The sequence below is a fragment of the Vicia villosa genome, linkage group LG5 (assembly GCF_029867415.1).
Source record: "Vicia villosa cultivar HV-30 ecotype Madison, WI linkage group LG5, Vvil1.0, whole genome shotgun sequence".
NCBI lineage: Eukaryota > Viridiplantae > Streptophyta > Magnoliopsida > Fabales > Fabaceae > Vicia > Vicia villosa.
Genome location: NC_081184.1, coordinates 168738904 through 168810992, shown reverse-complemented (window position 1 = coordinate 168810992; position 72089 = coordinate 168738904). Strand labels below are relative to the sequence as shown.

The following is a 72089-nucleotide window of genomic DNA, read 5'->3' as shown; positions in this document are numbered from 1 at the left end:
ATATGGGGGTTTATTTTGGTGTTCGATTAAGAAAAAGTGATTAACAAAAGTGATTATTTAAATAAGTTGAAGCAACAATTTACTGATTCGGTCCTTGCCTATCATCGACTATCATAATTCCAACTGCATATTAACTATTCCTATTTGATTATAATATCCACTGATAAGCGCAATTGATATTATAGATTATATGTTCCTATTATCCGAATTAAGCAAACGGGATTAAGTTTCATGAATTAAGCAAACATGAAATAAACGGACTCGATAACGAATTAAGCAAACGAAATCGTGACTATAGTTAGGATCATACAATCAACCAGATTAAATCAATATAACCTATGTAAATTGGATTAAGCAAACAAAAGACATAGATTAATATTGAAAGGAATAAAAAACTTGAATAAGAATGACTAAAATCTCAAGGTATCCGAACCCGAATACAGCAAATTGTTTGGACCGATTAGTTCTTCATGAGAATTCTTGCCAAAGCTTTCAAGTATTTCATGAATAGTGATTGATGAATAGTAAATTCGGCCTAACCCTCTATGAATAACACATAACCCGTTTTACAATTAAACTGTGTCAAAAGTACGACCCAAGCCCATAACAAATAACCCAAACACTTAAGTAAAACTAGTGTTGCAACTTTAACGAAATTTATGGCACTGCTTCAGTCCGATTCATCTCTCGACTCCTAGACAAAAGTCGTAGATCTTTTTCTTAGCTTTCCAATGACTGATCACACGCCTCATTCCGATACTCCAAACTCTAGTTATGAATTTATTCATGCAGACTGCTAATGCTGGAAAAATAATACGAAAAACAATTATATGCAAAAATAAAATAAAATATAAAAACATCTTAAAACATAAAAATAAATAAAACAAACCGAAGAAATGTTTGAGTACAAACATGGAAGAATGTGCATTAAAATGCACTAATCAGATGGAGACTCGTAGAACTCCGTAGAGTAGTTGTAATTCCCAGTATCTAGATTTATTCAGGTTTTAATATATCATCGTATTTTATATTTCATTGCATGTTTGATGTTCTAAATTTACGTGACATGTCTACTTGTTTTGGATCTGAAAATATTTTATGCATGTTTAATTTTATAAGTATGTCTGGCTAAACCGTTCAATATCAGTATGTAGATTAGTTTAACATAAGTGAATCCGAATGAAACTGGCCTAAAATTTATTTTGTGAAAAATCACCTTTTTTCTGATTAAGTGTTTAGTTTAAATTAAGAAAGGTTTGAAAATCAATAAAACGACGATTTGAGATTTAAAAAGACTAAAAAAGGTTTTTATCAATAGAGCGAGAGTTTGAGATGATTAACTGGATAGTAAACACTTAATGTTGGTTTAATTTTCCGATTAGTTAGTAACTAGGATAGCGATAGTTCGATACAATATTCCATGTGGATTCGATAACTCTTTTTACTACTTGACAAGACTGTGCACTTGCAGTCTACAGACTTTAGAAACGCATAAAGTCGCGATCAAGTTTTTGGCGCCGTTGCCGGGGACTAATTTTGAGTCGTTATCGTAACTCGATAGTTACGCCGTATAGACTAAGGCGGTCTTACTCTATACTTTTCCCTCTCTCTTCTCGATTGTATGCCAAGTACTCGCTCTAAAGGCGATGATTTAGTACGACCAATCGACGAAATCGAACGTCTACTTCACTTAAGGAATCAAGTCAAGTAATTACGGATTGAGTGGACCAAACACGAATCTGAAAAATTTTCTACCCCTCCTTCTTCATCAATGACCGAAGCAGCTCGTGCGCTTAAGGATTTCTCTACTCCTTCTCAAGATGAACCGCATACAAGTATTTTTCCCCAACTATCAACCGAAACTATTTCGAGCTGAAACATTCGTTGTTGCAAGCGGTTCAGCAAAACCAATTCTCAAGAAACCCTACAGAGGATCTGAATATCCATCTATTAGTGTTCGTATAGTATGCGGACACTGTCAAGATCAATAAAGTGTCAGCTGAAGCGATTCACTTACGTCTGTTCCCTTTCTCTTTAAGAGACGGAGCTAGAGCGTGGCTCCAATCTCTTCCTTCTAATTCTATAACTACGTGGAACAAACTAAAAAAGGTATTCTTAGCTCGATATTTCCCACCTAGTAAAACTGCGATGTTAAGAGCCCAAATCAACGGATTTAGGCAAAAAGATAACGAATCTCTTTTTAAAGCCTGGGAATGATACAAAGACCTGATGAGACTCTGTCCGCATCATGGATTGGAAGAGTGGCTAGTAATCCATATGTTCTATGGAGGCCTTCTTTACAATACCAAGCTCAATCTAGACGCTGCCGCAAGTGGAGCTTTGATGTACAAATCCTATGAAGATGCCTAAAAACTAATTGAAAATATGGCACAAAACCATTACCAATGGGGATGTGAGCGAACATCCATAGAGAAAACCCAAACTGAAGGAGGAATGTACGAAATTAGTAGCATAGATAGCATAAACGCTAAAGTAGAAGCCTTAACTCAAAAGGTTGAAAGCTTAACTGTAAGCCCTGCAGCCACCGCGGCTGCTATAACTCCTAATTGCGAAGTTTGCGGAACAATCGGACATGCTTCCGCTGAATGTCACTTATTAGCCGGTATCGCACCAGATCAAGTAAACTATGCTCAAGGAAACCCGTACTCTAACACATACAACCCAGGATGGAAGATTTATCTGAACTTCTCATATAAAAATAATAACGCGTTGTATGCACCTGGACAAGTGCCTTCTACACCACCTGGCTTTCAAAAACCTCCCTTAGCTCCTCAACCCGCGCCTAAGAAATCTAATTTTGAGATCATGATGGAAAACTTTATTACTATTCATGCAAACCAAATGAAACAATTACCAAACAAAGTAGATGCCTTAGCTACCCATAATAAAATGTTATAAACTCAAATCTCTCAAGTAGCACAACAACAAGCATCAACTTCTGCTCCTGCCGGTACATTTCCTGGACAGTCACAACCTAATCCGAAAGGACAAGATCATGCAGTGATACTTCAAAGTGGAACTGAATATGAAGGACCCCCTGACCCAAGAGTTGAAAACCCGGCCATGTATCGTAAACCAGAAGAGCCAATTGAAAAGGAAAGTGAACCTAAGGAGGAGGAAGGTAATAACGAAAAAGAAATCGATAAAGAAAAACCTTATGTACCCCCACCTCCTTATAAACCACCAATTACTTATCCTCAAAGGCTAGTCAAGACCAAAGAAGTAGGACAATTTAAAAAATTTGTAGAACTTCGTAAGCAACTGAATGTTACAATCCCTTTCACATAAGCGATTACACAAATGCCATCATACGCTAAATTTTTAAAAGAAATTCTGTCTAACAAGAAAAAGCTAGAGGATAACGAAACTGTTACACTAACTGCTGAATGTAGCGCGATAATCCAAAACAAGATGCCTCCTAAACTCAAAGACCCATGTAGTTTCTCTATACCTTGCGTAATAGGAAAGTTTGTCATAGACAAAGCCCTGTGTGACTTAGGAGCCAGTATCATTGTTATGCCTCTATCAATTTGTAAAAAGCTCGACATAGGAGAATTAAGACCAACAAAAATGTCAGTCCAATTAGCTGATTGTTCTGTCAAATACCCCATAGGAATCCTCGAAAATGTTCCTATGTGTATAGGTCAATTCTATATTCCAACTGATTTTATAATCATGGATATTAAAGAAGATGTCAATACCCATATTATCTTAGGAAGATCCTTCTTAGCTATCGTCGGTGCCATCATCGACGTAAAACGGGGAAAACTAACCTTCGAGGTAGGAGAAGAGAAAATAGAATTCATCTTCTCTCAATTTCTAAAAGTACCTTCCATAGACGATACATGCTATTGTATGGACATCATAGACGAATGCGTAAAAAAGATAGAATTTGAAAACAACAAAAACTTGAGTGAATGTTTGGCGATTACACCTGATCCTACTCAAAGCCTAAAGAAACCATCCTTAGAATTGAAAACACTTCCTAAAAATCTGATATGTGAATTCCTAGACACAGAACTCAAACGACCTGTTATAGTTAATGCAAACCTAGGACAAATCGAAACAGAAAAACTTCTGCATATCTTAAGAAAATATTCATCAGCTTTAGGATATAAAATCACTGATCTTAAAGGAATCAGTCCTTCCATTTATATGCATCGCATTATGATGGAAGAAGACTGTAAAACATCTAGAGAACATCAGAGAAGATTAAACCCGATAATGAGTGAAGTGGTACAAATGGAAGTATTTAAATTATTAGAGGCCGGTATAATTTATCCAATATCTGATAGCAAATGGGTCAGCCCTGTACACGTAGTACCTAAAAAAGGAGGAGTAACTGTTATCTAAAATGAGAAAGGAGAAACTATAACCAAACGTATCGAATCAGGATGGCGAATGTGCATAGATTACCGAAAACTTAACAAAGCCACCCGAAAAGATCATTTCCCCCTTCCATTCATTGATCAAATGTTAGAACATCTCTCCAGGCATTCCCATTTCTTCTATTTGGACGGTTACTCAGGTTTCTTTCAAATACCAATTCACCCTGATGACAAAGAAAAGACAACTTTCACTTGCCCATTTGGAACTTTCGCCTACGGACGAATGTCATTCGGATTATGCAATGCACCTGCAACTTTTCAAAGATGCATGATGGTAATATTCGCCGATTTCCTTGATAATATCATGGAAGTCTTTATGGACGATTTTTCCGTATGTGGCCAAAGTTTCGAAGAGTGTCTTGAAAATTTAGAAAAAGTCTTAGAGCGATGTGTGAAAGTTAATCTAGTGCTCAATTCGGAAAAGTGCCATTTTATGGTACAAGAAGGCATAGTATTAGGCCATATCATATCAAATAGAGGAATTGAGGTCGATAAAGCAAAAATAGAAGTAATCAAAAATCTTCAACCTCCAAAATCATTTAGATAAATACGAAGTTTTCTAGGACATGCCGGTTTTTACCGAAGATTCATAAAATATTTCTCTAAAATAACTAAACCTCTAACCGAACTTCTAATGAAAGATGCGAAATTTATTTTCGACGAAAAGCGCCTTGAAGCGTTCCTAACTCTTAAGAAAGCACTAATTTCTGCACCCATTATGCAACCACCCGACTGGAATGAACCTTTTGAAATAATGTGTGACGCGAGCGATTACACTGTATGTGTTGTTTTAGGACAAAGAAAGGATAAGAAATTACATGTCATATATTACGCGAGTAAAACCTTAGACAAAGCGCAAATGAACTACGCCACGACACAAAAAGAACTTCTAGCAGTAGTGTTCGCGTTAGATAAATTTCGTTCTTACCTTGTAGGAGCCAAAATAATCATCTATACTGATCATGCCGCTATAAGATATCTTTTAACTAAGAAGGACGCTAAACCTAGGCTACTCCGATGGATATTACTACTACAAGAATTTGACTTGGAAATTAAATAAAAAAGGGAACTGGAAATGTGGTAGCAGACCATCTATCCCGATTAGAAAACCTTAAGAGTGAACAAGTTCCGATAGATGACGATTTCCAATACGATAAACTTATAGCTCAATGGAGGATAACGAGCCTGAAAAACACATTGAAACCATCTTAGTTGTTTCCTCCGTACCATGGTATACGGACTTCGTGAACTATTTAGCTGTCGGTGTCTTACCATTTGATCTTAGATATAACCAAAAGAAAAAGTTCTTCCGCGACCTAAAACACTATTACTGGGATGAGCCATTACTTTTCAAGAGAGGATCTGACGGTATTTTCCGTAGATGTATACCCTAAGAAGAGATAGAAAAATATAATAACCCACTGCCACTCCGCCCCTTATGGAGGTCACGCAAGTACATCTAAAACATGTGCGAAAATATTACAATATGGCCTATGCTGGCCTAATTTATGGAAGGATGTACATGCAACCATAACTAAGTGCGATAGATGTCAACGCACAGGAAACATATCTAGACGCGACGAAATGCCCCAAAGTGGTATTTTAGAGGTAGAAATCTTTGACGTATGGGGCATAGACTTCATGGGTCCATTTCCATCCTCCTTTGGCAATAAATATATCCTTTTCACCGTCGGCTATGTATCTAAGTGTATCTAAGCCCTAGCCTCCCCCACAAATGACACACGTGTGGTAACTAAAATGTTTAAGAATATAATTTTCCCTCGATTCGATGTACCAAGATTAGTGATAAGTGATGGTGGATCCCACTTTATCTCTAAAATATTGGAAAAACTCCTACTCAAGTATGGTGTCAAACATCGCGTAGCAACACCATACCATCCTCAAACCAGTGGACAAGTGGAAGTGTCCAACAGAGAAATAAAATAAATTCTAGAGAAAACAGTGGCCACCTTTAGGAAGGATTGGTCCTCAAAACTTCACGAAGTGTTATGGGTGTATAGAACCGCCTATAAAACTCCTATAAGAACAACTCCTTTTAAACTTCTCTACGGTAAATCATGTCACCTCCCGGTCGAGTTGGAACATAAAGCCTATTGGGCCATAAAGAATTTAAATTTAAACTATACAACTGCCGCTGAAAAACGCATCCTAGACATAAACAAATTAGAGGAACTTAGGCAAGACGCTTACGAAAATGCTAAAATCTATAAAGAATGTACGAAAAATGGCACGATAAAAGGATATCTAGAAAAAAATTTAACATAGGTGATACAGTGCTTTTATTTAACTCTAGATTAAAATTATTTTCAGGAAAATTACATTCTAGGTGATCTGACCTTTTGAAATTATTAGAGTTTTTCCAAGCGGAGCAATAGAAATTAAAGGACAGAAAGTCGAACCTTTTATTGTAAATGGACAACGTTTAAAACATTATTACTATAATGAATTAGATGAGCAATCGCAAAATTATGTTTTAAACGAGCTACCCATGAAATTATTGATTTAACTTTAATTTATTTATGTCGGGCTTACGACATTAAACAAAGTGCTATGTGGGAGACAACCCATATTTTTGTATTTTTTTGTTTGATTTTCTATTTTATTTTGTTTTGTTTTCATTTTTTTATTTATTCTTTTCGGCATTTGGCCAATTTCTGATTAAATTTATTTTTACATTTTTCAGGCATTTTCTCATTTTTCACTAACTAACTGCCATGGACCCCATCGAGACATTCGGTATTAATTTTAGAGGAGATTCTATGAGAAGAAGTTTTGAAAAATTGGCTAACAGTGAGATGCACCGTACCATCTATCACGATCCGAATACTATGGAAACTTTAGGCATCAAGGATAGTGTGTACTTTTTGTTTAATCAGATTGGATGGGAGAATGTTGATATAGCCAGACGGTATGTGACTTATCATCGGTTGACTTTAGAGTTTCTTAGCTCATTCCGATACTATCCAAACATAGGCTTAGGATTTGGGAAAGGATGCATACAGTTTAGGATATTTGACACTGAGTTCCAATATAATCATAGGGAATTCGGTAAACTTCTGAATTTCCCATTATCCATGGATTCATCTACTAGATTATTTGAGAATGCGTTGTCATTCCGTGAGTTGGAATATTTTTGGGGAGAGATCTCCGGAAACAATTATCCTGAGGAACACATGTTCGTAAATGAAAGCATTCACAACCCCGCCTTCAGATATTTTCAGAAATTTCTGGCTCACACTTTGTTCTGCGAATGGTGTTGTTTTTATGCTCGTGAGTTTTGATCGCTTACTACAAGATGAGCATGCACTCATTCAAATTGGAGGCTTAGTGACAATGATTGTTAATGCTATTGGAATGCGTCAACCATTGCATACTATGCGACCATTTAGAGGAATCATATCGATGAATATACAATTTCTCTTTAACAATCACTTTTTGGCAAATATGGGTCCATCTGAATTCGAGATTTTAATTGATAATCAAGTGGTACAATTGTTCATATTACCGGATCCTAGAACTAGTGTGCATAACATAGCTAATTGACTTTACAACTTAAACGGTATACAATCTCCTGCACACTCAGCTGAAACCCCTCAATCTTATGATGTTGATGGAAATCAAATGTCTGAAGAAGAGACCGATCCTGAAACTCCACCAGGATACCACGACATGGATTATCATATGTCCGAAGATGAAACCGAGTCTACACATCAAAACGCCACTAACGCGTTTGCTGCCCAGAATAACGATCCGCTTTCGCCTCCAATTCTAAATGATGAAATGCCCGATATTGATTATGGTACCGCCATTTATGCTTTGCAAGTTGAAGTGGATAAATTAAGAGATGGCGTCAATGTTATACGAAATAATCTCTTTGAATTTATGGATGTGGTGAACCAACAATTCCAAGAAGTGTTTGATTAACTTAATGCACTCGCACCACCTAGAAGTGGCTAAAGTTGAAAAATGAAGAAACAATTTAGTTTAGGAATTTAGGAATTTAGTTATTTGAATTTCAGAATTTTTTAGGATTAATTATTTTGTTTCAACAATTTAATTTAGAGTTTATTATTTCAGCAACTTTGTTTGTTTCTGTTTAATGGTATGTGTTAAGCTATACTCGGTTTCTATCAATGCAAGCAATTTGATTTCATTGTTCTTTTTACTACTGTTATGTAATTTGCAAAATATATATATATGTGTCTCACTGTTGCTGCTACTATTCATGCCTGCTACTTATTCATGCCTGCTATTACTGAACTGATATTGTTATATTAGTATTATCTGGAAAAAGCATGCGTATTAAAAATAATAACTTGACATAAAGTGACATAAAGAGACAAATGTCTCTGTCTCATAATAAAAACAAAGAGACAATCGTCTCTGACTTGTGGTCAAAGGGAGACATTTGTCTCCATGCATGCCTCAAAAGAGGCGCCCGTCTCTGAACTCCAAACACTCTGAGACACTCGTCTCCATGCATGTACCAAAGGAGACGTCCGTCTCCACCACCCTTGAGACGCTCGTCTTTGTCCCCAAGTGAAGGAGACGTCCGTCTCCCATTTCCAAGCATCTTGAGACGCTCGTCTCCCCTGAAAATCAATGCATGCATGACTTTGACTGGTCTCCCACGCGTGAATGCATTCAATGCATTTTTCTTTTCATCTTCCTTTGACTTGTCATTTCATATGACCCACCTCTTTAATCTCATTCATCACCTTTCTTTAAAATCCAAACCATTATCCTTCCTTTTCCACAACCACCATAACTTATTCTATCTTTCCATTTCTCCTCAATAACCACCATTTAATTGTTATATTATTTCTACCACTATATAACAATTCTCCAACTCCATTTCTATTCCACAATATCTCTCATTTTCTCTTCACACCATATATTCTTCTACCAATTTTTTCTTCTACTCCAAAAATTCAATATGCCTCCACGAAGAGATGCCTGATTGGTAAGAGTGGAAAGACCACCACCCGACCTTTCCCACATTAATTTTCGTGAAAATGATGAAGGTTCCCAAGAGACCAAATACATAAACTTCTATAAATGTTCCGTTGTCCCGACACGGTTTGTGGACAACAATTGTTTAGCAGCTTTGGGTCTCACCGATAGTGTCCATTTTATGCTCAACAATCTCCTCCTCAATATCATGTGCACTATTCCCGCTCCTACTTTTGATCCGCTTACACTGGAATTTTTAAGCTCTTTCAAATACCATACCCCTAGAGAAAATTCTTGCCTAACCGGTCACATAACCTTTCGTATGTTTAATCGGGAATACACACTAGATCAAGAGCGAATAGCTGAATTTTTTCAGTTTCCACGAGGTCCCAATGTTTATTATTTACCATTTGATAACAAAGATAGTGCCTCCTGGGATACTGTCGGACTTCAATTCTGGCATCAATTAACTGGGTAAGAACCTAACGGTTGGCGCGAACTCCATGCTTCTCACATCCAGAATCCAGCCATCCGCTACGTTCAACGCGCTCTGTCACACATAATCCTGACAAGAACCAATAACCATAAGGTGAACAAGAGCGAATTGTTCTTTCATTTTTGTGCCCTCAACAAGAGGCCACTCAACCCAATTCTTCTAATGCTGAAGAATATTCAGTCTGTTGTAGCCTCTACAAGCTCAAACCCTTTCTATTATGGAGGTCTGATCAGTAAACTAGCCATGGCGATGAATTTGGGTAATAATTTGAATACTCTTATTAATCTTCAAATTCCACCTCTACCATTAGACATAACATTCTGCCGCGACTCCCACATAATAACTCCAAATGACGATGGAACCTACAATTACTTAGTTGATGGACGTCCAGTCGCAGATGTCACCTTACCGTGTCCTGGATGCATTTATGTGCGCAACCAACTTCTTTGGCGTTTTAACAATGAACAGGCTCCTAATGACGCCACACAATATCAACTCCTCTTGTTCATGCAACAAAGCCAAAATGAAACTCTTCGTCTCGTCCGGGATATCCAACAGAACCAAAACGATTTAAGCGCGGAAATGCATTTTCTGCACCTTCGTATGGATACCTGGGAAGATGATGAATATCAACAAGGACGAAGGCCATCCACACGCGAAAGAGGCAGTAGAAGAGGACGCGGAAGGGGTGATAGAGAAGCAAGCGGAAGTGGTCATGGAGGGACTTCTTAGACATCTTTTCTATACTCCGATTGAGGACAATGCGAATTTCAAGCTTAGGGGAGTCAGAACAAATTTCCTGTTTTATTTCCTGCTTTCTAGTATTATTTTTCCTTTCATTTCCTTTGTTGTTTTTCCCTTTCAAATAAAAAGCTTAATGATGTACTATTAAGTTTGATATATGAAATTTTTGTGTCTTTTCGAATTTTTCCTATTTCTTGAGCCATAACAAAAAAAAAATTATTTTGGTCAGACTCACATCTTGACTCATTCAATAAGTATAGGATTGCTCCCATATTAAAAGACAAAAACTCGAGTTTGACTAAAACAAAAAAATTTATCGTCCCAACACTTTAGAACCCCATTATACTAGATCGGTTTTAGTATTATTCATACTTTTACCTAGAGATTTAGTTTTAGAATAATCCCGAGTAGTTTATTTAAGCAGTCGGCACAATCTTAATAGAAAACTACGTGGAGGACCGATGAATATAAGTGAATGATCCCAAATAAAATTATAAAATCAGGAAATGCACCAACTAAGTTAGGTGATCCTTACCCGGTCATTTAGCCCAACAGTTGCGGATCCTACAAAAATATATGTGTTTATAACCCTTTGTAAATTGGTTCAGTGGACCCTGGTACTGAACTTGGTAGGGCGAACTACTGATCGATCCCCCGCAATTTACATAAGGAATGGATAAAGGAGTTTTTACGATCTCTACCAAGACTCCTAGGAAATAAATGGATCAGAGTCCCTAATCGGTTACTTCACTATGTGCGTGAAAGGATAAAGGGCTTAATGTGATTGTGATTGAATTAAAACAGGTGAAACAAAATGAACATCACTAGGACGAGTTATGACAGCATGACTGAACTGGTTTGTAAATATGGGGTTGTTTAGTGTTTTTGCGATAATTTTGGTGTTTATGATAAACTCGAAGTATTTCCAACAAGATGTACCTTGCAATCAAATACAAATTGACTTGTGTCTCGTGACTGCGTCTGACCTGTGCTTAATACTTCCATTGATTTCTTGCTTGAGGACAAGCAAAGGTTCAAGCTTTGGGGAGTTTGATAACATGAAAATGTGTAGTATATTTACCTTGATTTACATGAATTAATTTAGCATTTTACCTTATTATTTTACATTATTTTAGTATTACACGGGTATTTTTGTTTGTTTCAGGAAATTTGTACAAATAACCAATGAATTGAGAAAAAAAGAAAAATCAATTAAGAATTAATGATTATTTGATATAAAGGTGCTAAAAGGAGAACAGGGGGTGAGAAAAGAAGAAAATATTTAAATGGGTTGCGCTAGGAAAAGAAAAGGAGAGGCCCATCTACCTTACACAAGGAGACGGCTGTCTCCACTTTCCACACCCCCAGAGACGCATGTCTCATTGCAAGAAAAAGTTTGAAGAAAAGGGCCAAAGTCGCACGTCTCCCAAGCCCAACAACTTGGAGACCCACGTCTCCACCCATTGAGACCCACGTCTCATACCAAGCCCAAGACGGAGACCCCCGTCTCCAGCCCAAAAGAAGGAGACCCACGTCTCCAATTTGAATATTACTTAAGATGCACGTCTCCAACAGAATAGAGAGAAAAAAGGACGCACGTCTCACCCTTTCTTCCTTAGTTTTCGCACAAGTCACCAGATTCGTTGAGACGATCGCTCCTCACTTTAAGGAAGGAAGTTACATCCTCTCACTATATAAACACTTGAAGGCAGCTCATACTCGGTTCCAGAGTTTTTTTATGCAATTTACCCTTTCAAACAATTAAGCATTCAAGTTCCAGTTTCCAGCATTCTTCGTGACGATTCCTTTCCCAACCCAAAAAGATATAGTTTCTTCACATCGGAGAGACTATATCAACTTTAGTTTTATTCAAAACCTTCAGAATTTTCCTCAGGATATTTTATTTTCCCTGCTCTTTCCTTTTCTGCAATTTGTTTCCAGCAAGTATTTTCAAGTTCAAGAATTTTATTTGGTTCGAAGGGTAATCCAACCGGCTTGTGGTGGAGACTCGTAGAACTCCGTAGAGTAGCTGTAATTTCCAGTATCCAGATTTATTCAAGTTTTAATATATCATCGTATTTTATATTTCATTGCATGTTTGATGTTCTAAATTTACGTGACATGTCTACTTGCTTTGGATCTGAAAATATTTTATGCATGTTTAATTTTATAAGTATGTCTGGCTAAATCGATCAATGTCAATATGTATATTAGTTTAACATAAGTGAATCCGAATGAAACTGGCCTAAAATTTATTTTGTGAAAAATCACCTATTTTCTGATTAAGTGTTTAGTTTAAATTAAGAAAGGTTTGAAAATCAATAAAACGACGGTTTAAGATTTAAAAAGACTAAAAAATGTTTTTATCAATAGAGCGAGAGTTTGAGATAATTAACTGGGTAGTAAACACTTAATGTTGGTTTCAATATGGCGAGAGCGTGTTTCGATCGATCAGATGTTATTTCATTTTCAAAAATTGCTTTTTAAACTCAGCGGGACAGCGAGAGCGTACGTTAGGGAATATTAGCTTGATATTAGTCAACATAGCGAGAGTTTGAGACGAGGATCTTTAAATAGGTAACATTTACATGAAAAGAGGCTTTGTTAACTCGGTTAGTTTCAAAAATTGATTTTAATGTCTAATGGGTTAAGTGACAACATACATTAGATTTAAAACATGGTCTGATTTGATTAAACGGGAGTTTAGAAAAGAAGACTTTTATATTAACAGTTTCGACAAAAAGATTTCGGTTAGATTGAAAATAGGGTCAGTGGAAATTCAGATATACTAGTTAAATGAAATACATACCGGTATTAGTTTATTAATATTTTATTCCATTTTAGTTTAATTTCCCGATTAGTTTGTTTCCCCCAAATTAATCATTAGCCTTAGCTATATATAGTAACTAGGATAGCGATAGTTCGATACAATAGTCTCTGTGGATTCGATAACTCTTTTTACTACTTGACAAGACTGTGCACTTGCAGTCTACAGACTTTAGAAACTCATAAAGTCGCGATCATAATTCCATCTAGCTTCTTCGTTGTACATCTGTTTAAAATAGATGTTGTTGTCGACACAGCTTCTCCCCACAATTCTTTGGGTAGATGCTTGCCATTCAACATATTTCGCACTATATTCATGATGGTTCAATTCTTCCTTTCTGCAGTCCCATTCTGTTGTGGAGTGTAGGGTGGCACCACCTCATGCACAATCCCTTCTTTCGAACACAATGCATCGAAGTCTTTCGACACATACTCTCCACCACCATCAGTTCTCAAAACTTTGAGCTTTTGACCACTTTGTCTTTCGACCATAGATTTAAACTTGGAAAATACCTCGATCACTTCACTTTTCTTCTTGATCAGGTAAGTCCACAGTTTTCGACTGAAATCATCTATGAATGTGACAAAGTACTTGTTACCTCCCATCGAATCAACCTAGATTGGTCTACATACATCAGAGTATATAACTTCAAGGACTGCCTTCGACTTGCTTCTTGCATCTTTGCTGAAGTTGTTCTTGTGCTGCTTCGATTGCACACATTCCTCACATATCTCGTTTGGAATGTTGATTTCTGGTAATCCTGAAACCATATTTCTTCTCTTCATATCTCTTATGTCTTCGAAGTTGAGATGGCCAAGTCGATAATGTCATATCCATTCATCTCTGCTAGCTGCAGTTGCAAGGCATTAATGCTCCATCACATCAAGTTCAATCTTGAAGGTTCTATTTTGAGACATTGGAGCCTTCAAGATTAACCTTCCTCTTGCGTCGATGACTCTCATCATCTTGTCTTCGACTGTCACTTTGTAATTCCTTTCAACCAACTGCCTTATGCTGAGCAAGTTGCTCTTCATGCCTGGTATGTACAACACATTCGAAATTACTAACATTTTCTCATCTTTCCTCGTAATCATAACATCACTAATATCTTCAGCTGCTAGGGTATTGTCATTTGCAAATTTCACCTTGTTCTTCGTTGAGGGTTTCATGTTGACAAACCAATCTTTCCTTCCAGACATGTATGATGAGCATCCTGAATCCAAGTACCATTGATCCTTGAATTTTTCTTCATCTTTTGTTGTAACCATCATCTCTTCTCTTCACACTTTGCAAGCTTTGCATCACTTTCTTGATTCCTTTTCTTTTCTGGACAATCACTAGAGTAATGACCATACTTTTGACAATTGTAACACTGAATGTGACTCTTGTCAGGTTTTCGACCACCACCTCTTCCTTTATTTGCAACACCACCTCTTTGGTTGCCTTGGTATGGTCTTCTTTGATTCGACGTGTTTCCTTCGTTCTGGTTTTCTCTACCATTCGAATTGTTGTAGCCACCTCTAACTTTGTCGAACCATTTTCCTTTGCTTTTGGTTTTTTTGCTGACTGTGCCTGCAAAGCCACATCACTCTTCGACTTGCCTGCAACTCTCTCAGTCATTCTTTGTTCATGAGATTCAAGCGTCCCTAGAAGCTCTTCTTTTGTCAGTTTCGACAAATCTTTTCCCTCTTCTATAGTCACCACCACGTGGTCGAACTTAGGGGCCAAAGATCTTAGAATCTTCGAAACAATAGCTCTTGTTGTTAACACTTCTCCACATACCTTGATTTGATTTACTAGTTTTGTAACCCTAGTAAAGAAATATGTTATGCTTTCGGAATCTTCCATCCGAAGCAATTCATAAGATCTTTTGTGAGTTTGTAACCTCACCTCTTTCACCTTTTCTGCACCTCCAAAAGACTTTGCAAGAATCTCCCACGCTTCTTTTGCAGATTCACAATCACCAATCTTTTCCAAATTGTATGGACTCGGAAATTGATGGATTATAAAGAGTGCTTTATAATTCTTCTTCTTTTTCTCTTCATGTTCTTGCTTTTCTTCTTCTGAAGCGCCTTCTCCAAGCGGTTCTATTCCATCATTTACAAAATCCCAAAGACCTTGACAATTGAATAAAACCTTCATCCGCTTACACCAATTCTCATTGTTATCTACTTTTAGAATTGGAAGACTCGCTGGATAATTCTCATTCCCATAATTCACCGCCATCATGAATTCTTCTTCTTTCTTGATCGTTTTTTCGCTTGAATCGATTAACCGAAGCTCTTGATACCAGATGTTGGAAATCCACCAAAATCTATGATGAATTTCTATCACAATAACGATGAAAATATGAAAAGTGAAAGAAAGAAAGAAGACAATGATTTTCTGCATAGTAACTCTATGCCTACAAACTGTGGAAAACTTTATTATTCACTTGCAACTGTAAATACTAAATACTGTGAATGAATGAATGAATGAATACAAAATAAGGGTTACTCCATATTTATAGATTTAAGTTAGCTTTCTCCCTAAGCCAGAGCCCAAAACTATAAAAGCCCAAAATACCTATTTTGGAACTAAATCAAATATATTCTATTTTAGACTTAAATCAAATATATCTAAATCTAAAACAAATCTTATCTATTTTAAATCTAAATCTGACACAAAGAATTATACTTTCAACAAATTAAAGGTATGTATGTTGTTGATAAATGTTGTTTATGTTATTTATGTTGTTGATGTTGTAATTGAGTTTGTTATATCATATGTGATTGTTTGTTTCACTAACCCCTCATTGAACTTGCATTCATTTAAATATATTTTTGAGATAAAAAATAAAAAGATTAACTTATATGATCTAATATTTTTTCGAATTGCATCTATCTTGTAAATCTTAACTTCCTCTTTTGCCTATAGAATTTCATCAAATGCCACAAATTCTTCAAAGTAATATTGAGAAATTGATGTCATTCAGGATCTTTCACACAAATCTTCATGTTTGAAAAATACACTACAAAAAAACCAAATTTTGTGTGAAAGACCAAGAGTGACTTCCATTCATCAACATTACTTTAAAGAATTTGGGATTAAATCAAATCATATATGCTAAAGAGGAAAATATCAAGATTTAGAAGATGCATGTAATTCGAAAAATATTAGATTGTTTAAGTTAATTTTCAAGGATAATTTAATCTTTTTAATTATTATCTCAAAAATCTATTTGAATGGTTGGTTGTATATGGTTAATGAGAGCAAGGGAAAAACAAACAATCACATATTGTGTAACAAACTATTACCTCTTGTAACTATTTATTTGTGCCAGTGTATTATTATTTATAATTGTGTTTAATAATATTAATTTGAATTACTAATCTCATGAAAATATTATTTACAATTATTTTATAATTATTTAATTGTTTTAGAGGAGAGATCAAATTACACCAAAAATACACCATTTATTAACCCTTGATTTTGTTTTGATCTAATGGTTATATTACTCTTTTAAAGCTACTATCATATTTATTAAAATAGTTCCATCTTTTTTTATAATAATTAAATTCTATTTTAGAAAATCATAATATCTTACTCTTATAAAAAAAAAAAAAATTCTATCACTTATTTTAACTAACTCACATATTTGTAATTCTCTATATTTTTTAATAAAAAATCTGATTCAAAATGTTATTTTTTAAAAATTAATTATTATAAATAAAAAATAGTTGTTATTTTTAAACAAATTTCACTTTTTTTTTAAATTGAATTATATTCTATTTGCTTTAAATTAATATAAAACTGGTATATATTTTTTATTAATTATGAATAACATTGAAATGAAAGAAAACTTATCAATTTCTTTATTTTTCAATTTACAAATTAATTCGAATAAACTTATTATTCGGGATTTTATTTTAAATTTTATATGTAGATTTTTATTATTAATTTTAGTTTATATAAAATCTTATAAAATTTTATGATTCAATTTACGTGAATATAAAATGATCTATTGAAATAAAATATAATAAAAATGATCTATTTGCTTAAATTAAAATATCTTTTTTATTACTAAAAGTGAAAGGCATTTTTATTAAATCAAAATATCTTTCTCTAATTTTTTTAACAACTCTCGCAACTAATGTTATTCATATTAATATTTATTTATATATCAAATTTTTTAATATTTATTAATAACTAATTTTTTTATAAACATGTGTTATTCATATAAGCATGTGATTAAATAAATGCTTTTAGAGATTTAAAGATTAATTGTCTTATTTTCTTCATTAATATAGAGAAATAAGTACAGTACTTAACCAGAGTTTAATTACACTAGTAAGTAGTATAGTCGACACCTCTTTCTCTTAAACTTCTCATGATAGATTATGCTATTTCAATTTCAATGCCTTTTGCTATTTCAATTTCAATGCCTTCTGTAATCTCACCTCAATGGCAAGATAAAATTACAGATTACTTTTCTTTGTCACTAAATTTATAATTTCTGTAATCTCACCTCAGTGACTAAATTTATGCACTATTTTCTCTTCTGGGTTTCTTAGTAGAAGTATAGGGAAAAAAAGATAGAGAGAAAAATAGAGCCAAATTCAACATGGAAGGAACAAACACATGACACAAAAATGTTAGAAATATATAAATCTTCTTGACAAACAAAATAAAAACAATAATTCAGTAAGTTGCAGAGAAAATAAATAAGTCTTAATAATGCTATGCTATGGAAACATATCTCTCTGAAAAATTGCCTTAGTCACTGCATACACCCTTTCAATCTCTTGGACATAAAATCCTATGTAGCACAAGTCTGAGTACACATGCACTGACATTTAAACTTACGTTTAATTTATTCATTTTTTTGAATTATTATCAGTGTCGTCGTGTCAGTGTCGAGATTGTTTTCGGCGTGTTTTTGCTTCATTGATCCATGAGTCATTGCATATTAAATCCTTCAAAGTAGGCCTGTAAAAATATAGAGGCAATATATGTTGTAAATCAGACCGAAAATAAAGATGATATCAATAAAAAAAAGTTTTATAAAAATCAACTTCCATTTAATTTCAATTCTAACTATAGAGCATGGCAATAGACATAATTAATTCTAATAGAATTGAGTTTGATAGAATTAATTCTATAAAAATTGGTTTTTTTTGCTTTCGCACCAGTTCGACCCACATTGATGGGCCACTAATCCGGCTCGGGTGCAGAAGTTTACCCTAGCCAAGGACTTGTTTCAATCTGGGAATCAAACCCGATATTCTCCGAATACGTCCTTAGACGGGGTCCATTCCACTGGATGCTTTTATGTTTGGATAAACTAATGTAAAAGTGAGTTGAACAATTAATTTCAATATAAATATCACACACAATGTAGAAACTACAAATTCTACCTTCAAGTAGAATCAACCTAAAATTGCTTTTGGTCCTTTCAAAAGTCAAACCAAACAGCACTAATACTAAGTTATAACAAGTTATAACAAGAGAGAGTAAGGGAAACAGAAAAAACAAAAACAAAAAGCTAAATTAAACAATTGCCCTCAAGAGTATTTACCCTGGGAAAATGACTTTCTTTGCTGACGGTGCATTTTGAAGCAAAAAGTCTTCTGTTCCATCGGGTAGAGATGAAAATTCATGTATTTCTATTTCCAATAACTTCAAATTATGTAAATAAGGGAAATCAATCTTCCATGAATCAGGAATTAATTTGAGAATCTAAGCAATGAAGAATGAAGGTGAATTAAGATCAATTTAGACAAGCATATTCAAAAAAAATGAAAGCACTAAATTTTAAGTAAACCAAATTAAAGTACCTCAAGAGTCTCTGAAGAGATTGCCAATGATTCCATAAGGTCAAGCTCAACAAGCCAATTGAATAGAATTGAAGGAAAATTTGTGACTTTGTGGAATGGTAAATGAATCTTTACGTGTTTAATATAAGAGAAATTGGTATTGCTAATGTTATGGTGCCCACATAAATTCTGAAATGGATGACCAGTAAAATCAAAGCTAAAAAGATTTGGGGTAGATAACTTCAATTTATAAGACTTGTAATTGGCAGGCAATACTATTGTTAAATTAACAAGTGAGACACTTGATATGAATAGGTTGTCTTCAACACGGGTTTTTTCATTATAAAGTGAACAACATTCAATAATCAAAGTATTCAAACTTTGAAATACGGAAAAGGGGTCAGCATAGCCATCATCAGTAGTGCATCGAAAGGTGAAGGATTGTAAAGACAAGTAGGTTAATGCGGGAAATTGAAGAGAATTCGGAAATACTGGTTTTTGTCTACCCCATTGTTGCACTTCTTCCCATGAAATAAGTTTAAGAGAGGTTAAAGTATGATATGAAGAGTTGGTACATAGTGGAAAGTGTTCAAGACTGCAAGCCACTTTCATATCCAAGTGTTGGATGTTGTGTGAAAACAAGTATTTTATGATCCTTTTGAGCAGGTTAGGGTCAAAATAGTGAGTGCACTCAAAAGTGAGAGCTTGCAGAGAGGTTTTGTCATCGCGAGAAGAGAAAAATTGAGAAACGAATGTGGCGAAACTTTCTAAAGATTGAAAGTTTCGAAAGTTTCTACTCAAAGAAAGAACGGAAATATTTTTCCAGAGATCCTTCCATCTAGTGGAGAGGATGGATATTTGAACAGCTTGCTTTGCTTCCAAATTGGACAAAATATGAAGTAAAAGACAATCAGGTAGACAACTGATTCTGTCTTTACCATAATATCGTCTCCTTGTTTTCATTGTCCTGCATGTTTTTATTGTCCTGCAAGTCAAAAACAACCAAACTGATAAATAAATAAATAAATACTTGCAAAACTTACAGCTAGAATCTCTCCATCCCCAACCTATTGTTAGCCATTTGACGGAGAAGCATAGATCTACCACCAACCTATGTTTTGCAGTTTGACGGAGAAACGCAGATCTACCACCAACCTATGGTTAGCAATTTAACCGAGAAAAGTACAGATGACTGCTTCAAGAAGGTCAACAGATGACTGCTTCAAGAAGGTCAACAGAGCGGCGGATCTAAGGACGACGGCAGAAACAGGAGCAAGAGACTTCTGCGTTTTGGGATTGATAAGTGTTTAACCTAAAAGTACTTCTTTTCTTGGATCCTTAATTCATTATATACTGATTTTTATAAATAAATAAAAATTATAAAATAATCACTTTGACATTTATATTTTCAAATTTAATCTTTGAGATTTGATTTAATTTAATTTATAATATTTTCATTATTATTATTTTTTTGTTAATTTATAGGTTAAGGGCTAAATTAAATTTCTTACTGGTGAAATTCCAAAAAATAACTGATTGATTAAATGTTCTAAAATCAATTGCGGGTAATGTTTTAACTATTGCATTAGTCTTACTTTTTCGTTAAATGTAAGTTTTATTTTCTCAAGCTTTTTAGTTAAATTACAATAACATTCTTTAAAGCTTTATCGAATTTTTCTTCTTCTCTCAAATTTTATCGATTTTTTCTGTTTCTCTCAAGCTTTCTGGTTCGCGGTTAATCCCAATTTCTCTCGCAGTCGCTTTCTTCTCCGATCAGTTTCGGTCTCGCGAACGATTTAAGTCAGTTATCAGTGTTTGCGTTTCTGAGCGACAGGGAATGATCAATGAAAGAAATCTTTTAATTGTTGTTCAATTTTCTAGTGTAGTAAGTTTTTCGATAAAAATATTGTGTTAACCTGTTTTTTTTACCAGTTTTGCTGTTTTGTTTCTGCAAGGAATTCCAATTGAATTTTGCTTCAAATCTGAGAGTTTATGGTAGGAGATTTATGTTGACTTAGGATTTTCTTTATTGAATTAGATTTGAGATTTCTTGATTAATTACCGGTGATGTTAAATATGTTAATAATTAATGACTTCATATACTAACTGTCATTCTATTGTAATATGATAGGTTGAGCATGGTCAACTTGTTGCATCCAGTTGCAACTGTTGTTAGCTCATCATCTCCTATTAGTATGCATAAATATAATGACTTCATATACTAACTGTCATTCTATTGTAATATGATAGGTTGAGCATGGTCAACTTGTTGCATCCGGTTGCAACTGTTGTTATGGGCTCTGGGGGGAGAGGCTGTTTCCAGCAGGGTTCGAACCCATGACCCCAGGGTCGCAATAGAACAATCTTACCGTTGAACCAAGGCTGTTTCCTATTAGTATGCATATGCAATAAAAAATAGAATGAAGAAAAAAGGCTCACTATGTTGTCTATAATTTTGTTGAATCATAAACATCTAGTAACATTAATGTTCTCCGGTATTTTCATACAAAAATTCGGGGAAGATCGATAGTCTTACGATGTATATAAGAAACAACTCAGCTGCATAATCAATGTTTGCGAGAAAGATTTGTTTGTTGCTAAGCCGTTCCACTTGTTTGAAGTAGTGATCAATATGATAAATTTGAGATTCTTCAAACCAGGCCCGGCCTTGTGCCTTTATTTATAGCTATCTTAGCTATTTAACATATCACGAACTCAAATAGCGAACCGACTATTCTTTAATAATTATGTACCGCGTAACCGAATTCATATCATGTACCGAAACAAATCACGAACCGTGTGACTATGGGTTATAGCATTAAATGTACCTTTTCTACGCAACTTCCTCCTCCCGCCCTAACAACTTTGGTATATCGATGCTTCAGCATCCTTGTCTGCTAGCCGTGCCTTTACTATGTTAAAGGAAATTGACATTTCATCACAGCAGTAGTTAAGATTTAAGAACTCTTCAATAGAATCAGGTTTGATGTTTGAAAATGTTCATAGACGATATGCTATGAACTTAGTTTCCACTAGCACGCATTTTTCTTCAAAATCAAATCACAAGGCATGTTATGATGAATCTGTGTTAACTGATAATTTCTAAAATTGGTTTTTATTTAGCAGCCCAAATATTATTTCACATTAGTTTTTCCTTTCTACTTTTTTCTCTAGTGGTGGTGAAAATGGCATTTGCAAAAATGTATATGTGTAAGACCACTTACTATGGGGTGTTAAATAATTTTTTCAATAGTTGAATGCTTGCAATATATGTTGAATGGAATGTTGAATATGATGTGGATTAATTGGTGTTGAATATATTCAACATGTTGAATGAGAAGAAAGTGAGACCACATCATATATTTTGTAAAATTTTATTGGTTGTTTTGATTATTTAGATTTTTATTTAATCATAATTATTTGGGACAATTATTTTATAATAAATCTATTTTTTATTTTTTATTTTATTTTCACCAAAATTCAACATTTTTTTGTCTATAAATAGAGACTTGGTTTATATGATTTAGAAATAGAAAAAAAATTCCACTTTTTTCATCAAAATTTGTCATTTTAAGTGAAAAATAAATTTTCAAATTAAAAAAAAATTAAAACAATATTTAAACATTAATTATTTTAATTTAATTTCAAGAGTAAAGACCCATTTTGATCCCTCACAAAAACTGGAGAGTCCAAATTAATCCTTTTGAAAAAAGTCTCTATTTTATCCCTTACAAAATTAAAACGGGACATATTAGTCCCTTTGTTAATATTTTTCAATCTGGTTTATTTTCTATTTTTTAACTGTGACTGTATTGTCATGTGTATTACTTATGCCACATGTATTATTTACAAGAGAGACATTTAGGTCCTTACATTAATATTTTGGGACAATTTGGTCCCTAACAAAAAAAACCCTATTAAATCCTTACAAAATTTAATTGGACCATATTAGTCCCTTATGTTCAATCATACTACCACCAGTTGTAAGATCTTCTCCTATTAGGTCATCATCACATCCTTCTGTTAGACCATCACCTCCTTTAATTAGGATGTCATCACCATTTTTCATTGCACGTCCTTCAACAGTTGGGACTTCATCGACCTGATCACCAACACTTCCATTTTGCCCTTCACGGTAATCTCAACCTCAATAAATTGGACCTACTACTCCTAGATTTATGCCACCTACTACTCCTAGATTCATGCCATAAAGTTTTCTTCTACTTTATTTAGTTTTGTCTCCATAATTTTATGGCACTTTGTTTGTTTTGTTGATTTTAATTTGATGATACTATATGTTTTGGATTTTGAAGTTCTATTTGTTGGTACAATATTTTAAAATTTGATGATACTATAATATTTTGAATTTGATGATATATCTATAATGTATGTGATAATGGTAATCTAGAATTTTTGCTCTCTAGTTTTAATGTAATTGTAGTATGATTGAATATAAGGGACTAATATGGTCCAATTAAATTTTGTAAGAGATTAAATAGGGTTTTTTTTGTTAGGGACCAAATTATCCCAAAAAATTAATATAAGAACCTAAATGTCTCTTTTGTAAATAATATATGTGACATAAGTAATACACGTGGCAGTACAGTCACAGTTAAAAAATAAAAAATAAACCAGTTTGAAAAATATTAACAAATGGACTAATATGTACCGGTTTAATTTTGTAAAGGATTAAATATGAATTTTTTTCACAGGGATTAATTTGGACTCCGCAGTTTTTGTGAGCGATCAAAATGAGTCTTCACTCTAATTTCAATCATAATTTTTATTAATATATAATCACAAAAACAAAAACATAAATGACAATAAACCGAAATTCTGATCCGGTGAAGAATATCATCAACCGGATTACATTTTGTTCCTCATCCGAAAGATTTTTAAGAAAACATACCGGATCACTTACAATATCTTTTCTGGTGTACATGTTTTCAATCCGGATAACTTTTCCAGGCTGATCCGGTGGCGCTGGAAAGTTGTAACCCGGATAACTTTTCCAGGATGATCCGGTTTGATTTTTTTTCAAATTAATTATTTGTTTTTTTTCAGGATGCCTCGAAGACTTCTTCCAGACGGTAGACTTCCATTTTCCAGCCGTTTGAGAGCTGGATCTTCCTCATCCGTCCCAGCACACGAGCCGGAACCCGAGCAGGCAGAACCTGAGCCAGTGCCAATTGTTGTGCAACAGCCTGATCAGTATCCCGGAGGCCCTACAGATACTTCTCTTCTTTATCTGTATCCGAGTCATGTGGGCAGATTTTTATGGTATGGAGAGGTAAGTAAAAGACGTTCATCTATATTGAATAAATTATATATTTTTAAAAGTGTAATTTTAAATTTCTAATTTGATTTGTAATTTGTTTTCAAGAGAAAAAATGTCTGAAAGTGGCTTCACATGGGAAGAAGCATAGAAAGATGGTTCTTACTCAGCTCCCTAGACAGATAGAGGATCTTGTGAGAGATTCGGGTCTTGCCACTTTACAACATACCAGCTTACTAGCGATTGATCCGAATCTTGTATCAGTATTTGTAGAGAGGTGGCATTCAGAGACATCTTCGTTTCACATGCTATTGGGTGAGATGACCATCACCTTAGATGATGTATCTTGTCTTCTACATTTGCCAGTTGGAGGGAGTTTCTGGATACCCCATCATGTCACTGACTGTGATGTTGTTGAGCTGGTTGTTGATTATTTAGGAGTGCGACGTGGTGATGCAGCTAGCCACGTTCATGACTGTAGAGGTGCTTATTATGGTATTTGGACTGGTATTATAGGGTTTCACATCCTATATTGATTGCGCCTCCAGTTGATGCTCGTAGAGAGATTCCAGTTCCTACGTATGATGAAGTTCCATCTGATCCTAAAATTAGACGGGTCTCCGACTACATTCATCGTTATCTCCAACAACATGGTGCTGAACCAGATGATATGGAGTTTTCTGATTTGTTTGCGGCGTTACGCATTCTCGAGAGGGGGGAGGAGGATTGATGTGTTGTATTATTTTTATTACTTATGTATGTGACTTTTGTATGTGAATTATGTATGTGACTTTTGTACTTTTATATATTAATTAATTTTTTAGATATAATTATATTTTGAATGGTCCAGATTGCACCGACACTTTTAACGGTTCAGATTGCACCAACTGTTCTATAAATAAAACATCTATTTTGCTTCATTATTCAAACTTTAACTCACTATTCTTCACACTTTAACTCAACTTCTTTCTCCATGTCAACCGAGCACCTTAGGCCAAGAGAATGGTTCCCAGAAAACATTAATAAAAAAGATGGTCATGTTTTTTTCTCGGCCACAAAACCTCCAATTGAAATGAAGTTTTGGCACATCTATACCATGGAGCATCTGAAAAGAGAGTTGAAGTTATGGTTAGAGGGAGAAATACAACCCGGAGAAGAAATTAGAAGAATCCAGAGAAGAAGATTTCAGACGAGTTTCGAAACCGGAGGACACCGTTATAGGTTGGAGGAGGTCAAAACAGACAGAGATGTAATAAACATGATGCATGGACCCAAGAAGATTGTTTTGGTGGTTGTGATTTCTTAGATCTATCTATTGTTGTGTTGTTTTTGTTAATTTTTCAGATCTATCTATTGTTGTGTTGTTTTTGTTAATTTCTCAGATCTATCTATTGTTGTGTTGTTTTTGTTAATTTCTCAGATCTATCTATTGTTGTGTTGTTTTTGTTAATTTCTCAGATCTATCTATTATTGTGTTGTTTTTGTTAATTTCTCAGATCTATCTATTGTTGTGTTGTTTTTGTTAATTTCTCAGATCTTAGTACAATAATGGTAAAGTGATCTGTCATAATAAAACAGACAAATAGTATAATAATGGTAAATCAGTCATGCTAAAGTGATTTATCGTGATAAAACATACAAATAGTACAGTAATGGTAAATCAGTCATGCTAAAGTGATCTGTCATGATAAAACATACAAATAGTACAATAATGGTAAATCAGTCATGCTAAAGTAATATGAGGTGATAAAACAGGTGAAAGATGTAGCCAATGCTGAAGACGCTTCGCAAATCCTAACATCCAAGATGTTGCAGCTTGATTGCGATACTTCTTCAGTCAACTGTGACAGGTGGTAACAGGAACCCCTCCTTCATGTTTACCTGGAAAAAAATAAAACGTCAATAACCATGATAAACCATATAATTAAATCATATAATGAAATAATGTAAGGATACAAAAAATACTTGAACATAATGGGCATTGTTGACAAAACCAATGTAGAAAATATTTGGCGTTAATGAAACTGAGGATGTCATAGGAAAAAAGGTAAAGCATGGGTTACCTAAATGAACCAAAATGACATTATAGCGGTTAGCTATCAAATAACCCATATTTGGAAGTGTCATCCATTCTCTTTTGTTTAAATCCAGTGACCTCTATCATCAACCCATTTCTCACCTCTTGGAAACGGTCCCCAAATAAAGTCATATACAAACTCTTCTTGTCCCTTATTTCCATATCCAATTCTCTACGGACAATTGACCAACCATCCTCACCATACCCCTGTAGTGATGCAATAACTCTAAATCCACAGTTACCATCTTTTTTAACATCTACCACCTCTTGAATAAATGGCCTAATATGATGAGGAAACTGAGGAATATAGTCCACTACCTCGGTTGGTTGTGATTTCTTCTTGGATTGTGACTTCTTCTTCGAAGTCTGTGATGGTCGAGATTGCCTCTGTGAAGATTGAGATGCTTGGTCAACATACTCATGCTGTGAAGGGTCTCTATAAACATCATAGTCAACGGGTTTTGTCCCTTTCTTCTTCACACCTCCTTTAGTTTTTATTCTTTCTGGTGGTGGTAGCATTGAAGATGTGGTAGGAAAAGTAATTTCACAAACTCTACTTTTTAATGCTCTTTTTTCAACGACATCTAGGGATCTAAATCTTCTCCACAACTCATCCATGGCACCACTCATATCAACCTCTGATCCATCATCCCCATCCGCCGATAACTCACCTTCCATACTAAGTTGTCTCCAATGAATATGAACATAATCTATCGGTATCGGTACACCACCAATAATGTACCTCGCTAACTCGCAAGCACAAGGTAACCCATAAGTTGTTCTCATAACACAACCATATATTTGCCTTTCCGTTCCAACATAATCAACTCTTGTAAACTCTTTAACAATGTGCCTCAAAGCAGCCCTACTAACAAAGCCATGCAAGTTACCATAAAATGGACTTATGTGTGCGTGTTCAACCTCATAAAAACTTTTTTGAAGAGAAGTTCGGATGTTGTTTATTTGTAACTTCATGTTTCCATTCATACCTTCCCAACATTTGACCATGTCACCCATACTATTTTCTAACATTTGCTTTAATTTCCAATGTGCAGACTCAATCCTACAAATAGTCAAAAGGTTAAAATAAATATTGCATAAAAATGAATAAAATAAATATTTCATAAAAATTATTAGTAAAATAGATTTTTCATACCGGTTTGTCGTGGTGTTACTCAAGTGAAGTACTCGGTTTATCCATGCGCCAACAAATCTATGTCGGTGGGTATCAACCATGTATCTTTCACATAATCAACAAATTCACTACATGAAAAACATGTTTCTTCAAGTAGTTTCAACCGTTCACCATACTCAACCTCATCACTTGCCCATACAACATTCGTCCACAATTTGTCTATCGACTCTTGCATGTCTTTCTCAACAGTTTGCTTGCATCTCATCCTAACATTTTTGTTAATGTGAAATCAACATAGCAAATTAATCGATGTAGGAAACACAATTTCAACCGTTTTCATCAAAGCAAGATCTCTATCAGTTAAAATCACTTGTGGACACAAATCTTTCTGAACAAACAATTGCTTCAGCTTATCTAACACCCAACAAAAATTCTCCGTCTGCTCACATTCCATATAAGCAAATCCAATAGCAAATGTCAACTCGGTCGATGTCACGCCAACAATTTCAAACAGAGGTTGTCTATATTTATTTGTCTTGTAAGTGATGTCCATAACTAACACAATGGGAAATATATTCAGCAACTTTACCGAATGTGGATGCGTCCAAAAAATATCTCTCACAACTTCCGAGTCATCTTTTTTTCTACTCCAGTAGACATAACCCGTATCATCTATAAGCTTGAGTAGATGTTGTATTTCACTCCTTGGGCCTCTTATTTCCTTTCCTATCACACTCTTATGCTTGTATATTTGCGTGATCCGAGTAACATTCTCAGGATCCCGCTCTTGCAATAAAATCAATATGTGTCTAGGTGATACATGTCTCTTTGTCAAATCAGCAACATGTTGCATATCTTCTTCAGTCAACCTACCAATAAACGCATGTCCTTCTAATCTATCTGGTAATCCATGATTATGAGTTCCGCATTTTACATCAACCTTCCATCCAGATCCATCTTTTGTCGGAGTCGACCTAATTTTGAATGGACAACCACATCTCTTAGTCGCACTTTGAGTTCCACTTTTATCTTTGTATTTCCACCTCTATCGCAACCAAAAATTATTTTATCACTCCTTCCTCTTATGCCTGATTCAGAGGTGTCTGATCGCTTGATAATTATAGTTATATTATTTCAAATACCGACCTTCTTAATCCAACTTATAACCTCCTCTTGCATTCTGAACCTCTGACCAGTTACGAATACATATGTGATATCTACAAAGTTATCGTTTTATGGGCAAATTTGGAGCGGATTTTCCATACCTGAAAAGAAAAAAAAAAAGAAAAAAATTAATTCCGGATAACTTTCAAAAACTAATTCGGTTCATGTTTTCCGGAAAACTTAAAAAAACTGATCTGGTGCATACTGGAATCGGATAACATTGTGAAAGTTTTCAGGTTTGGAAAACGTTAACCGGATCAGTTTAATAATCTGATCCGGTATGTATTTTTTTCAAAACCGGATTTCTTTTTGCAGAGTGTTCCGGTTCGTAAATTTGCATACCGTATTTCTTATGGAATCTTTTCCGGAACGCATGCGTGGGGTCCGAAAATCAGTAGTTTTTTCTGAATAGTAAAAAGTAAAATGGTTAAATGGTTAAAAACAAATAACGACAATATTGATATTTTTGAAAAATTGTAGGGGTACAGAGCAGAAAGTAGGGGTACAAGGTAAATTTTTCGTCCTAAAAGTGTGGCATTTTTGGATTATTTTAGCCGTGGCATTGTTGGAATATAATTCTACGGGTGTGGCAGGCTGGAAAAAAAATCTATATATTCTACTCCAATTGAGTGGAGGGAAAGAATAGCTCCTTGCCGGGAGCTGAAAATTGTACAGTGGTTCAATCTAATTCGTTCATCTGAAAGAAAGGATATGAGAATTTTCACAAAGAAGCTTCCTAATCACAAAGCTAAGGCCTCAGGAATATGGCTGTAGCAAAACAAATCCTTTAACAGCAGCAAAGACTTCGGATGAGAAACCTTATCTTAATAGGAAGTGACCAAGAATGTTCACTCCAAGAGAACATTTATTGAGTTATGAAACTACAATATAGATGCATCTTTCTTATCAGTTTTCTTTTCTATTGAATTTCTATTGTTTAGACTTGGTAATAAACCTTTTATATTATTTAGACTTAGGAATAAACCTTTCCTAGGCATGTGATTTATTTTCTCATTAATATAGAGAAATAAGTACAGTACTTACCTAGAGTTTAATCTATAATATAAGAAAATAAGTGGCTCTGGTTTTTACAAAATTACTCATCCTTACTTTTTGTACACCTATTAAAATTGTTGGTTTTTTGGTCTATCCACACAACTGTCCATTATATCTTAATATTTTATTCAACTATATTATAACTTATTTTCACCATTCTTTCTCTCTCTTCACCTTTTTAGTTTTCTACCCTAATCTCTCTATACTTCATTTACTCTTTAAAAAAAATGATATTTATGATCCACAAAATTTTAATAAAAAATAATATAAGGGAAAAAATTATTATTGATCTAAATTTTTTTGTATACAAAAATTTACTATTTATTCAGATATTTTTGTAAATGATACCTAAACATAAATAATATTTGTATCAGAAAAATCTATTATTGATCTAAATATTTTTATATAAGAAAAATATTATTTATGATTAAAAAAAAATTATTCAAAAATGGTATACAGGAAAAAATCTATTATTGATCTCTTGGACATAAAATCCTATGTAGCACTGACCATGCCTGAGTCAGACACATGCACTGACATTTGAAATTACGTTTAATTTATTTATTTTTTTGAATTATTATCAGTGTCGTCGTGTCAGTGTCGAGGTTGTTTTCGACGTGTTTTTGCTTTATTGATCCACGCTTCATTGCATAAATCCTTCAAAGTAGGTCTGTAAAATATAGAGGCAATATATGTTGTAAATCAGACCGAAAATAAAGCTGATATCAATAAAAAAAGTTTTATAAACATCAACATCCATTTAATTTCAATTCTAACTATAGAGCATGCAGATAGACAAAATTAATTCTAATAGAATTGAGTTTGATAGAATGAATTCTATCATAATTGATTTAAGCATAATTGATTTATGTTTAAATACATTTATATAAAAGTGAGTTGAACAATTAATTTCAATATAAATATCACACAGAATAAATTATTGAGGTAGAAGCTACAAATTATAGCTTCAAGTAGAATCAATTTTAGAGGTTTGGATGATTCTACACCTCTAAAATTGCTTTTGGTCCTTCCAAAAGTCGACCCAAACAGCACTAATACTAAGTTATAACAAGAGAGAATAAGGGAAACAGAAAAAACAAAAACAAAAAGCTAAATTAAATAAGTTGAATGCACATTTACCCTGGGAAAATCACATTCTTTGCTGACGGTGCATTTTGAAGCAAAAAGTCTTCTGTTCCATCGGGTAGAGATGAAAATTCATGTATTTCTATTTTCAATAACTTCAAATTATGTAAATAAGGGAAATCAATCTTCCATGAATCAGGAATTAACTTGAGAATCTAAGCAATGAAGAATGAAAGTGAATTAAGATCATTTAAGACAAGCATATTAAAAAAAAATATGAAACCACTAAATTTTAAGCAAACCAAATTAAAATACCTCAAGAGTTTCTGAAGAGATTGCCAATGATTCCATAAGGTCAAGCTCAAGAAGCCAATTGAATAGAATAGAATTGAAGGAAAATTTGCGACTTTGTGGAATGGTAAATTAATCTTTACGTGTTTAATATAAGAGAAATTGGTATTGCTAATGTTATTGTGCCCACACAAATTCTGAAAAGGATGACCGGTAAAATGAAATCTAGTAAGATTTGGGATAGATAACTTAAATTTATAAGACTTGTAATTGGCAGGCAATACTATTGTTAAATTAACAAGTGAGACACTTGATATGAATAGGTTGTCTTCAACACGGGTTTTTTCATTATAAAGTGAACAATATTTAATAATCAAAGTATTCAAACTTTTAAACACCGAAAAGGGGTCAGCATAGCCATCATCAGTAGTGCATCGAAAGGTGAAGGATTGTAAATACAAGTCGGTTAATGCGGGAAATTAAAGAGAATTCGGAAATACTGGTTTTTGTCTACCCCATTGTTGCAATCACTACTAGAAATACACGTATTACCTGCGGAATTTCCTGCGGAAAATATTCCGCAGGTTTACCTGCGGATTTTCCTGGGACTTTCTTAAATAAAATAAACTTTCCTGCGGATTTAGAATTGGCAGAAAATTCTGCAGAAATACCTGCGGCTTTTGCTGCGACTTATATATTGCAAAAATAAAACGAAACTATAATGCAAAATCCGCAGGTAAATCCGCAGGAAGGTTTCCTGCGAATTTTGCTGCGGATATCTGTTTTACTATAACCAAACTATTATACAAAATCCGCAGGTAATTCCGCAGGAAACTTTCCTGCGGATTTTGCTGCAAATTTAACTATTTCTTAAAATAATAGTAATTTTTGTCTAATTTTTTTTTTAAATTAATCATTATAATTTATGGTTGATTGTTTAATATTATTATATTAATTAATGTTTTAATGTGAATTGTGTTATTTTTAAATTTTCATCTTAATTTTTTAATGAAATAAAAGGTATAAAAAATTTGAAAAATAAAATTAATAAAAGATATTAAAAATTTTGAGAATGGTTATAAAAGATTTTTTTAAAATAATCAATTTTTTATAAAAAATACATAAGTAACTCATATTTAAAAATATTACCTCAATAATCATTTTTTGCCATTCTATATGGCGCCTTTTTTTTTTTAAAAAAAAATTTACTAACTGTTACTTACGGATTTACCTGCAGATCCGACATTAAAATATAATGGCGACTACATGAAAAATAGACATAACATGGTTGACGATTTCTCAATGCATCCCATAGATCTTTTATACACCACGCAAAATTTTATTTATGTCCCCCAACTTCCGCAGATGCATTTCTGGAAGCACCCTTTTTAAAAAAAATCTTTGTGGGTATCAATTAAAAAATTAAATATATTTTGATTAAAAATGAATGGTGCACTGACACTGTCAATTATTTTTACACTATCAATTAATGACAACTATATATAACTTTGATTAATTTAAAGTTATATTTAAAATTGAATGAGTAATTGTTGAATAATGTTTAAACTCAAATTTAGAGTTATAATTATAATTGAATGAATGATTATCGAATAATGTTTATAAAAATAATTATAAAACATGATTTTATTTTGTTTTCTGATTTTATGAATTAACTAAAATCTTTTTAAAATAAATGATAATTTTTTACTTAAACCGTGAAAATAAAATAACTCCCTACATTAGTAAAAATAAAATAAAAGGTAAATTAGTAAAAATAAATTAAAAGTAAAATCTAGTAAAGGGGAAAAAGGGTTTTCGTTCTCAATTTCTCACGATCGTTCCAGTTCCACGACCATGGTTCCCATTAGCGCTTCAATCCAATCTCCTTCTGCGCCATCATTTCGCGTTCAATCCATGCATCAATGCAGGTTTTAGATCACATTCCACTCTTCAAGTATCTCTTGGCTTCAGTATCTCCACCCAGATTTCAACGATGTTCAAATCAAATCTAACACAACTTGTCCTCGCAAACATCTTACTAGTTGAGCTTCATTTTTCGGTGCTAAATCGATAAATTGTTTGTTGATTTTGTTTATTTTCTCAAAAACGCTTCTTCGGTGAAAGCAAACGACTTATTTAGAAACGCTTCTTCGGAGAAGTACTTTTCTTCACGCGCATTGGCTCAAGCTTTCTCTCGGTTTCTCTTGTGCGACACTCTCTCAAACTCATGCTCTCTCCCTCTCAATTCTTACACAACAACAACAATTACGACACAGATTCTCTTGGTCTCGAATTGGTGGGATTTGGATTTCAAAACTGATTCGAATTGTTATGGAATCAGGATTCGATTCGCGTTGGTGTTCAGAAAATGCAACTTTCGATCTTGCTCACAAGGTATTCGATAAAATGCCTCACCGAAATTTTTTCCTCTTTTTGCTTTTATTTTACTTTTGATTTGTTGCTGTTGTGTTTCTTAGTCGCTATTGATGATTGTGCTCAGGTTGATTTGCATATTAGCATAGAATTATCGTCGTTATTACCGTTTCGTGCTATTGCCGATGAGAAGTAATTAGTGTTCATTATGCGTGACAAATATAGTGTTTCTTTCCGGTTCTATTTAAGACTTGCATGTTGTCTATACATGTGGTATTTGTGTTAGAAGTTAGAACAGGGTAATTGTAAAAGAAAATCTAAAGCAATGGGCCAATTCTTCCTTTTTAAGTATACGCATAACCTTGGATACAAAAATGAAAATTGGAATATATTAAACATAAGCATGTTATTTTGGGACTTCTGAAACATTTGAAGATGCGTTCATTGAGAAGGCTTCTGAAAGATAATGGCGAAGCTGATACTGACGTGATTAGAAAGTAAGGCTTTCTCTCCTTTGTGCTTTGACTTAAGAGTTAAGACATGTTACTTTTAATGGTTTTCGTTGTCATTGACTTGATTGCATATAAAGGTTATTTGCAACAATTGATGAAAATAAAGACGGCTCCAAGGAGCCAGGCGTTCTAAAGTTCAAGGCGGTGATGCTGGTGCCCACACTGTGAAGTTTTTAAGTGATTTTCACTTCGTAAGTCGTTCTTTGCTCAGCTTCATAAACTTGTCGTATTTCCTTTTTAGTACACAAGTATGACAAGGGTTTTATGCACAGGAAACAAAGAGGGAACATGATCTTCTGGATGTGGGGGGTCAGGGTGAAGAAGCCACTGAAGAAGTTAAGAATGCTAGATGGGTTTCCATCAAAGCAGGCCTGCTGCTGCTACTCGATGCCCTTATCGCTGCTGCATTTGCCGATCCTCTGGTTGGAGCCAGCTGGCACCATCATGGTTTGATTTCCACCATATTTATTAATTCTCTACTCTAGCTCAATATCTGGAATATTCATTTTGATAACTTTGTGACACACACTATCCACATGGGCTACTTCCAGCATGGAGGAGATTGTTTCAACAGGACCTGGCATTCGTTTCCTCCAACTCTATGTGGGTACATTGTCTTCATTATTTTATTTTCTATACTGTGTGTGTCACTTGTCTCCTTCTCAAAACACAAAACATTCAAACAACTGCTAAATGGATTCTCTAACTTTTCAATTATTAGTGTTATAATTAAATATTTTTATGTTATTTTATTCTCTCGGCTGTTTACAGACCGAAATATGGTTACTCAGCTTGTGAGAAGAGCTGAAAATGCTGGTTTCAAGGCAATTGTTCTTACTGCAGACTCTCCGGTCATTGGTCGTAGAGAGGCTGACATAAAAAATAGGTTGACAATCATTGCAAAATTTCTTTTAAATTGATTAGTCTTATATTCAAAAAATAGTTGTAATATGACTAATTAATAATCTAACTAACAAGTTCTTATCAAGGAATTATTAGTACCTTACAAAAGTTAGGAAAATTTATGTTAGAGTGCCATATTAAAATTGGTTCCTTGCATATATACAAATATTTAATAGACAATTCTAAATCCCAAACTGTTGCTTGCTTGCTTGTTGTTATAGGATTGGATGTTAGCGAATAATCTAATTTGTGTTCATATTCATGAGAGTGTAAACTTCTAAACTGAATTTCATTTTTTTGTATTATTTTGATTGGGTCAAGTATTTTGTGCGTATATATTATTAGCTTTAGTCAATGACAGAGATATAAAATACTATGAAACACATAGAAAACTATCAAGAATTGACATAATTTTGGAAGTGTTTTCCCTTAAATTAATATTAATGTCAATTTTATATTTATTTCACAAAGGAGCCTGCATACAGCTGGTTTCTCTTGCTCTTATATTGTCTAATACCATTAGACTGCAATTATTAAGACAAAAAATATTATTAAAACTTATAAGCCGTCTCGTTTGAAAACAAGCCTGTCTATGGGCTTTTATTGATGTACTAAACCAGGAGCCTTGTGCTTGAAAGTGTTGAGACTTTGGAAAATTGACTCAGCTTACCAATGGTCTTATATCAAATAATCTGTGTATGGTTTGTATTGCAGGTGTCTTGCTGCATTTACTTCTGAATTCTGATATAATATTTCTTCAAGTAAGTATGAATCCCCATCATCGAAGGGGTTTAAAGATGAGTACCTTGAGTTTGGAGCACTCGTAAGTATCACAGTCCTTTTGGTTTTACCGACCTGCCTAGTAAATTTTCAAGCTCCGTAGCTTATTAGTATTTGATGTTTCTATTTTTACTTTTTCTTTCAGTATGTGGTTTCACAGACCTTTTAGAGCTGATTACTGGGTGCTATATGTGGCGAGTGTCTTCATTATTCTGGGAAAGTAAACCTGCAACAACAAAATTGTGTGTGGAGTGTTGTAAAGTTGTTAATACCATGAACCAAATTTGTTCTACAGATCTTTAGTCCTACTGCCTATAATGCGCGCATCTTTGTTACAGGCCAAATGTTCAATCAGAAAGGAGAGGTAAAGGATTGCAGCATTTCATCTATCACCTCTATTTCCATATCATTTCCTTGGTTCAGCTTGTCAAAGATTTTCCATTGTTGAATTGCAACTTCTCGTTTCATTGGTTCAAGAAGGCCTGACGTGGAAGCAAATTCACAAATGAAGATGGCGTCATGAATTAGATGAAGAAGACCTTAGTAATAAATTCTGATTTGTACTTGGTGTATCTTTTTAATTTCGGTGGACAAATGAATATTAGTAGCTTGGTTGTTTGAGTCATTTGTAGTAATGTGACTATCTAAGTACTTGTTACTAACTTGGTAGCATTTTTTTTATAGTAACAAGTTGTGATATGACTTTGAATTTTTCTTTAAATTCAAAGTATTTTAAATTAAATTTTAATTTTAATTTTATGGTTATTTTAGTATACAATTAATAATAATTTAGAAAAAAATAAATTTAGGTTTAAATTTCCTGCGGATTTACCTGCGGATTTAGCTGCAGATTATTTCCTGCGGACTTAGCTGCGGAATTACATGCGGAATTTCCTGCCGATATTATTACCCACGAAGGTTTTAGCTGGGGACAAGAAACCGCAGAAAAATCCGCAGGTAACGTGTTTCCTGCGGAAATTTAGCTAAAATCCGCAGGAAATTCCGCAGGAAATTCGAGTATTTCTAGTAGTGAATTCTTCCAATAAAATAAGTTTAAGAGAGGTTAAAGTATGATATGAAGAGTTGGTAGAGAGTGGAAAGTAGGGTTGGAAATGAGTCGAGTTGAGTCGAACTCGCCTCAGCTCAGTTCGACTCGTTAAGAATTGGCCGAGTTCGAGTTCGAGCACGAGTTCATGACGAACTTTTTTTTCAGCTCAAACTCGACTCGCTAAGAATTGGCCGAGTTTGAGTTCGAGTTCGAGTTTATCTCGAACTTTTTTTTCAGGTCAAACTCGACTTGTTAGAAGTTCACGAAAATCTCGATTCAACTTGTTAGGTTTATCTTGTTAGGTTCAACTCGCTTATTTCACGAACTTAAAAGTAATTTTTTAAAGTCTATTTATATATATATATATTTGACATTTTAAATTAATATTTTTTTTAATTAAAAAATATAGAAATAAAATAAAAGTTATAAGATTAGAATTTATACGATGTTAATTTTATTTGTATAATTATTTGTAGAAATATTTTCCTCACTAGAGAATATAAATTATCAATTAAAACCGTTAGATTAAGATAAAATATGATACTAAGATTTAGAGCAAATATACAATCGAGTTGACTCATGAACCTAACGAGTCGAACCATGTATAGTTCAAGTTCAGCTCATTTAGTTAACGAACTTAGTTTTTAGCTCATACTCAGCTCATTTGGTTCATGAACCTAGTTCAACGATTTAATTTTCGAATCGAGTTTCGAACTATTTTCGAGTTAGTTTGGTTCATTGCCAGCCCTAGTGGAAAGTGTTCAAGACTGCAAGCCAATTTCATATCTAAGCGTTGGATGTTGTGTGGAAACAAGTATTTTATGATCCTGTTGAACAGGTGAGGGTCAAAATAGTGGCGGCACTCAAAAGTAAGAGCTTGCAGAGAGGTTTTGTCATTGCGAGAAGAGAAAAATTGAGAAACGAAAGTGGCGAAACTTTCTAAAGATTCAAAGTTTCGAAAGTTTCTACTCAAAGAAAGAACGGAAATATGTTTCCAGAGATCCTTCCATCTAGTGGAGAGGATGGATATTTGAACAGCTTGCTTCGCTTCCAAATTGGACAAAATTTGAAGTAAAAGACAATCAGGTAAACAACTGATTCTGTCTTTACCGTAAGACCGTCTCCTTGTTTTCCTTGTCGTGCATGTTTTCATTGTCCTGCAAGTCAAAAACAACCAAACTGATAAATAAATAAATCTTTGCAAAAACCTTACGATATAGCAGCTACAATCTCTCCATCCCCAACCTATGGTTTGCAGTTTGACGGACAAGTATAGACCGACGGCTGAGGCTTCTGCGTTTTGGGATTAATAAGTGTTTAACCTGAGACTATCCTTATATACTGTTTTTTATAAATAAATAAAAATTAAAAAATAATCACTTTAATATTTATATTTTCAAATTTAATCTTTATGAGATTTGATTTGATTTAATTTATAAAATTTTCACTGTTTTTTTTTGTTAATTTATAGGTTAAGGCTAGGGCTAAATTAAATTACTTGCCGGTGAAATTCCAAAAATAACTGATGGATTAAATGTTCTAAAATCAATTACGGGTAATTCTTAAACACAATATTACATTAGTCTTACTTTTCGTAAGAATTATTTTTCGTTAAATTTATGTTTTATTTTCTCAAGCTTTTTAGTTAAATTATAATAACATTCTCTAAGCTTTATCCAATTTTTCTGCTTCTCTCAAATTCTATCGATTTTTTCTGTTTCTCTCAAGCTTTCTCATTCGTTAATCCCATTTTCTCATTTCTCTCTCCGTCGTTTTCTTCTCCGATCAGTTTCAGTCTCGCCGACAATTTAAGTCACTAATCAGTGTTTGCGTTTCTGAGATCAATGAAATAAATCTTTTAATTGTTGTTCAATTTTCTGGTGTGGTAAATTTTTCGATTGAAATATTGTGTTAACTAGTTTTTTTACCAGTTTTGTTGGTTTTCTTCCGGCAAGGAATTTCAATTGAATTTTGCTACAAATCTGAGAGTTTATGGTGGAAGATTTATGTTGACTTTGATTTAGGATTTTCTTTGTTGAATTAGATTTGAGATTTCTTGGTTAATTATCGGTGATGTTAAATATGTTAATAATTTTATTTGATTTAATTAATTAGGTTACATTTAAATGTCGAACTGAAGAACAATTTTAAAAGAGATTTTGTTCTTTTAAAATTGTTATTTAGTTAGGCAAATCTGCTTAAATATATGTGTTTGTAATTTTTTGCTATGAAATAAGGTAGATTGGATAATTGATGCAAAGAAATAAGTGTTTAAGACATATACAATTATTTCAACCTTTTGGTTTAGAGGCAAAATATGTCATTTATCATATAGAATCTATATGTACATATTTACAAGTCTAGTTGTAATAGACGAACAATATATCTTTCCATGATTGAATGACTTGGTAAGAACTTGATTATTTGCATTCACAAATGAGAACCAACGGCCAAAGAGCAAATTGAAAATTTTAATTTTTTATTTGTAGTTTTAACTTTTGAGTCAACTATGAGTTTATCATGTAAACCTAAAACACGAAAACATTTTTCTAGAAGGGGAACCTGCATCAAAACACCCAAAAGTGGTTTAGAAAAAGACAATCCACATTTTCATACGACACAACACTGTCTCTCACTTGTGAGTGTGTCATGTTGGGTATCAGAATAATATTAAATAATAATAATACAAGTAAAATTTGAGAGTTGAATATAGGAATAAGAAGAAACATAATTGTAGCAAATTCTTGGATGATTAGGATGATTGTGAACTAAAATATGATTAATGTATATATAATAGTTTCATATATTATAATAAGTGTGGATACTTATTATAGGATTGTACGTAATCTTCTCTACATCATAGAAACCAATGACTTATATTACATTGAATTTTTCTACAAAACAAAGATTACTTTATGTCCTCACAATCTCCCACTTAAAGTAATTTTGTTTGCTTTCAAAATTTATTTCTGTTGCTACGTTTTAGATATACCATATGAGGACTTGCACCAATAAAACTTGTCAGCATTGATGGCTTTGTCATATCATCTGCTAGATTGTCTTTAGTGTGAATCTTTTGCATGTCTACACTCCCTTCCTTTACTACTTCACGGACAAAATGATATTGAACTCCTATATGCTTTGTCCTGGAATAAAAAGTTGGATTTCTTGCAATATGCAAAGCATCCTGACTGTCACAATATACAATAAATTTTGGTTGTTTATGTCCTAACTCTTCCAATAACCTTTGAATCCATATATCTTCCTTGCATGCTTGGTTAGCTGTCATATATTCAACTTTTGTAGTAGATAGAGCTACAACAGTTTGTAATTTGGATAACCAGCTTACCGTTCCTCCTGCAATTGTAAATACATAACCAGTAGTAGATTTTCTTTTGTCAAGATCACCTACATAATCTGAATCAACATATCCCCTGACACAAAACTCCAATCCTCCAAAACATAATGCAACATCTGAGGTTCCTTTTATATATCTCATGATTCTCTTAACAGCATCCCAATGCTCTTTACCAGGATCTGCCATAAATCGACTGACCGCTCCCACTGCTTGTGCAATGTCTGGCCTTGTACATATCATGGCATATATAAGGCTTCCCACCGCTGATCCATAGGGTACTCGAGAAATTTTCATCCTCTCCGCTTCATTGCTAGGATTCATACTTGAGGATAATTTATAATTGATAGGAAGTGGGGTAGATATTGGCTTACATTCTTGCATGTTGAAGCGCCGCAAAACTTTTCGTAGATGATTTCTTTGAGAAAGCCAAATCTTCATATCTTTTCTATCTCGGTAAATTTGCATCCCTAAAATCTTGTTTGCTGGCCCCAAGTCCTTCATATCGAAATCCCTAGCCAATTGTGCCTCCAATTCTTGGACTTGATCTTTGTTGGGGCCTACCACAAACATGTCATCCACATACAACAACAAAATGATGAAAGCATTTTCCTCAAACCTCTTGTAATATTTACAATGATCTGAGCTCAACCTGTTGTATCCAAGGCTAATAATGAAAGAATCAAATCTCTTGTACCAACATCTCAGCGCTTCCATTAAACCATATAGAGATTTGGTCAACCTGCAAACCAAGTTTCCTTTTCCTTTTTCTTCAAAACCTTCTGGTTGTAGCATATATATTTCTTCTTCAAGTTCTCCATGAAGAAAAGCAGTCTTTACATCCAATTGTTCAAGATGTAAATCATAAGCAGCACACATAGCTAACACTACTCTGATAGTGGTAAGTCTAACCACCGGAGAAAATATTTCATTGAAATCAATTCCTTCCTTTTGAGCGTATCCTTTAACCACAAGTCTTGCACGATATCTTTCCAATTGATCATTAACATCACGCTTAATCTTATAGACCCATTTGTTTCCGATGGCTTTCTGACCCTCTAGAAGTACAACAAGATCCCATGTCTTGTTTCTATGTAAGACTTCCATTTCATCCTGCATTGCTGCCATCCATAGAGAATCACTTGAGCAACTCACAGCCTCTTGAAAGGTTGATGGTTCTCCATCTTCTGTTAGAAGATAATATGCATCATGGCTTGCCATAACATAGTCTGACTGCCAATTTGGTTTCCTTTTCTGACGTGTTGGTCGTCGAACTTCAACACCATCAAGTTCCTCTAGTTCTTGTACCTCGTGCTCTAGTTCTGCTTCAAAAGAATCATCTTCTATAGACGTTCCATCTATATGAAAAGTAGTGATATCTTTAGAAGTACTGTCATTTTCCTGCTCCCTTTTCAGTTTATTCTCTGTAAAGATTACATCCCTGCTGACAATAACCTTGCGAGAAGTGGGATCCCACAGGTGATACCCCTTGACACCATCAGCATAGTCCAAGAATATGTATTTCTTGGATTTTGGATCCAGCTTAGTTATTTCTTGGGAGTTGTACATCAAGTACACAGGACATCCAACCACATGTAGAGTAGAATACTCAGTTGGCTTTCCTTTCCACATCTTCATCGGAGTCTTTCAACCAATTGCACTTGATGGCGATCTATTTATCACATAACAGGCAGTTTTCACGACTTCTGCCCAGAATGACTTGGCTAATTCTGCAGTTCGCAACATAGCTCTAGTCCTTTCTAGAAAAGTTCTATTCATCCGCTCTGTTACACCATTCTGCTGAGGCGTATGAGCAACTGTAAATTGTCTCATTATACTATTTTCCTTGTAAAATTCCAAAAAATCACCATTTGTATATTCTCCTCCATTGTCTGTCCTCAAGCACTTAATCTTCTTTCCAGTTTCAAGCTCAATTAGTGCTTTGAATTGCTTGAATATTGAAAACACATCTGACTTCTTCTTGATTGGGTATACCCACAATCTCCTGGAGTAATCATCAATGAATGATACAAAATATTTTGCTCCTCCTATGGACATTTGCAGCGACTCCCACACATCATAATGAATCAAGTCAAGTATGTGTTTGCTCTTAGTAGTTGATCTATCAAACTTCAAACCTATTTTGTTTGCTTACCATACAATGCTCACAGAAAGGTAGACTTACTGATTTGAGCCCGGGTAAGAGATTATGTTCCGCAAGAACTTTCAAGCCTCGTTCTGACATGTGGCCCAGTCTACGATGCCACATTGTCGTTGAGTTTTCTTGACTAGTTAATGCAATTGACACATCACCTTCTTGCAACGTATCTCCCATAAGAATGTATAGATTTGCATATAGCTTCTCTTCCTTCATCACTACTAGAGCACCTCTCACCACCTTCAAAATCCCACCTTCAACATGGATCTTGCACCCGAGATCATCTAATTGTCCAATAGACAATAAATTTTTCTTCAAACCTTTTACATGTTGTACCTCTTGAATTGCGCAAATTTTACCGTCATACATTTTGTTGTACCCTAAAATTTGCTCTCACCTATTCAAGGGCAACTTGATTTAACAGTCTCCACATGCCCAGCACATCCTCAAAAGCTCAAGAATTAGCTATGATCAAATGCATAGTAGCACCTCCTAACTTAGAAACAGCAAAATTAGGGTTTTGGTGTGCACATGGAAAATGGATCAATCAAAAGTCTGGCACGGCTTTATAAGGTCACGTATGCTCGTAAGAATCTTCATGTCAAGTTTCAAGTCAAACAGCACAAGTTTGGTGGCTCAAATGTCAATTAGATCAACAGTCGATTCTAAAAAGACAAAATGGTCAATTCAGGTCCAGCAGCAGTCAATGCTCAATATTTTTGGTCAACATCATCCTCGTGGTCCTAAAATCATCATTTGATCAAGGATTGATCATGATATATCACGGAAAGTTCAGAAAGCTCAATTGCAAAAGTTGCTGGTTTTGGAGATACTGAAAAGAAACAACAAAACTTGAAAAAATTCATAATGTATTCATCCTTCATCATAAAAATTCCAACCAATGTTCATTTTGAAGAAAATGTATCCCTCTACAACATGGTTCAAGAATTGAAGTCAAAAGATGTATGGTTTGGAAGATATGGTTTAAGACATTATAGGTCCGTTTCAAAAGTTAATAAACAGTCATTATCTTCAAAAATTCATAATTTGAGTTCAGAAGATCAAATGGACATGAGGCCAAAGGCATTGGTTAGAGGACATCTCAAGCTTGGAAAGAGAGAAAAAGCTAACAAGAAACATGCATATCTCCTATAGTGAATGGTGCACTATTACTAAGATTGACTTTATCTCCTTCCAAAAATATTCTCATTGACTGGACTATCGTTACAAGCAAGGTTTTCGTTACACTCTAGGTAACTCTCCTTGTATTTAAAGGCTTTACAACCTCATCATTATCACAAACTGCGTTTCAACAATGAGTGAATCTTCCAAAGATTCTGGTGCTAAGGAGATTCATCTGTTGAAGTTCAATGAGGATAAGGGGACTGATCCAAAGAAGGTTGGTTTTAACAATGCAACATATGTTGAAACATCAACTAGAGCATCCATAATAGGGAAAACATCTATGACAGAGATGAAATCCCTAAGAATCATGTTTATCTACATGATTCAGACTCAGATGCTGATGAAGACTGAGTTAATTTCATTGACTCAGGAGGGAGACTTGGATAGCTGTTATATGCTATCTGTAAATAAAAAAAATCAAAAAATGAGGTTGTTGTTTTAATGTCTTTTTTCTTTTCCTCGTTAGTTTTTGTCTCTTTGGGTCAAGTATATTTTCTCGTTTCCATTTTCTTTCCTCATCATTTTTTGTTTTTGTCAGTTCAGGTTGGGGGAGTCTTTTGTTTGAGTCAGTTGGGTCAAGCACCTAGTTTTTGAGTCAGTTTCTTTTTGTTGTTTGTCTTGAATCAGTTCTCGTGTGTTTTGGTTTTTTGTGGCAGTTTCTTTCTACTCAATTTTTGGCTTTAAAAGGGGGGAGAAAAATGTCATTTTGTCTTGTCTCTAAATTGAGAAATTCAACAATTTAGAGGGAATGTGTCTTGAGTCTGTCTTTGTTTTTTGTTTCTGTTTTGCTTCTGTTGCTGCCACTTTTGTTTTGGTTGTGTCTGCACAATATCGTGTAGGATGTTCTAACATCGTGTTTGTGTTTTGTGGTATGAGTTATGAGCGTGGTTGTGTCTTGTGCTCTGAGTTATGTGATCCTTCACATAGAGAGTTCAGGATGGTATATTGAAGTTGTGTCGGGGGGAGTATCTCTCATCTTCTTCCTCATGTACATTATGTTGAGGGGGAATATCACTTATCTTCTTCCTCATGTACAATTTTTACATGTTTAACAAGTAATTTATGTTTCTGTAACTGCGTTTGAATTGACATATATTTGTGCAGTTTGGTCTTTGGTTATTCTAGTCAAAATTTACAAAGAGAAGATTATTAGCTCCATGATTTCATGATTTTTTTTATAGTTTTGGTAGAGTATTATTTTAATAATTTAAATAATTTAAATAAACCTAATTAAATCAAATAGACTAAATAAAATAAGTTAACTAAAAATAAGTGGATTTAAATACAATAAGTAAGCTAAGTCAAATAAATAAATAAAACTAAAATAAAAAAAATAATAAAAGAAATAACTAATTCAAATTAGAGAATTAGAGAATTAGATGGGTGCACAAGTGGAGTGGGGGTGTTGGTTAGTAAAAGAGTAGAGAACTTTAGAGTCCAAGACTCAAATCAAACTATCAAACCCTAATTCTAATTTACATATTCTTTAAATAAAAATATAAAGAAAATTAAAAAATAAACAAATAATAAGGAGAATACATGAGGAGGTGCAGTGTGATATGTGAATTCACGCGTGTGTAAAAAATCCTTTCAAAATGAATTTCAGGTTAGAAATTTTTTTCCATGAATGTATAGCTTCTTTAATTTACAAATTTTAATCTGTGACTGTAATTGTGAATGCTAGAACTTATATATTATAATAATAATAATAAAAAAAGTAAAAGAATATGAATTGAATCTTGTGGGTGAATGCTAGAAATTATATAATAATAATAATAATAATAATAATAATAATAATAATAATAATAATAATAATAATAATAAATATTTAGTTATTATATGCAAGAAAAAATGTGATAAATTGACCACTAATCAATATATCATAATCCTAACACCAATAAGATGATCCTCGCGAAAAATCAAACAAATTTTTTTTTATAAAAAAGGTGTTGTGTTGTGATTAGAATTGAACTGGTAATAAAAAATGAAAAGAAGGGAATAGAAACACCGTGACTGATAAACAATTACTTAAAGAATTAAGGTTTTTCTTCTTTTCCTTGTTGAGTGGTTTTTTTGTGTCACTATTTTTTTTTTGACTCAAAGAAAGAATGGGCTGACTTGACGGGGGCTGACTCTGTGTCTGAATTGTGTAAAAATGACCTCTATAAGTTGCATAAGGTAAAGATTAGACGAGAAGTTGTAAACGGAGACTATTTAGGCTTTGAATTAATACTATCATGTGAATTTCCTTCATGGTTTGGTAGCCTCTAGAGTAGGTGTCGTTGCACCGAACTAGGTTAACAATTATCGGTGTGATTTATCATTCTGCTATTTATTTCGCATAAGTTATAGTTTTGATATTTGGTTTTGTCAGTCAGCAGATGACACAACATATGTCCTGACATTGTATTATGATGTTGGGACATTAGTATTAACATGTGTTATAAGGGCCAAAATTTCACCAGATATGCGTCTGGTATTAACTATGAACTCGTCGTATCTTCGACGTCGTCACGGTAAGTACCATATATTAGTGGCGAGAGGTACATGGGATGTTAGATAAAAAATGGACCATGAATCTTTAACATGATCTTCGAGGAAGTTGCCATTAGCCTCTAGTACTTTTAATGTAGATCCATATCTGAATCTATGATCCTATCTTCAATTTCTTTGCAGAGTTCTCGAGAGAATCAGAGATTTATAAATTTGAAGAATCGTAGTTGAAATGATGACTTACTCGATCTATAGCGTCAGATCTAAGCGTTCTCTTTCAATTGCTCTTGATTTAGTGATTTGAGGAGATTGCGAATGATGGAGTTGGAGAGCTAACGTAAATTCTTGGAAATTGTAGGAATTGGAAGTCGATTCTCACAGACGACGCAACTGTTCCGTTTGGGAACTAGAAATGAGTTTAGATGGAAAATTGATGATTTTGAAATGGTGGGGTTGATCTCCATCATGATGGCGCGAGGTAGGCCTGCATGGTTAGCACTTCAACGCCTAAGTGCATGTTTGGATTGACTTCTACAAGCCCCAAAAGCACTTCTAGTCCACTTCAACTTGATAATTGGTTTTTTTTCTTGTTTGGATACTTTTTCAAAATCAATTTTCCTCCTCCAAAAGCAATTCTAGTAGAAGCTACAATTCCTAGCTTTTGAGTTTAGTAGAATCAATTCTACATTTATTATATATTATTTATTACAACTCTTTTAAATTTTCCTACTTTACCCTCTTTAATTTTCATCAATTACTTCTTTTCTTTTTGATTTGTACTAGAATTTATTACCATTTTGGTAATCATACAATTCAAAATCAATTTTGTTAAAACTATCCAAACAACATTAATTGATAACAATCACTTCTATATCATTGTATCCAAACATAAATCAATTCTTGTAAACTCAATTTTATTAAAATCAATTCTACCAAACTCAATTCTCTCAGAATCAATTCTATCCACCGCTAATCCAAACACACCAAGTCAGTTTAAGATTCAAGATAAATTTAGTGAAAAGTAGAGATCAAAGAATGCATCTTGTTTTCGCGTATGAGCTGATTTTATATCTTGGATTAAGTGGAGTGGATTTGAGGAGAACTAGACTTTAACTATTTGGACTTTTGACTAGCATATAATTATATATATTCCTCGAGTATTTTATAAATCAAGAGGTAAATTAACGTGTTTTCAAAAAAATACGAATATATTGTTATTGGGGATCGAAACCACTATCAGTTCTACCTTTTTCCTTGGCTATAGATCAAGGGAAAAATGACAACTTTGCACGACACCCATAATTACGTAAAAAAACCAAAATAATAAGCCTTTTTCAACCGAAATATTATAGGTTATTCTATGATAATAACTAGTTGCTACTTAGACAATATCATAATTCCTACTTAAGCAATGCAACTGCCACAAAACATTATTTTAAACAGAATTTGGAAAATGGTCAACACTCTTACTGTTTTGTAACATAATGATTACAATTAAAATAGAAAAACAATAATAAGTTAAGGGACTGACAGTAACAACAATTTTGTTTAAAAATAATAATTCGGTTCATGTTAGACCATTCAACTTGTTATTTCTTACAAATTCACCAACTTGTATTATTTATAATTATAGTTATATTAACATTACATATGCACATGGTTTTTGCAATAAAATAAATACGAGTTGTGAATTAAGAATTTTATGTTTGTTTGTCTCTAATGGTAGGTGTGTGTAGTATGACTCTTAAGTATTCAAGAGATGACATAGATAGCCAATAAGACAGAAAAAAACATGGAAGTTTCAATCTGCTATGAAAGATCAATCTATATAAATTTTCATACCAAAGGCAAAAGGCACAAAGGCAACAAGGTTGATCAAAATTTGTGCTATTGATAATTATGTCTCATCCAACAACTTCAAAGTATGATGTGTTCCTCAGCTTCAGAGGAGAGGACACTCGTGAAAACTTCACTAGTCATCTTTACAAAGAGTTGTATAGAAAAAATATTGAAACATTCATAGACTATAAGCTTGGCAGGGGAGAAGAGATTTCTCCAGCACTGCTGAAAGCAATAGAAGAATCAGATATTTATGTGGTCATTTTGTCGGAACATTATGCTTCTTCCACTTGGTGTTTGGAAGAACTCACAATGATACTTGAATGTAGGAAGAAATATGGTAGGGAAATTATACCTGTTTTCTATAAGGTGGATCCATCAGATGTTAGGCATCAGAGAAAGAGTTATGCAGACGATTTTGCTAAACATGAAAAACAACCTGCTGACAAAGTTGAGGCATGGCGGACTGCTCTAAGAAAAATTGCTGATCTTTCTGGCATGCATTCCAAAAACTTCAGGTCACAAATTTATTTACATGCCCTCGATAATATTATATATTCAATATTTTTCCTTTGACTCACTATTCATGGCGGTTGAATTTAATATTGTAAAATATTTGTGCACATAATTTGATTAGATGCATCAGGTATTAATCTGTTAGTTTATACGGAGAGAGGACTAATGCTTCAGTTTTTTTGCATCATTTTCCAGCCATGAAAGTGAACTTGTTGAAGAGATTGCAAAAGATGTTTTGAACAAACTAAAAGATTGTTCCTTAAGTGATCATCAAAGAATGATTGGAATTGAAAAGCACATTCAACAAATTCAATCTTTGTTGCTCCTCGAGTCGCCATCTGTTCGTATCATAGGAATATGGGGCATGGGAGGGATAGGCAAATCAACAATTGTTAGTACAATTTACCGCAAACTTAGAACTGATTTCAGTTCTGGAAGCATTGTTCTAAATTTTAAAGAAGAAGTAGAAAGACTTGGAATAGACCAAGTAAAAAGAAAATGCTTATCACAACTTCTAGATGATAAAGACGCGACTTCTTCTCGATCCAGTTTTTCGTCTGAACGAAGGCTTGAACGAGCAAAGGTTCTCTTTATTCTCGATGATGTGAGTGATTGTGGTCAAATTCTAGGCTTAATTCGACACAGTAAATTCGGCCAAGGGAGTAGAATCATTGTGACTAGTAGAGACAAGCAAGTGCTTCACAATGTTGTTGATTATATATATCATGTAAAGGAGATGGATTTTCAAGACTCCCTACAACTTTTCTGTTTAAGTGCTTTTAAACAAAACCATCCAAAAGAAACTTATGAGGGCTTATCAGAAAAGGTATTACATTATGCTAAAGGGGTTCCATTAGTTCTCAAAATTTTTGGCTTATTGCTTCATGATAAAGTAAAGGAGATATGGGAAAGCGCGTTGAAAAAGCTCGAGAAGCAAACTGATGTTACAGCTTTCAATGTGTTGAAGTTAAGTTATGACGGACTTGACGATGAACAGAAGGATATATTTCTTGACATAGCTTGCTTTTATAGAGGACATTTGGTGAATGTTGTAGCGCAAACATTGGATTGTTGTGGTTTTTCTGCCCAATACGGAATGGATGTTCTCAAAGATAGATGCCTTATATCAAATTTAGAAGGTAGAATTGTGATGCATGATCTAGTACAGGAAATGGGACAAAAAATTGTTCGACAACAATGCGTTGATAATCCTGGAAAACGAAGTCGGTTATGGATGGCCGATGATATTTATACTATTTTGAGAAACAATAGGGTATGTTTTTTAATCTTTACCTTCGAACCTCACTTGATAACTCACTCGATTTCGTAAATTTACTTTTCTCTTGTTTATTGTTAGGGGACAGATGCAATTCAGTGTATATTCCTTGACTTATGCAAGATAAAGAAAGTTGAACCACATGCTGAAACTTTCAAAGAAATGCATAATCTTAGAATGATCCAATTCTATAATCCTTCTGCATTTCGGAAAGAATCAAATGTGATCATTCGTACGGTTCTGAAGAGTCTTCCGGATAATTTAAAATTTCTTCGTTGGGATGGTTTCCCTCAAAGATCTTTGCCGCTAGATTTTTGTCCAGAAAATCTTGTTACACTTGATATGCCTCATAGCCGTCTTGAAAAACTTTGGGACGGGGATCAGGTATTTCATTTCAAGCTTTACGTTGCGTGCCTTTTCAATTAACATGCTCGAGTTCATTAAAGTTGTTAATCATTTAGTTTTTTGTTACAGGATTTGCCGAATTTGAAAAGGCTTAACCTTAGTTTTTCTCAGAAGCTGATAGAAGTTCCAGACCTCTACTTGTCACCAAATATTGAAGAAATAATTCTGAGTCATTGTGCAAGTTTGGTACAAGTTCACTCCTCAGGCTTCCTCGACAACCTGAACTGTTTATGCATAAACGGTTGTATCGAACTCAGGAGTTTGAATCTTCCTAGCAATATTCTATCGAAATCATCAGGATTAGTTGTTCTCCATGGTTGTGTCAACCTTGAAACACTTGTAATCAGCAGTAGTAGAACTGAGGCAGTTCAATCAAACAGTTGTTCGCGTTTTTATGGACTTTGGGACTTTGAAGCGATAAATGTTTATGGACTTAGCGATGAACATGAACCAAAGAAAGACGCCGGGGGTTATGAGATTGGTGAATACTCTTCAAGAGCTTTTCGTCCCGTTGATAATGCAGACGTATACAAAAACGAAGAACCATTGGACAATATCTGCTTGCTAAACATGAAAGTGAAGATAGACACAATGCCCTCATTATTTTCAAGTATCAATCAACTTTGTTGGTTAGATATTTCTAAATGCGAGTCCTTAACATTCCTACCACCTGAAGTTTTCAATCTGAGTTTTCTAAGAAGACTTTATCTCGGCGGATGTTTAAATTTGGAAGAGTTACCTGAAATCAAGAAGAGCATGGAAAATCTAACCGTGCTCGTCTTAGACAAAACAGCAATAAGAGAACTACCTTCATCCTTGAACCATTTGATCCGGCTAGAAGAATTGAGCTTGAAAAGGTGTTCAAGGCTCATGACTATTCCGTCTTCCATTGGAAATCTCAGCAAACTCGTCAAATTAGACCTCACCGACTGTGAATCACTTAAAACTTTTCCAAGCAGCATTTTCAAACTGAAGTTGACGAAACTCGACTTGCACGGTTGCACAATGCTTAGGACCTTTCCAGAGATCTTAGAGCCAGCCGAAAGTTTCACTCTTATTAACTTAACAAAAACAGCAATTCAAAATTTGCCTTCGTCATTCGAGTATTTGGTTGGGTTGCAAACCTTGCGCCTGAATCTTTGTAGTAATCTGGTGTCACTTCCAAACAGCATTGTCAAACTAAATCGTCTATCCGTTCTTGATTGTTCCGGTTGTTGCAGATTAACAAAAATCCCAAATGACATTGGTTGCTTGTCATCATTGACGAAACTTTCGTTGCAAGAAAGCGGTATTATGAACCTTCCCGAAAGCATGTCTCATCTCTCGAATTTGGAATCACTTGACATAAGTGATTGCAAATGGCTTGAATGTATCCCAAATCTTCCGCCACGTCTAAACCAGTTCTCCGCGTTTGATTGCCAATCCATTAAGACACTGGAGCCAAATTCAAAGGTGAAACTCCTATCTACTTCCAAAGAAGGTACCTTCAAATTTCATTTCACCAATAGTCAAAAACTAGATGAAACTTTTTCGAAAAACATCGGTGAAGTAGCATGGCATAAGATCTCTGATGATGCATATAGGATAGTGTTCTTCAGTTTTTCAGGAAGCGCAGTTCCTAGCTGGTTACCTTACAGTTGCAAGGGAAACTCAGTAACAATGAAAAAAGATTCTCCTTATTTGTGGGGCTATAACAGGCTTGTTGGATTTGCTCTTTGTGTCGTTTTTCGACGCGCAAATATTGAAGACACCGAAACAAGAAGTACTAGCTTTGTATACAGACTAACATTTGAATCCAATGGCGAAACACGATATCTTCCATACCAAGGCCTAAAACTCGATATCTACTGGAAGGATCGAAGCCGGTATTTCATCGAAGATCAAACATTTCTATGGAAATATCAATTGGACTTAGCAAGCATTGGCAATGAGCTCTTTCATGCCTACAACTTCATTTTAGAGATTCAAGAAGATATTCGGCATCTCTCAAGTTCTACTTCGAACATCATTGTGAAAGAATGTGGAATCTGTCCTCTATATACCAAATATAGTGGTAGTAATGTTATGAGATTGTTATATAATGGCAATGAAGGACCAAGTGAGAGCAAACATGGATCATAATAATGTTTAAGTCTTAAACTCTTATGAGTATATGATTCTATATCATAAAAACAAGTTTATTCGCATGTAATTCTCTTTGTTAAAACTCTTATAAATTCACTTGTTAAAATTTGTAAATTCACTTTTAAATTTCGTTTATTTAGGTTGTTGAAGCCACCGCACTTTGAGTATTCATTCAAAGTCAAACCCACTACACCAACACAACATTTGTGATTCAAAATTTCATCGAACAAATTTAATCATCATCATTTATCAATTAAATATTTTGGAAATTCTCCAACAATATAATCACGTGTTTTCTTCCAGATCATAAACAACAAAATTACGTAAAATTACGATGATCGATTCTTGATGCGGTGGTGGAACTCTCTATTCTTGATGCGGTGGTGGAAGTCTCTAGCGTACTGCTGTGTAAGGGAGAACAGTGTTAGAATAATAATGCAAGTGTGAATATGTGAAAAAAAGTTCCACATTGGATAAGAATGTGGTGAATATAAATATATAAATTGTTGAAGAAATTTAACCACCACTATAACTCGATCATCTCTTCTCAGAATAAGAACCATTGAACCTGCAAAATAATAAGTCATTACATAAACCTGAGGCGTGTAAGTACACTGTCCTTAAGGATTTATCCGCCTCATAAGCGCAAATCCCCCAGGATTCAATAGGCTCTTCTCAGATTCTTAATAAGACTCTGAGGAATCAGAACAACAAGAAAAATATTGACCGGGAGATGAAACCAGGAAAAAATAAAGGATAGAAGGAAAAAGAAACTTGGTCATGTTCTTTTCATCTGATATAAAAATAAGGGAGTTATTATATATGGGAGAGAGAGAGAGAGAGAGAGAGAGAGAAAGAGAGAGAGGAAAAATGAGTCAAGGATTGACTAAGTCAAGTCAATCGGTTACACATCATAAATAAAATGAATAATAATTAAAAAAAATATTTCCTCATATTTATCAAAATTATTAAAACTTTTGAAATATAATCACAAATTGCAACAATCCCCCACATATTTCAAAAGTTCAAAAGAAAATTAAAAAGTAATTTCCTGGATTAACATCATGAGTGTGATGCATCAAACTAGTGTAGCAAGCTATATGAACTAGTCCTAGAATGATAGTACTTAACATACAGTGAAGTTGGTGTAGCAAGCTATATGAACCAAAAACACTTTACGTATGTTAGAGGTCTACCACCCACATCACACCCCCACAATTCTTGTTGTTGACGCTGTGGTGCGCTAATAGGCCATGCGCGTGCCTGGTTATTTTCATGAGTGCTCTAGAGATTTCGCCAAGATCTCATACAAGCGGCCCCACTCAACACTCATATAGGTGATTTCATCAAGTGTATGCTGCAAATCATACGCCACCAATAAAGGATATGAAATTCATTAAAAGTTATATAAACTTATCCTCTCAATAATGCAGTGTCTAGCACTTTCTCACTTACACCATAGAAAAAGGACACAAGCAAAAATTAATTGTATAATTTTTGGTGCTAGCAGAACTAACAATTGACTTGTTCTTACCCATATGAACCTTTTTCATGGGATCTCCAGTCACAAAGGTTGGGTTCCCATCACTTGTTAGTTTCAATTGGCTTAAGTCCAATTTCCTTCCGATGTGTTACAAATTTATTTCATCCTAGGGATTTGTCAAAGGATCAACTATCATCTGACTTCATATAAATAGAGGGTATTACCTCATTATTCAGTAGCTACTTTAATCACAAAGGAGGAAGTCACAATTTTTCTTCCTAAAAAATATTGACTAAGACGTCTCTAAGTCAATGAATCTCAAATATTACTCAAGTTTTAATATTAAACTTGGTCCCCATAATTAAATTTACACAGGTCTGCTTATATGACTTATAAGCGACATCGTTATTTCTCTATAAAAATAAACATAAATCTATTTAAGATTTTACTATAAAGGTGTGCTTGAATGTTTTTCAAATGACAACACCCCCACAATGAAAAATAGTTTCACATTTAGTTTTATTCTTATTTAAATCATATATTAACATCAATGTATTATTGTAATACATTGGATCATCCACACTATAAGAATTGTCACAATTATCACTTAAAATATATCATATATCATGTGATTAAAACTCACCATATGTATATTTTTCACAATACTCAATAAATAATAAATAATAAACAATACAAATTTTTTTCCCCACATTGAGAACAATATTATCTCAAGTTTCTATAATTATTATATCTTATAAACTTTTCAAAAATGTATCAATAATAATAATCACGTTTTGTTTCATTTGTTTTTCTCATTCATATCATATATTCAAAAATAATTTAATCACTCAATAAAATAATTAAATAATACTATTTGATAATGAAATAAAATATTTCCATTTTGTTATTCATACTTGCATAATCACGTCAAATAAAAGTCTCCTAATATTATATACCCCACAATAAAATATATTTTGGACAAAACCAAAAGTATATCACAATTCTACACTTTTAACACAATTCATTATTAAGATTAAATAATATTAATTAATTTATATTTAATTAATATCAATGAAAGTTAATACTTGATTCAAAACTACTAAAATACATTAAGTTAATAAATGTATTATCATTAACATCTAAATTAATTTCAATATCACAAATAATTCTTCATATATAAACCTAGCACAAAACTCCATATAAATAGATAGTTCATATCTATTAAGTTACAAATTACAAATAGAAATAAACACGCGTCCATAATTTTAGAGATGTGCCACTTTTGATACTCTAACAAAATTATCCAATCTCAACACAATTTCAATAAACATTATTATATTCACAAAATAAATTTTTTATTTAATTATAAATATTCACTATTCTTGTAAAATTAAATGAAATACACAACGTATTTAATTTATAGACATAGTTAAAAAAAAATATTAATAATATAATGTGTTGGAATTCAAATAGGAAACAATTTATGACACACATATTTAACACACGAGCATTATAATATAGGTATGAAAATCAGATTCACAGTCATTCTTTGTATTTTTTATTTTATTTTAATTTAGATATATGATTTTAACTATATAAGTTTATTTAAATAGATTAAAAAAAATTAAATCTACATTTCATAATCTTCATTTATTTATCAATAATTGTGTTTCTAATATCACAAAATAAATTTAATAAATATTTAATTTATTCACTAATTCATAGAAATTAAATTAATTATATATTAGAAAGACATTAATTCACCATCAATATGTATCTAATGTAGGAATAATGGCAATAATATCCTACAATATGTTTCTAACTGTCTGTTTCTAACGGTAATATAAACTAGTCAAAGGAGAATTTATTTACTTACTTTTATTATATAAAAACATTATTTTCATGTGATAGCATAATATTAATGCAATAATGAATATAATAATTTATATTAATATTTAAAAAATAATATCAAAAAATTTAGATAACAAAGACTTATAACAGCAATAAAATAAAATTTTAATTATATATACATCAATAACACTTTTCATTTCTTTCTCAATAAAGATAACATATTATATAACAATAACAATGAATATTAGAAAAATAAACAAAACCATATATAATTCATTCCAATGATGTAGAAATTTTTTTTAATCCAAATAAAAAGAATTCATTTTGTTTTCTCATCAAAAGAAAATTCTGTTAATCATAATTTTAGTATTTCTATCATTTGTCTAGCAAATTATAAAACAACATAAATAATAGCATACTTTTACGTAAAACAAAATGTCAAACAAAAACTTAAACAAGGATAGTTTTCAAATATCATTATATACTAACATGAACAAAATTATTTTCACATATTATATTACTAGTGACAAATAACATTAAAATCTTTAGAATCACAATCACAACCATTCTTTAGCAATTATTGGGAAAAAATCATGACAATATAACATAAGTTTGAATAATATATAGAACCTGAATTGGTTTATCAACATCAACCATGACAAATGATAAATCCTTAAGATTGTTGTATATTATGTCCACCCATGCAACTTGATTCCATCTTCTTGAAATGATTAATCTTTTTCCTACAAAATAATAAATAATTATGTTGATCACAAAAAAATGATGTAATTAATTTCAATTAAATATGAATTTTGCATATGTTTTTTTTTTTTTTTTGGAGAATAGATATTTTTTATTCCATAAAAACAATGAAAGTACAGTCGATCCAACAGGATCCAGACAGTTCACGCAACAATCAAAGTACCAAAACCAACAACAACAAAATTAAAGCTTCTAATCCCTACGCAGCAACTCTACATGGCCCTGGAGTTTCTTATATCCTCTACCCCGAATATAAACAATATGTTTTTTTTTTTATTATTAACTCCTCTTATTATTTGATTAATATAATAATTAAACAATAATGATAAAGATTTATGTTAAAAATAATAATGCTAAAGAACACGTACGATACTCATCAACAATAAAATTAGGTGAATCATTCTAAGTTTATATCACAAGATTTCATTATATATTTTCATGATCTATGACATATAAAAATAACCACAAGTTAATTAATTCGTTTTTAACTTTATTTAATTAATTTTTATATAATAAATATTTTATTTTTCTTTTGCACAATTCATAAGCAAAAACAAAAATATTATCGTAGAAGAAAAACTTACTTGGATTTCACAGAGTCAAATGTTATAGAATTTTCTATTATGCTATCATCTTTTTCTCTCACGAAACAAAATCCCTTCCAAACCTTATACCATCGTTTTTACTACTAGCAAAAATAAATCCTTAAGATTGTTGAAGAAATTTAACCACCACTATAACTCGATCATCTCTTCTCAGAATAAGAACCATTGAACCTGCAAAATAATAAGTCATTACATAAACCTGAGGCGTGTAAGTACACTGTCCTTAAGGATTTATCCGCCTCATAAGCGCAAATCCCCCAGGATTCAACAGGCTCTTCTCAGATTCTTAATAAGACTCTGAGGAATCAGAACAACAAGAAAAATATTGACCGGGAGATGAAACCAGGAAAAAATAAAGGATAGAAGGAAAAAGAAACTTGGTCATGTTCTTTTCATCTGATATAAAAATAAGGGAGTTATTATATATGGGAGAGAGAGAGAGAGAGAAAGAGAGAGAGGAAAAATGAGTCAAGGATTGACTAAGTCAAGTCAATCGGTTACACATCATAAATAAAATGAATAATAATTAAAAAAAAAATATTTCCTCATATTTATCAAAATTATTAAAACTTTTGAAATATAATCACAAATTGCAACATAAATGACAGAACCTAACCATCTCCAAGAGTCCTTCATTTGGATTCTGGTGACAATAAGCTCATATCAAATATTAATCCCAATGATAAACCAAAAAAAACAGGTGGATTGATTTTTTCTGGAAATAATAATAAGAGAGTGTTAAGATTTTGGCTTTTTAAATTGATATACTAATATTATCAAACATTTTTTATTGCTATGAATATAAATTATTAAACTAGTGACATTCATTTTGTAATCTAAGTCTATTTTCAAAATAAGAAAACATACTTTAATAGCTCCTCTATTTTCATTGTTAGCTTATAGAAAAAAAAAGTATGCACTGATTTTACACCGTAAATCAATCAGACGTGTGTATTTAATCAAGTTAGACTGTTAATTTAAAAATACTGATATGACATGGTCGAATGTTATAATTCTATTGGATAATGGTGTAAAATTAGTTTACACTGACATTACACTACCTTTAACCTCGTGTCTTAAATTCATTTAAAGAGAATTAAAACTATTTCATATTTTAACCTTCCTATTCAACCTTATAGGTAAGATAATCAAACTTCACATTTAGTTATATGAGATTATGTAATTTTATATTTACAAGAACTAAATACGATGATAGTATTAAATTAAAAACTTTTTATCTATAACAATAAAGAATAAAATAAATTCTATAAGCGACTATAAAGGAGTACTCAAACATGATTAAACATAAAGTAAAGTATATAAATGTTAACATAAGTTAAGCCAAGAAATAACTAAAAGAAATTTGAACATATTATTTAAACTAATGTAGCAACAATACCAACATGACCCAACAGAAACTATATTTTTACAAAGATACAATTATAAAATGATGATATTTCTAAAGCAAATGTGTGTCCTATATATAGCCAGAATCGTAAGACCTTAAAATTCTATATCGTCTAGATAAGTATAATATAAAAACAACATTTTTGAAAGCGGAATGGGAACACAATCATGTTTACCTAAGATTTTAATCTCAAACAAGTGTTACTTGCTTTATTTTTTTTCTTCTAGTTGGGATTCTTCCTCTTTTCTTTTACCAGCAACAAAACCGCATTTGTAGAGTTATTGTTAGAAGATTCATTTGTGTCAAAACAAGAAGAAAAAAAAAGAAAAAAAAATAGAAATTAAAAAAATAGTTGAAGACAAATGAAATATCAAACAAATAGTTTATAATGATGATTTTTCTCGTCGTCAAAGTTCAAAGTAGTAATCAATGGAATTGATAAATAGTTTATGGTTTATGTTGTAGTATATAATTAGTCCATAAAATACTTAAATATTACCAAATTTTATAAAATTAATTTTCAAAAGAAGTGCTATATGGCACCAGCAGTTTGTTCCATAATTTATTATTACTAGAAAATAAAGTATATAAACTAAAATAAAGATAAAACTTTTTGTCATGATCTATATACTATAATTTAACTAAAAAATTTATAGAAAAACTCTCTCACTAGTACAAAAATGTTAATTTACACCCGTTTTTAATTAAATTTACACCCATTATTTTTAATAAAAATCGGGTGTATATCCACAGGGTGAGAAATGTCTAACGCTTTTACACCCATTATTTTTAACAAAAATTGGGTGTAATTTGGCGTAATTACGTTTTTAATTACACCCTATTTTAATAAAAATCGGGTGTAATTACGTTTTTAATTACACCTTGTTTTAATAAAAATCGGGTGTAATTGGGCATAATTACGTTTTTAATTACAGTCTATTTTAATAAAAATTGGGTGTAATTGAACATAATTACGTTTTTAATTACACCCTGTTTTAGTAAAAATTGGGCGTAATTACGTTTTAATTACACCCTGTTTTAATTAAAATCGGGTGTAATTGGGCGTAATTACGTTTTAATTACACCCTGTTTTAATTAAAATCGGGTGTAGATACGTTCTTAATTACACCCTATTTTAATAAAAATCGAGTGTAAATACGCCTTTTATGAATGAACAATTATATTATATTTAAATCTATTTACACCCTATTTCATATACACCATTTAGTTATATTTCATTTTCAGTCATAATATTGCAAATACTATAAAATCACACACATAAAAATCATATTTTAACTAAGTCAAAATATTTTTAATATTAACCAAAAAGTATACAAAATCATGTCCATTCATAATATTTCAAGTACTATAAAATCATACACATAAAAATTATATTTTAACCAAGTCATAACACTTTCTTCATATATAATTTTACGCCATACTTGACGGTTAGCTTCGGTGTTCTCTAGTCCAATTGAATCCAACCGCTTTCCACATGTAGCATTGGATTCATCCATGGCCAAAATACCACGTCCTGGAGAAGCAATTGCTTTCCACAAATCGATCCGGAGGAAGACCTTCTACATTCGTGTACACCGACTTCATCTTCTCAAGCAAAGTCTACAAAATTATTCATTATATAGCAATTCAGAGCCACACAACAAACCTCTAATTTCTTAAAAACTACGAGGTTAAAAACTGTTTTACCGTTTTGCCAGCCTTGTCAATCCCTAAAATGAGTACATGAAGCTCTAACTTGTTGAACATGTACTGCCAAAGTCCATAAAATAATGAAAACATCCTTTGTTGAGAATGTTATCACAAAAAGTGGCAAGAAGTTCTGCACTAGAGTTTACAGCAACACCTTTGTTGCAAAAGACCTCAAAAGCCTCTTTAAGAGCCTATATGATTTTCAGATTCACCAAAACTAGATGATTTTCAATCCCACCGGAAACAAGTTCATAGCCTTTCTCACTCAGAGCCTGCAATATATTCAGTGTTAATTAATACACAACAAATTAATCTCTTTGGTCCAACAAGGAGACTGGCTCTTGTGTTGATTGACTCCAATATCTATGAGAAGAGACTGCCGAGATATCCTTTCTAATGTACCTGTGCAAATAATCCATAAACACAAACAAACACAAACTCACCTTTTTCATTTCTTGTCATACTTTGCTTTTAACTACACTATGCACACATGTATGATCAATGTAGTGGGCAAATTGTTAGTTATTTTATTCCATTCACTCACTAAAAACTGCCATATTCTCATGCAGTTTCATATTGATGTGAATGGGGTTCAGTTGAGTTCTCCGTGGATATTGGCCATAAGTGAGAGTGTATCTTAAACGTGGATATTGGCCATAAGTGAGAGTGTATCTTAAACTTATCTAGTTTCAGTCTTCCAGTAGTTATTTGAAATAATTTAATTAAAAACACAATTATATATATTTGACTAAATAGAATTTTCATTCCTTGGGCAAGTAAATAGTTTAATCATGTAATACTGTTTTCACTAACATATTAAATATTTCAACTATAGTAATTACTTTGATTTTTTTACCGACTAATTACTTAGATATATATTAGTAAGTTGTATATAGAACCCAAGAACAATCAACAACGGCAACAAGAGAAAGTTGAAGGTACACAAATTGAACTTGGATTTTTCCATTCTAGAACATGAAAAAGAGAAGAAAAAAACATTGAAATATACTCACAGAATTTTGAGATTTTTAAGATGAGTAAGTTCTCTTGGGATAGGCCCTGTGAGCTTATTATGGTTTAAGCTTCTACAAAACACGATCAATGCAAAAAGTAATGACAAAATGATTACTTTCACAAGTTTAAGAGAAAAGTATATGCAATAAAATTATCTTAAAAATTATCCTTGTATAAAGCATGAAAGCTGAAATCCCATATAGCACGACTATAAGAATTATCCTTCAGTTCTAAAGTTACAACGGGATTTCCTTCCACATTCTCAGAATCACCAACAGTCCAATCCAAATTCCTCGCAAACTCTTTCTTCAATTTCCCTTTTTCTCTTCATTAGAATATCATAGTTTTCATATATAAATACATTGTCACTCTATATAAGTTCCTCACAAAATTCACTCATAACAAAAACAACAACAACAATTCCTACACAAATTGTTTCATTAATATGGGATCCAACATTTCCAATATAGAGTCTGTTGTTGCTGAGAGATCATCACACCCATCTACCATCCTCACCTTCCATTCCAGTGCTAAATGGAAGGCTCACTTTGAGGCTTCCAAACAAACAAACAAGCTGGTAATAATTAAGTTTTTAAAATCATCTTTTCTATAATTTTCTTATTTTTGGGCTGAAATTCTTGTATTTAATAAAATGGTTTAATATTTTTTTCTTATTTCTTTAAAGATGGTGATCGACTTCGCGGCTGCATGGTGTGGACCATGCAAACACATGAATTCAGTTATCAAAGAATTTGCTGCAAAATACAAAGATGTTGAGTTCATTAAGATTGATGTGGATGAGTTAATGGTATAGTAATTTCTTTTAATTATCTTAATTTTTATTTATATATTTATATGCAACATTTTTATTAATATTAAATGACATTTAATGGAAACAGGAGGTGGCAAGTGCATTTCAGGTGCAAGCAATGCCAACATTTATTCTAATTAAGAATGGAAAAGTGGCTGTAAAGAATACAACCAAGCATATGTTTTAACAAGTTATCACACAAACTAGGAATTTCAAATAATGGAAGCACCGAAGTTGCCATTTCTATTTTCACTAAGCTACATAAACCAACATTTAAGCAGTTACTCCAAAACCAATTAGCCATCGAAGATTCTTGTATTTGAATTGACACATGCAACCTTAAAAAACAAAATAACATAAACTACAAGACACAAGCATTGAATAAAGGAAGATACCTGTTGAATTGCACCAGGACCAAACTCCAGAAAGCAATGTGGAATTCCTCCACTGTTCATTAAAATAACTAATCAAAAGAGTCTAGTCTGTGTTTCATAGTAAAAAATAGAAAATTCATAAAAACTAAGAACCTTATTGGTTTCTTCTTATTGAAAACAGCATCAGGACGAACAAATAGAAGGTCTTTGCCACTAGGAACTTTCTAAGAGGTAATGCAACCACCAAACAAGTATATTTCAGCCTCACTGCAACCAATCAAGCACAAATTCAACACATCAATTCTACTTGACCATTAACTTCAAAAAAACAAACACAAAAAAAGCATAGAATTACGCACCTACCAGCCGGAGAAGAGAGAACGAGTTTTGGCAATTTCTCCTCACCTTCTGTAACCTTCACTCCCAAAGTAGCTGCTTCTTTGTTTCCGAAACTCGCACATACCATTCCACTACATCGCAAAAAAACAAACTGTTAATCGATTAATCATCACAAGCACCCAAAAAATTGGAAGAGAAATGAAAAAGTATGAATGAAATTTGAGTAACCTGTTATATCGACGACGATTCTGAAAGCTGACTGAGTTCACACAAAGTGCCATAGAAGCCATAGCCATTTCTTTCCAAAATTTCAACCACAATAGAATATTTTTTTCATTTTTCTTTTCTTCATTTTATATATACAATGCATGGTTGTTACTTGAAACTTGTTATCCATTTGTCTCGTACCCGCGGAAACTCGGATATTCCACTTAACAGAATCAATCACCATACATGAACATAAAGAGACATACCTAAGATGAAGACCACAACCGAACCCTAAATCTGTACCCTTCAGTGAAAGAGAAAACACCACGGTTGAACACTAAATCATTTTGTAGATGAAGTTTCGCCGCCAGAATCATTACTGTGCTGCCAGAAGAAAAACAACTGTCGGTTGCAAGAACTGACTTCGACATCATCCTCTTCCGATAATAGTGAAATCGACATCAATGGTGAGAGAATCCTCTTTCGATAGCCGTCAAAAATGGAGACGGTGATCAAAAATTTAAGAATTTTGCAGATGAATTGTTAGGCGAGAGAGGTGAGAAATCGCAGTTTAGGGTTTAATGGGGTGAGAGTGTTTTTTGTGAGAGGAGAACATTGAGTGAATGTTGTGAAATGAGTTAAGGAGATTTGGGTTTTGACTTTCGATGAATCTGGGAATGATCAATTTCAATTATTAGTAAACTTGAGCTTTAACCAAACACAGTCAAAATCAACAATCCAAAAATTGGTGAAACACGCTATGGCTTTAACCAAACACAGTCAAAATCAACAATCCAAAAATTGGTGAAACACGCTATGGATTTCTGAAAATGCAAAACCACAGTTAATTATTAGAAACCTGAAATGGAACAAACATGCATCGAATTTGGGAATGGAAGAAGCTTACGAGGTGGGGAGGCTGAAAGAAACGGTGGCGGCGACTGGGTGTAAAACGTACACGGGAGCGAGAAGAGAACGCGCTGAGAACGTCACTGTTTTTCGGCGAAATGAGAGTGAGCGAGTGAGCGAGAAGAGAGCTTACGACCGAATGAATGTGGTTTAGTGAAAGGAAATCAAACTTAGCTGAAACCCGAAATCACAATTGCCATTGCCTGAAGCAGCGCGCGAGTGAAAAATGGGTTTGCTGAAAGAGAGTGAAAAATGGGTTTGCTGGAAGAGTTGAATAGAAAATAGAGAAAGTGTTTTATTATATTTAAAGTATAATGTTTCAACTAATAAAGAGTTTTAGTATAATGTTTAAAGTATTTTATTTATCTAATAAATTTCGACCTATAGACTATATAGTTTGAGTTATAAAATTAAATGATTTTTTTCCATATAAATTTACACCTATTTTTTTTTTAAAGGGAGTAATTAAAATTTGATTATAATAATATTTTCAATTTAAACCCGTTTTTAGAAAATAGGGTGTATATTGTCACCTAATAATGTTTAAAATAACATTTTATTTACAAAATTGCCATTGCATTTCTGATTTACACCCGTTTTTAGTATATTGGGTGTAAATTTTAAAATTATATTAATCTTTTTGTACTAGTGTCTGTTCAATTTACAAACAGAATCTCGCTGGTATAAAATATTTTATTCCTTATCTCAATTTATATATTTCTTCTTCTTTAAACAACAAATTTAATCAAAATAACAAATCATTGATACAAGATGCACCAAATTCTTCTATTTTCTTATTAAAAAATTATTAGTAATTTGAGAAATAATAACTCCATAATACATTAATGTAATAATGACAAAAATTAAGGCTCTTTTATATTTCTATAATATACAATTTCTCTGTTTTATTTTCTTTTTAAATTTACTGAATAATCAATATATTTGATTTGTTTATAGATTAAATATATTAATTATTTAATAAACTTAAAAAATGAGTTGTTTCTTATAAAATAACATAGGTAATATAACATTTATTTTCTTACTACTCTGCATGATATCAAGGGTCATATATTTAATAAATGAAGAATTTTTGTACGATATATTGGGGTGATGTAGATGTAGTTGTGTTATTTCTAAATAAAATGCATGATTCACAAAGTCGTATTTAATGTATGAGAATGATGAAATTTATTAGGTGCGATTATTTAATATTAAAATTTATTTTTTATTTAAAAATAAATGACATGTTTATTGGCCTAAATATATTTTTGGTATCCCTATTTTTAAATTTTTTTTTTTAGTTTTCTATAAAAAATACTTAACATTTTGATTCGTATTTAAACTTTATTTTGTTTTTTTATCCTTTTAAATTTGATTAGTTAACAACTTAATTTATTATGAAGCAATGCTACGTCGACATTAAAAAAAGTGACATCAATATTTACATGGGCTGGAAATGAATCGAGTTGAATCCGTCTCAGCTCAGTTTGACTCATTAAGAATTGACCGAGTTCGAGTTTGAATTCTTGACGAACTTTTTTTTTGTTCAAACTTGACTTGTTAAGAATTGGCCGAATTTTAGTTCGAGTTCGAGTTTATCACGAACTTTTTTCAGCTTAAACTCGACTTGTTAGAAATTCACGAAGATTTCAGTTCAACTCGTTAGGTTTATCTTGTTAGGTTCAACTCGCTTATTTCACAGACTTAAAATATTTCTTAAATAAAAATATAGAAATAAAATAAAAGTTATAAGATTGAAATTTATACGATGTTAATTTTATTTGTATAATTATTTATAGAAATATTTTGCTCACTTGAGAATATAAATAATCAATTAAAATCGTTAGATTAAAATAAAATATGATACTAAGATGTAGAGCAAGTCTTTAAACCTACTCTTAAAGACAATATAATCTATCTCATATATAATCGAATTGACTCATGAACCTAACGAGCCAAACTATGTATAGTTCAAGTTCAACTCATCAAGCTAACGAATTTAGTTTTTAGCCCATACTGAGCTCATTTGGTTCATGAACCTAGCTCAACGATTTAATTTTCGAATCGAGTTTTGAACTATTTTCGAGTTAGTTTGGTTCATTGCCAGCCCTATTTACATATACACACACAATGTTCATTATATTTATACGGTGGATAGTAAAAAAAATTCAAACTTTTTTTTAAATAAAAAATATTATTTTGTAACGCAATTATAAGATTGTGTCATTAACCAATTTCAGAATTGCATCAACTATATGATATTAACCACTTATTTTACTTATAATACATTTACCAATTGATGTACTTCATTAACCAATAAAATACTTTTTTTTTTCAATAAGAAATGGTATTAATCACAAGAAGGATACACAAAGCAAACAATTACCCCTTTATACAAGATATAGGTAAAACGTTCCAGTAATGAAAATTACAAGCCGTAAAAGAATCATTAACTGATATAAACCACTTCCAAGAAACGAGTACAATAGCACTATAACATTCATCAAAGTTAAAGACATAACCTTTGAACAAGATGGCGTTTCTCATCACCCACAAATTCCACAAAACCGCTTATCTTATCAAAGTGATCCAAAAAACTCCTCAACTCAACATTTGACAATAAATGACTAACATACATAATATTAACCATTTTCAAACATTAAATTATAAAATGCATTAACAATCTTTATATTATAATGACCAACTTTATTTTACTTGTAGCACCCCAATTTTTGCCCTATGCATTTCGTTCGTTTAGGCATGCCACATTCATATTCAAAAATTGACTTTTAGTCAACAAAAATGTGTATAGCATTTGTGCGTCCATTTACATCTCATTTTGAAAAAAAATCGAAAAAATATATACTACATTTATTACATGTATTTTTATTCGATTTTCATCGTTAAGTTGTTTTTTGTTTGTTTGTTCACCTTTTACTAATCTTTGTGATTGTTATAATTTTAATTTTAATTCAATTTAGACTTTAAGTTGAATTTTTATTAAAATTTAAATCGATTTGCTATCACTTTGTTTTTTCTGTTTTATTTCTATCTTTTTAGGAGAAGTCCATATACAATTCAAGATTCAAGGCCCAATTGTCATTTGGTGGTCCAAGCCATGAAATTAAATCTAAATTTAAACTTTTTTGAGTCAAGAGGATTTTTATGTGGGGACCCATGTGGAATGTCTTTCACGTTTCATAACATACTGCAGGAGGTTTTCTTTTACTTTGACATTTCCTCCACTTTTTACACTACGGACAAACCATAGCAAATTTGTGCAATTCCACTATTCTGCTCCCTCTCCACCAGCCTGCAAAGCCGCCCAAAAACCTGCACCCTTGCTGTCCAAAATCCCTGCTATACCGGTCCCCCATGCCATGCCAAACACAAGACTCCAAACATTGCATAGAAATGGTAGGACAAATCCCTGCATACAAAAAACAACAAAATCAATATCACAGATGGGTTCAAAGTTTTCAAACATCCCCCCAAAACATATTGCATTGTGTCTATAAGAGAAAAGGAGGGGGGTCACGAAAATCCACCAGAAAAACTCTGCAAAAATTTCTCCCTGAATCACTCTCAAACTTTCTGCAGAAACTCAAAACCTCTCCTTCAAATCTCACCACCGTTGCCACAAAACACTAAACCTATACACTCCAACTCATACAGAATCCTCTGCCCAGAAACCTTAAATACACATTATCTAAACCTTCATCACCAAACACATCAATCTCCCCACAAACCGTAAACACAACAACGGTACCTAAACCAAACCTCACCCTCACTCACGCAAATCCTCGGTTTCAAACGAGAACGAATGACAGAAATTCCCAGCATACGTCAACAAACACAAAAGACCAAGAATAGGAGATGAAGCATAAGAAGCAGTAGAAACGAGGGACACTGTACCTGAGTGGATTCGTCACCTCCGAGAACGTTCGGAGTTGGTATTTGTTTTTGATTCCTCTAAAACTATCATGAACCGTTAGCTTGTAATGTCTGAATCGTTACTTGAATCTTGTTCGCATTCTGGATTTTTTTATTTGCGTTATTCTTGAAATATTGGATGTTTGTTTGTTGTGTATGTGAATCCCTTTTGATTGTTGGTCGGAATCTGAGCTGAGAACAGAGAGAGAACCGTGAGAGGTCGAGAGATATATATGTCGCGTTGTTCTTTGTTCACGCGAGGTTATTGAGAGAGAGGACTGAGATTGAGCAGGAGATGAGAGTGTGAAGATCGTGAATAGAAACAGACAAGATAGGGTTTGTGGTTTACAACCCGTCTGTATAAGGAGGAGGGCGGATCCGTGTCTGAACCGGTCCGGCCCAAGCCCTTGTTTTATTGTTTTTTATTTTAGGTCCAAATGGGCCTAACACCTTGGCCCGAGTTTGCTAATTTCACCCCTACAGCACAATCCATTTTAACATCACTACCACCAATGTTCTAATGCACCCCCCATGTTTTATTTTTTGTTTTGAGCCCATTTATGTTTTTTCTTCATTTTATTTTTTCTCCACTTTAGTTTTATATTAGTACTTGTTTTATTTTCTAATATAATAAAAATACAAAAACATGTTTTATTTAGATTTTATTTTTCATATTAAAACAAAACCCAAAAATATTTCATTAGACTTTATTTTAATATCAAAACATCAAAAATATATTAGTTTTATTGTCCATATTAAAAATACCAAAAAAACATTAGTTTAATTTCAATCCTTCAATAAATAACCTTGGTCTAACGCCAAGGCGATTTCAATAATTTCTCGATCCAACGTCGAGCTTCTTCTTTTTGAAAACTCTTTTTTCTTTTTAAACCATACCGAAAGATCGAGTGACAAGAAGTGTACACCTCTTGAATACCTCGATTCTTTTGGATTAACACTTTTTTTAAAATCCATTAATTAATCAAAGTGATTAAGTGACAAGAAGTGAACACCTCTTGAATACCTTGATCCTTTGAATCAAAATACTTTAATAAAACCAAGAGATCATGTGACAAGGGGTGAACACCTCTTGAATACCTTGATCTTTTGAATCAAAATATATTAATTAAATCAAAGTGATTAAGTGACAAGGGGTGAACACCTCTTGAATACCTTCGATCCTTTGAATCAAACAATAAAATGCTTTCTTAAATAAATCGAGAAATCAAGTGACAAGAAGTGCACACCTCTTGAATACCTTGATTTTCTTGAACCAAAACTCTTTAATTAATCAAAGTGATCCTGTGACAAGAAGTGCACACCTCTTGAATACCTTGATCTTTTGAATCTAAAACACTTAATCAAACCAAAAGGTCCTGTGACAAGGGGTGAACACCTCTTGAATACCTTGATCTTTTGAATTAAAATACATTAATCAAACCGAAAGATCTTGTGACAAGAAGTGCACACCTCTTGAATACCTTGATCTTTTGAAACAAATTAATTAACAAGGACAACAAGTGACAATGGGGCTCGCTCCTGTTCAATACCTTGGGTAAAGACGCGCTAGGTAAACACCTATGCTCAATCCTTTGCTAAACGTCCCTTTAAAACACAATCTCAATTCCATTCAACCTTTTTGCCTTATGGCTTTTAAAACTCTTTCTCATAAACGAGACACTTAGTCAATTTTCAATACGAACATACTTCCACATGTGAAGATCGAATATCTTCCACTCGAATGCGATGATGGCCAAAATCATGTCTTATCTTGATTTAGTTATCCATTCTTGTAGTGATCTCATATCCATGTGCGCGTAGTATTTCCATTTGAAAGCGATCGAGTACCTCTCGCTAAAATCAACCAACAAAACTTTTCGTGGTTCTAGCCCGAACTACGATTGCTCTGACTTTCCCATTGCACTAGGGAATACGTAGGCACAAGATACAAACGTCTTGGCGAGCATAATAATAAAAAAATCATTTCTTTTTCTTCATAATAATAAAAAATCTTTTGTTTTTCTTCATAATAATAAAAACCCTAAAAAACTTTTCTTTCATATTTTCTCGATTAATAAGCTAAAGAACACAAACATTACGCTAACACTCAAACACGAAACTAACTAAATGGGTCCCATCGAGTACGATGGAGGTGAGGGGTGCTAATACCTTCCCCTTGCTTAACCGACTCCCGAACCCTAATTTGGTTACGAACGACCATCTTATCCATCCTTTTTCATTTCATGGGTTTTATCGATATTTTCCCTTCCCTTTCCTCTTACCGTAAAAAAATAGTATTGGGAGATGTTTATATCAATACCATAATTCATTGTTTATGTGATAAAGAACAAATTGTATTGACCACAATCAATGTCGCAATATCTGTATTGACCAAAATTGCAAAAGTTTTTACGTAATCGTAGCGCGACCACATTTGTTTTTTTTTCGGCAATGAGATTAATAATAAGAGTACAAGGGATATTCGCCCGATTACAACAATTACATCGGACTCAAAAGACCAACGAACTATGGTGGCAAAATAAATAGAGACCATGTCTTACCAACTTTGACAAATATTTTATAAAATCTTACTTAGTCACAACTGAACTTGTCAATTTTTGAGTTGTATGTGGTAGTCGTCATTACACGCGCTCAAAGGCGATCTTACTAATCCTATGCATGTGAGACATAACAGTAACATGAGCTTTTGGAGAACCGTATGATAATGCTATAACAATAACAGTCAACACTAATGAGTAATAACAACTCAACACGATAGAGACAGATAGAGAAAGAAAGTTAAGTAAAAACATTTACTACTAAATTGCCAATATGATTGTTAGCCTGTTAGGGGATGTTTCCCTCCAACCTATCTGTTTCATAATATGGGAGCGGATGAATTGGATTTTAGTGGACTCTCATCCGGTAATTGCGCGAGTTTCCATGTGAACCAACATAAGTAACATGAATAACCAAATCATTATACATATTTACCAACCTTTGTTTCTTATCGCTTTGCCTTTTCTAGCCAAGATAAACTTACTACCATACTCTCTTATAAACATTCATATTTGTAGGGTACAACAACTACGAGATATATGACTCCTTTTTGCAATAAATAGCCCAGGCTTTCTAACTATTCATGTTAGCATAAATATCTTCATCATCATTTTTTGAAATATTCTCATCATTATTATATTAATGGTGTCTCAAGTTTTCAGAAGTTTCTTGTAGATTAAATACAATTTAATCATAGAAAAATAAATAGGTGTTCTATTTAATTATTTATTAAATTCTATTTAACTATAGTTTACTCCTGACAAATTTGAAGACCCGTGCGATAATCTATCTTGCACGTTCTCAAAGACGGCTCAGAAATTAATATCTGACGGTTACGGATCCGTTGGCACCAGGTGTAAGTCTAAAAGACTTACACTAAATCTCATCGGTTAAAAGAATTGATCAAACAGTCATATTAAATAAAATTATATATATATATATATATATATATATATATATATATATATATATATATATATATATATATTCTATTATTTCTCCAAAAAATTAGGTTATTTATAAGATCGTTAGATCGAATGCTATTAACGGTTGAAATTTGAAGAAAGTCTTTTTAAATTACACTTGGTGTGAAATATATATATATATATATATATATATATATATATATATATATATATATATATATATATATATATATATATATATATATATATATATATATATATATATATATATAAATAACGGTCATATTAAATAAAATAACAAAATACATAAGCTGCTTATATGATCGTTTATTTAATCATATTAACAATTAAGATTTGGTGTAAGTTTTTTAGATTTACATTTGGTGTTAATGGATCCTAACTCATAATTTCTAACTTTACTAGAGCCTAATATATCTTTTGCAATGTTGTATATATTGACCATGAAATAAATGAGAAAGGAAGAAAGAAATATTCTTACACCGAATTGTCTTAAAGGCATGAAAGGCGGGCTATCACACATAGTCTAAAATTTATCATATGATTAAATCGTGGTTCAATAAGCTGTCATAAAATGTTTGTCTTCATTAAACTATGGTAAAATATAAAATCTCTAATTATTTTGTCACGGTTGAATTATGGCTTACAAATACATGCCCCCAAAAACTTAAGACTGATTCGTTCTTACATGATATAAGAAGAAACACGATCCTAATCTTAATCGAAAATATATATGTGCCTTTTTTTCTTTAATAGCTCAAAAACACATAATTTTAATTCAGACCGTTGTTGTAACAAATATCAAAAATTCCTTTCTCGTCACTTTAGAAATGGAAACTAGTCGCTACACTTCATGGCTAGAAGTGTTCAAAATCAATTGGATA

At 32.9% G+C, this 72089-nt stretch overlaps 3 protein-coding genes, 1 non-coding gene and 1 pseudogene across 7 annotated transcripts; 1 reads left to right on the top strand and 4 right to left on the bottom strand.

Annotated features, from left to right (window-relative positions):
* Positions 1-2148: 2148 nt before the first annotated feature.
* On the bottom strand, positions 2149-2255 carry LOC131608430 (small nucleolar RNA R71). Its single transcript, XR_009285691.1, has one exon. It is a non-coding gene; the product is annotated as a small nucleolar RNA R71 (small nucleolar RNA).
* A 15816-nt stretch (positions 2256-18071) lies between these two features.
* LOC131603817 (F-box/LRR-repeat protein 13-like) lies at positions 18072-20558 on the bottom strand. Of its 4 annotated transcripts, none has more exons than XM_058876252.1 (4): positions 20289-20558; positions 19267-20212; positions 19008-19168; positions 18072-18418 (listed from the first exon to the last, which is right to left on the bottom strand). In XM_058876252.1, exons 2-4 carry the CDS (start codon positions 20206-20208, stop codon positions 18340-18342), a joined length of 1182 nt encoding a protein of 393 aa, XP_058732235.1. In that variant the 5' UTR covers positions 20209-20212; positions 20289-20558; the 3' UTR covers positions 18072-18339. The 4 variants fall into 4 exon arrangements, with proteins under 4 accessions (XP_058732235.1, XP_058732234.1, XP_058732237.1 ...); XM_058876251.1 differs by having other exon boundaries at positions 19267-20230; positions 20313-20558; XM_058876254.1 differs by having other exon boundaries at positions 19008-19108; positions 19267-20230; positions 20313-20558.
* Positions 20559-26353: 5795 nt separating this feature from the next.
* LOC131605986 (uncharacterized) lies at positions 26354-28911 on the bottom strand. Its single transcript, XM_058878274.1, has 5 exons — positions 28879-28911; positions 28131-28777; positions 27831-27998; positions 26700-27660; positions 26354-26401 (listed from the first exon to the last, which is right to left on the bottom strand). The coding sequence occupies exons 1-5, from the start codon at positions 28909-28911 to the stop codon at positions 26354-26356; spliced, it is 1857 nt and encodes a 618-aa protein (XP_058734257.1).
* An 18945-nt stretch (positions 28912-47856) lies between these two features.
* On the top strand, positions 47857-52429 carry LOC131603816 (disease resistance protein RPV1-like). Its single transcript, XM_058876250.1, has 4 exons — positions 47857-48493; positions 48687-49764; positions 49849-50151; positions 50242-52429. The coding sequence occupies exons 1-4, from the start codon at positions 48036-48038 to the stop codon at positions 52291-52293; spliced, it is 3891 nt and encodes a 1296-aa protein (XP_058732233.1). The 5' UTR covers positions 47857-48035; the 3' UTR covers positions 52294-52429.
* An 8856-nt stretch (positions 52430-61285) lies between these two features.
* Positions 61286-62949, bottom strand: LOC131605985 (putative glucose-6-phosphate 1-epimerase; annotated as a pseudogene).
* Between the last annotated feature and the right edge of the window lie 9140 nt (positions 62950-72089).

What these genes read in the sequence shown, in the direction of transcription:
- LOC131605986 (XM_058878274.1), bottom strand. Translation starts at nt 28,911, where the DNA reads ATGCAAGAGGAGGTTATAAGTTGGATTAAGAAG. An exon ending in TTAGATAAGCTGAAGCAATT is followed by an intron (nt 27,999 to 28,130) that starts GTTTGTTCAGAA and finishes CAAAAATGTTAG; the next exon opens with GATGAGATGCAAGCAAACTG. An exon ending in TTGGGGACCGTTTCCAAGAG is followed by an intron (nt 26,402 to 26,699) that starts GTGAGAAATGGG and finishes ATTTTTTTCCAG; the next exon opens with GTAAACATGAAGGAGGGGTT.
- LOC131603816 (XM_058876250.1), top strand. Translation starts at nt 48,036, where the DNA reads ATGTCTCATCCAACAACTTCAAAGTATGATGTGTTCCTCAGCTTCAGA. An exon ending in ATGCATTCCAAAAACTTCAG is followed by an intron (nt 48,494 to 48,686) that starts GTCACAAATTTA and finishes ATCATTTTCCAG; the next exon opens with CCATGAAAGTGAACTTGTTG. An exon ending in CTATTTTGAGAAACAATAGG is followed by an intron (nt 49,765 to 49,848) that starts GTATGTTTTTTA and finishes GTTTATTGTTAG; the next exon opens with GGGACAGATGCAATTCAGTG.
- LOC131603817 (XM_058876251.1), bottom strand. Translation starts at nt 20,341, where the DNA reads ATGCTTCTCCGTCAAATGGCTAACAATAG. An exon ending in CGTCAAATGGCTAACAATAG is followed by an intron (nt 20,231 to 20,312) that starts GTTGGGGATGGA and finishes TTTGACTTGCAG; the next exon opens with GACAATAAAAACATGCAGGA. An exon ending in AAGAAAGTCATTTTCCCAGG is followed by an intron (nt 18,419 to 19,007) that starts GTAAATACTCTT and finishes ATATTTTTACAG; the next exon opens with GCCTACTTTGAAGGATTTAA.